Raw genomic sequence first — 72,089 nt, forward strand, 5'->3', positions numbered from 1 at the left:
TAGGCACAAGTAAAATCTAATTTTTGTCTGGGCTATGAAGGCGGGGAGATCCTGTTTTCCATGTGGATGAATTCATTTATCATTAACTGAAATATTAACGTGAATGATTTCTAAGTAGGGATGCAATTTGACAAACGGGGACGGGGACGGGGACGGGGCGGGGGTGGAGGACATGAAACGGGGATGAAGGCGGGGGTGGAGGATAAAATCCATCCCCGCCGCGGAGGCGGGGCGGGGGTGGAGGATAAAATTTTGAGGCGGGGCGGGGGTGGAAACCTTGTCCCCCGCCCCGCCCCACTGCCATCCCTACAAGCCTCTATCCCCGGTTCAAACGGGACGAGGCCGAGCAGGGCCCGTTTTTCCCTGGTCCACTGCCATCTCTAATAATCTAATTAGTCGAATGTGGTATGGGTCACATCTGATCAGAATCCGAACTGTTTATCTGTTAACATCTTGCGGCCGTACAAGAGAGAGAGAGAGAGATCTTTCCTTGCATAGCGGGTAGATTCTGATCCTTTGCTGCTCTGCTCATTCATCCTTCCCTTCCACCCCCACCCCTCTTTCTGCTGCTGCCGCTGTCGCTGTGCTACTCTTTAATCACCTTTTCCTCCCTTCTTTTGATTGTGAACCCTAACCCTAGAATTTGTCCTCCGTTTCCCCTTCTTAGAGGCTTTCAGCTGTTTTTGCCCTAGGTAATTTGAGCTAAATCTTGCCGCCCAGCTTCCGATGGAGAGCGGATTAAGCGACGATCACCAGAGCAAGATGATTTTCTTCATGGAGATTACGGCCTGCGACTCCGGAGACAAGGCTCGGCAGTTCCTTCAGGTTTCCCTCCCTCTCTGTTTCTCTCATTTTGTTTATTGGAATTTAGCTCAGGATTCGTAGATTACTTCTGCAGGCTGCATTGTTTAGATTTAGGGTTTATGTTACCGAGGGCTGAGGTGCACCTTTTTAGATTGCAATGCAGACGGGATCTGTTGATTAGGATCTTTGATTTTAATAAGGCGTGTATTGTGCGTAGTGCGATTAATGCGTTTATGTTGAAGATTTTGCAGTTTGTCGAGTCTCGATTCTGTGCTATTAAGCTGGACCTAATGGTTTAAGAGAATTTTATTCAAAATAAATTTGCTTAAAATATCAAATGTACCTTCCTTCACTGCTTCTTCTCATGGCTTAAACACCATATGTTGGCACCCTTATCTCCCTGTGGAGCATAGTATTGTATGTCAAACTAGGGGTTCCATGTAACTACCGGATTCGGGCCTCTTGAGCCCGGGTTCTTGCACATTAGTTCTCAGAGGCAAATTACTCAGTAATCTCAAAAGCAACTCAAAACCATGCCATTTTTTTTTAATTGAAGGTTCATACATCTATTTACAATATCATAACCATCCAAATACAAAAGCAGAATAAAAAGTAGAGGTGAATCATACTTCTCATGTGGCAAAGTTTTGATACTAGGCCATGTGAGTGAGAGTAGTTCCTGAACCTATAGTTGTAACCAAAAGAAGAGGGTGACTCTACAACCCAATAAGATTTCATTTAGAAATAAACACGATGTTACAATTATAGTAAGCTCTAAGCTCCTAATCTTAGTTTAGTTTGCTAAATATGCATACATCTTATTTATGAGTTTTACCTCATTTTTACCATATCTCTAACATCATTCTCAAACACATCTTCTATTCTAATTGGCTATTTCAGATATAGCCTCCTCGGGCGTAGCAACCCATGTAGACAACTTAGAATTTACGATGTTGGTTAGACATATGAATCACTCACAACAACGTAGTTCAAACTGGCTCAGACTACAAACACAAGTATTGCAACTGCTCGTCGGTTGTAAGCTAAGAGCTCAATTGGTAGTTAGCCGAAGAGCCAGGGTAGCTATACCTGCCCCCAAGGTATCTCAAAGAACTATACCCACCTTCAAAGTGTCTCAAGGAGCTATACCTGCCCACATTGCCCTCAAGGTTTTGTGGTTCATGCTACATCTTACATGTGTTTAGTGAGCAATGTTTTAACCCCTAAGGGTTATCTAAGAACGTCTGAGATATTTCAAAGTAACTCACGAGGTACACCTCAATATTTCCCTAAACCATACCTCTTAGTAGAGTTCTCCATCATATTCTGTGCAGTCATCCTATACACAACTTTCTCTCAATATTCACATCTTGAAGTCAGTGCGTTATACAATCATCAATGTATATCCACTAACTATTTTTTAATGCATGTTCACATATCTGGACTGTTAAGGATGACAACCCACCCCAGATTAATTCACGACACTTACAATGCCCCTCTCAAGGCATAAGCGTAATTTTCCCTAACGTAATACCTACCCTAATACTCTGAAACTCTACCCTCAATTCTCATATAACACATCAATCTCTTACATGCAATCATGTCATGCCATATTTATATCATGAATTAAGAAATATGCATGATCAGGTTTAAGCATCACTTGAACTTTATAGATTTATAAGCATGCAAAACAATGTCTATTCACAATAAACAAGACTAGCATACTTAAAGCACTTGGAATCATATAGAAAGATGTCTAAACTAACTAGCATGTGTTTTAATCAACTAAGGATGAATTTGCAAATGTTCACCTATCTGGAACACTTAAATTTCAATTTTTAGTCTCACGCAACCTTTGATATGAAATCAATAAATACCTTGTATCATCATCAAAATTATCAAAATACCTTTTGGCTTAACTGTCAAACTCTGATTCCATTCTTTCAAAGTTTATCCTCACATCCCCTACTAATGGATTCTACTCAAGCAGTAGAATCCAAGGATTCAAGAATCACCTGAATCCGACTTCAGGGTACTAAGTTATGCCTTGTTTACTATGTAGGCATATCGAGGGCAAAATGATTTTTTTACTCTTTCAACCAATCATAGCGACATCTATGTCGTTTCTACACCACTTCTTTACACCATGTCAACTTTGTATTAAATTTCGAATCCAAATCCGCACTGTTTTCAAAATGGATCATTTAGGTTTTTAACCAAAATTCTAATTGGATCTTGGATCCGGTACACCCGATCAAAACCTGTTTGTGATGGTTTGGCATATATATGATGTCTATACTGGACATTCTTAAATTTTGGACTAAAATTCACTAAGTTCACTTAGTTTCGAATCCACTTGGGTGTTCGTGATCCGACTTGAGTTTTGGGTCCAAACTGGGATCCAATTCACAGTGAAAAAATTAAGTCTTCGCTATCTCGATTTTTCCACCACACCCGATCAATCATGTGTACACATATTTTATATACCTCACAAGTTCGATTTGTCTTGGTCTAGATTAAGTCGGTCTGACCCATATTGGGTCCGACTTTGGTCTGGACCAAACCGGTCCACAAATACAAACCTGACTCGGTCTGCCCTAATCGAGTCAGTTTGCTAACTAATTCGAACCCAACTCGGTCTGAACAAACCGAGACGGTCTGTCACAATACACAGACCTTGACTCGATCTGTCAAAAAACACAGACCCGACTCGATCCGTCCAGACTGAGTCGGTCTATCTAATAACATAGACTTGACTCGGTCTGTCGAAATACACAGACTCGACTCGGTCCGTCCAGACCGAGTCGGTCTATCTAATAACACAGACTTGACTCGGTCTGTCCATACCGAGTCGGTCTATCGATTTACACAGACCCGACTCGGTCTGTCAACAAATTTTTTTTCGTTTAGCTTGGTCTGAACACGCCCAGACTGAGCCCACCCGGTCTGCCTTGACCGACTCAATCTGGGTCGTTCAATCTGATGGCCGACTCGGTCTGCAGAAAACGCAGACCGAGTCTGCCATCACAACGTGCAACAGTTTCGGCAACCCCCGTTGTCGGACTATTGCAGATTTATGCAAGTGGGGGGCGGCACCGCTGGCGATCTCCGATCATCGATGGGTGCCGACCCCGCCTCCTTTTATTTTCGGTGGTGGTAGTAGAGGAAAACCCTCTGCTACCCCCATTTTTTCTAACTGGTAGAGCAGGGACAAGGTTTTCCCTGTTCCTGTTCTACGACAACCGTGAGGTTGTCGGTGACCCCCGTATTAAAACAAATGGGAGAGAGTATGGGACTTACCTGTCGCTGACGGGTCATCTACTCTTCTTCCCTTCTTCCATTCTCTCTGCCTCTCTCTCTCTCTCTGGATGATCGAATGGGGAAGGGAGAAGCCCCCCATGGCTTTTATAGCCATGGGAAGTCGGTTACTTCCCCCTATTAATTCCTCTTTCAAAAAGAAATGGGGGGAATCGTTCCCCTCCCCCCGTTCTTCTCCCATGATCAAGTTCGTGGGCGAGGAAGGGGGCGGCGGTTCCCCCTCCTTCCGTAACCGCCCTACGATGTGGACAATGTTACAATTCCACCCTCTTACAAGAAGATTCATCCCGAATCTTTCTCAAAAACAACTGTGAAAACTGTGCGCGCATATCTGCCTCATTCTCCCATGTAGCCTCATTCTTACTGTGATGCTTCAATCTCACAAGGATCATCGAAACAACCTTGTTTCTGAGCTTGTGTTTTTTAAATTCAATTACCTCAATTGGTTCTTCCTGAATACTTAAATCTTCTTGAATGTCCAACACTGATTCCACTGTATCCAATATATGTTAAGGACCGGGCACGTACTTTCTTAACATGGATACATGAAATACGTTATATATCCTTGAGAGTGATGGGGATAATGTCAATTGATAGGCTGTAGACCCTATCTTTTTCAAAATCTTGAATGACCCGATATATCTAGGACTTAATTTGCCCTTCTTTCCGAACCTCATTACCCTTTTAAACAGGGATATCCTCAAAAAGACATGGTCACCTAGCTCAAACTCTAACTCTCATCGCCTCTTATCTACATAACTTTTCTGTCGACTTTGAGCTGCTTGGAGTCTTTCACAGCTGAATCTAATTTGTTCTTTTATTTATTGCACCAATTCAGGTCCTAAGGTTTTTCTTTCACCTACTTGGTCCCAGAATAGAGGCGTTCTACAACGTCTCCTATGTAAGGCTTCGTAGGAAGCCATACCAATACTACCTTTGAAACTGTTGTTATTGGCAAATTCAATTAGCAGCATAATTTTGTGCTATGAGTTGTGATACTCCAGTAATAGGCCTGCAGCATATCCTTCAGTGTTTGAATGGTTCTTTCTGACTGCCCATCTGTCGGAGGGTGAAAAGTTGTACTCATTTTCAATTGAGTTTCCATTGCTTCTTGGAAGCTTTGCCAAAACTTAAAGGTGAATTTCAAATCTCTGTTAGAAACAATGGAGTCTGGCACTCCGTGCAATCTCACTATCTCTCTTATGAAAAGATGAGCCAACTGTTCAAAAGAACGCATTGTCTTGCACACGAGAAAATGCGCAGGCTTAGTCAGTCTATCGACAATCACCCAAATCATATTTAATCGCTCTCTTGTCTTAGGGAATCGTGTAACAAAATCCATCGTGATATCTGCTCATTTTCATACAGAAATAGGTAAAAGTTGCAATAGTCCACCCGACCTCTGATGTTCAATCTTTACTTGCTGACATATTAGGCACCTACTGACAAACTCAGCAACATCCTTTATTCCATTCCACCAGAAATTATTATTCAAATATCTGTACATCTTATACTTTCAGGGTGAATGAAATACCTGGAATGATGTGCCTCGGCAAACAATTGTTTCTTAAGTTCCTTAACCTTAGGAATACAAACATGATCCCAAAATCTTAGCATACCTTGGTCGTCTACTTTGAAATTTGGATCTTCACCATTAATTACGGTTGACCTGATTTCTTCTAACTCTTTATCTAAGAGTTGTTTTTCTTTGATTTTGTTTCAAATTTTTGACCTTAAGGTCGTCTGGACAAACATCAGTCGACCTGGAAGGCATTGCACTTCTGCTTTTTGTTCTACAATGCTCACCAGTAGATTTGATATGGATAGTCTCGTGACTGATTATGATTTTCGACTAAGTACGTCAGCTACTACATTAGCTTTCCCTAGGTGATACTTCAGTTCAAAGTCATAATCTTTGAGTAGTTCCAACCATCGTCTCTGTCTCATATTTAATTTTTTTTGAGAGAACAAATATTTTAAACTTTGATGGTCAGTGAATATCTCAAATTGTTCTCCATGTAAGTAGTGTCGCCATATTTTGAATGTGAACATTACTGCAGCCAATTCCAGGTCATGAGTTGGATAATTTATCTCATGCACCTTTAGTTGTTATGAGACATATGCGATAACTCTGCCGTGTTGCATCAAAAGACAACCCAAACCTTTATGCGACACATCGCTATAAACGGTGAAACTTCTAGTACCAGAAGACAAAACTAACACTGGTGCAGTGATTAATCGCTTCTTGATCTCTTGGAAGCCTTTCTCGCACTTTTCATTCCATTCGAACTTCACATCTTTCTTTGTCAGCTTAGTCATGAGAGCTGCCAATATTGAAAATTCTTCCACAAAGCGTCTGTAATAACCAGCTAACCCCAAAAAACTTTGAATTTCTGTAGCATTCTTGGGTGTAGGCCAGTTGGTCACCGCTTCAACTTTTGCTAGGTCCACCTTCACTCATTCTTTACTGATAATATGTCCCAAAAATGAGACCTGATGAAGCCAGAACGCACACTTAAAGAACTCTTGTGATCTCTAAGTATCTATAAAACGATTCTCAAGTGTTTTGCGTGTTGTTCCTTACTGGCCGAATATATGAGGATGTCATCCACTAATACTACCACGAACTTGTTCAAGAATTGTTTGAACATTCGGTTCATTAAATCCATGAATGTAGGTGGGGCATTCGTCAGCCCGAAGGGTGTGACTAGGAACTCATAATGACCATATCTTGAGCAAAACGCTGTCTTGGCAACATCCTCTTCCCGAATCTTTAGCTGATGATACCTAGAACGTAGATCCAACTTAGAAAAACAAGCTCCACCTTGTAGTTGATCAAATAAATCATCTATCCTTGGCAGAGGATACTTATTCTTTATTGTCATTGCATTTGATTTCCTATAGTCAATGTACATACACAATACCCATCTTTCTTTTTCACGAATAAGATTGGTGTGCCCCAAGGTGACACTGATGGACAGATGAAACCAATATCTAGCAACTCCTGCAGCCAGTATTATTAAAAGCGCGCCTCAAGGCGCAAAAAGCGTGTCTCGCCTCAAGGCGAGGGGATTTGTGCCTTGAGGCGCAGGCATAAGGCACAAAAGCCGTGAGGTGCACGCCTCATACGCCTTGAGGTGTACGCCTCAGGGCGAGGCGCGCCTCAAGGTGAGGCGTACATGCCTCACCTTGTTTTGGTCAAATGGGGGTCAAAGCCCCCATTTGACCAAAAAATAGGGTTATTTTGTTGGGGCCCCTCATTATCTCGTCTCTCTCCCACCTCTCGTCTCCCCCTTATCTCACTCTCTTCTCTCTCCCACCTCTCGCTCGTCTCCCACCTCTTGCTCCTCTTCTCTCGTATGTTATTGCATGCATACCTATGTGACAGTTTATAGATTCAACGAGATTTCAATAGAAAAAAGTTACAGTTTATAGATTTCAACGAGATTTCAATAGATAAAGGTTGATTCAAGCTCTTTGCAGCATGGTTAGCAAACTCGGTGAGTCAGCTTGTGACTTGCCTGAGTTGGATCAGATTGATCCCTAATTGAGTTAAAAAACAATATCTTAGTTAGGGACTAAACTCGTCGAGTTTGCTAACCCCAAGGTGTTTTGCAGCTGATATATTACGATGACAGAAGTTGGAGAAATAGAGCATGTGTATTGTGTTGAGTCTGTAGACACAAGTTAGATTCTTTAGCAAATTCAGTCGATGCAATTCAAATGACATGATATATGTTTAATATTGATTTTCACTTATTAGATATACATATAAATATATCAAAACCACAGGCTTTAGATGCTTTATAGATATATACATGTTATTTTCATCTAAATAATTGATGCAATTGTGATTGCTGCATATTCGGTAGAGTGTTTTAAGTTGTTGATACACATTTGAGTATTTGGGTCTTTTTCCTTTGTTGTTGAATGATTCAACTCCATCAGAATGATTCTATAGAACTGTAAATGTTTTTTTATTTGGATTTTGATAACACTTATGCTTCAGTTTTGCGTCAGTTAGCTTCATTCCTTGCTGAAATTGGATTGAACACAGAAGAGGCCCATGCTTTCTCTACTCCAGATGGCTATTCTTTGGATGTTTTTTTAGCTCTGTTTTTTTTTCCTGCAAATGCGGCAAGAGATCAATTTAATTGAAGAGAATTTTGGTTTCTAATGTTTGAAAAACAACATAAATAAGATCTCATGCTGTGAAAGAATTTTGGTTTCTTAGATACTTATGTAGATCAAGTTGTTACATTAATGTTACTTTTACTGTTTTATATGTTAATCTCATATTTTTTCAGTATTTATTTGAAATTTTTTAGTTCTTGTTGGTTGTTGCTTCATCAATAAAGCACTTTTTATTTATTTATAATTTTAGATATTTTTTATAGTTTTTTTTAAAGTTTTCAAATTTTTTTTAGGCTTACGCTTTACGGCTCGAGGCTTACGCCTCGCCTCAGATTTTGATGGAGCGCTTCGCTACGCCTCAACGCTTTTCACAACACTGCCTGCAGCTGATCCTTGAGTTCTTTAAGTTCTGCGGGTCCCATCCTATATGGAGGAATAAAAATGAGTGTTGTACCTAGAGCTAGATCTATCTGGAATTCGACTTCTCTATCCGGTGGAAGTCCTAGAAGTTCTTCAGGGAAAACATCCATGAATTCTCACACAATCTCTACCTCTGTGACTGAGAATTTATCGTCGAATTCGGTCTTTATATAAGCCAAATATCCAATACAGATCTTCTGTAGGTAACGGTTGGCTTGAAGACATGAAATGATTGTCGGTTTTGTAAGTTTTCTAACACCCTGAAAGGTAAAAGTAGGGGTTATGGGGTATTGAAAACTTACGCTTTTTCTTTGATAATCAATGGTCGCATGATGGTTAAATAACTAATCCATGCCCAAGATAACGTCCATTCCCTTAAAGTTCAATATCAGGAGGTCTACGAACAATAGATGTTCTTCGACTTGTACCATACATCCTTGGATGACTTCATCTACATAAACTGACTTTTCTACTGGTGTCTCTACTTGGTGAAGTGTTGTGAAAAGCGTTGAGGCGTAGCGAGGCGCTCCACCAAAATCTGAGGCGAGGCGTAAGCTTCAATTTTTTTTTAACAACTTAAAAAAAACTATAAAAATATCTAAAATTATAAATAAATAAAAGTGCTTTATTGATGAAGCAACAACCAACAAGAACTAAAAAATCTCAAATAAATACTGAAAAAATATGAGATTAACATGTAAAACAGTAAAAGTAACATTAATGTAACAACTTGATCTACATAAGTATCTAAGAAACCAAAATTCTCTCACAGCATGAGATCTTATTTATGTTGTTTTTCAAACATTAGAAACCAAAATTCTCTTCAATTAAATTGATCTCTTGTCGCATTTGCAGGAACAAAAAAAACAGAGCTAAAAAAACATCCAGAGAATAGCCATCTGTAGTAGAGAAAGCATGTTCCTCTTCTGTGTTCAATCCAATTTCAGCAAGCAATGAAGTTAACTGACGCAAAACCGAAGCATAAGTGTTATCAAAATCCAAATAAAAGAACATTTACAGTTCTATAGAGTCATTCTGATGGAGCTGAATCATTCAACAACAAAGGAAAAAGACCCAAATACTCAAATGTGTATCAACAACTTAAAACACTCTACCGAATATGCAGCAATCACAATTGCATCAATTATTTAGATGAAAATAACATGTATACATCTATGAAGCATCTAAAGCCTGTGGTTTTGATATATTTATATGTATATCTAATAAGTGAAAATCAATATTAAAAGTATATCATGTCATTTGTATTGCATCGGCTGAATTTGCTATAGAATCTAACTTATGTCTACAGACTCAACATAATACATATGCTTTATTTCTCCAACTTCTGTCATCGTAATATATCAGCTGCAAAACACCTTGGGGTTAGCAAACTCGATGAGGATATTGTTTTTTAATTCAGTTAGGGATCGATCCGATCCAACTCAAGCAAGTCACGAGCTGACTCACCGAGTTTGCTAACCATGCTCCAAAGAGCTTGAATCAACCTTTATTTATTGAAATCTCGTTGAAATCTATAAACTGTAACTTTTTTCTATTGAAATCTCGTTGAATCTATAAACTATCACATAGGTATGCATGCAATAACATAGGAGAGAAGAGGCTGACAGAGGAGAGAGGTTCATAGACGAGGCTGACAGAGGAGCAGTCTTCGTCTTCTATTTCTTCTTCTTCTTAGGTTGATAGATGAGCAAGAGGTGGGAGAGAGCAGAGAGTGAGATAAGGGGGAGACGAGAGGTGGGAGAGAGACGAGATAATGAGGGCCCCCAACAAAATAACCCTATTTTTTGGTCAAATGGGGGCTTTGACCCCTATTTGAGCAAAACAAGGTGAGGCGTGTACGCCTCACCTTAAGGCACGCCTCGCCTTGAGGCGTACGCCTCAAGGTGTATGAGGCGTGCGCCTCAGGCTTTTACGCCTTATGTCTGCGCCTCAAGGCACAAACCCCTCGCCTTGAGGCGAGGCGTGCTTTTTGCACCTTAGGCGCACTTTTAATAACACTAACTTGGTATTTTATTTCTAGAGATACAAGAGAAACATGTAATAGTGCCACAAAAATAAGGGTGGTGAAGCTATGTGTAGCACCCGAATCAAAGAGAATATGTGCACTAACACCAGAAATTTGGAGTGTACCTTCCACCACGTCCAGGCTAGCCAAGGCTTCCTTCAGAGTCGCTGCATAAACTCGGCCTGGAGCAACTGGGTTTTGCTCCTTCTCCCTGCACTGGCTGAAGACATTTCCTCGCAATGTGTCCCATCTGACCGCAATTGTAGCATTTGATATTCTTTTTATCACAACGACCCTCGTGCTTGAAGCCGCAAGTCCTACAACTGTTGTTGCTCTTGAAAGGTGGTCCTTGGTATCGAGATTTCTTAGCTTCTGGTTGTTTATGATTCGTCTCCTGCTGCTTATTGTTGTTTCCTGCATTGTTTTCCCTCCTATGCCTTCGAAAATCTGCCATTTTTTTGCCTTTTCTTGAAAAACCTCTGGGATGATATGCTAGTTTGTCCCTGTTGTACTTGCTTGGGTTTCTCTCGCGCCTCTGGTTTTGCTGTTCGGGCACTCCAAAACTTGTGAAGTGATGCCACCTCCATTAGTCTGTCGAACCTCCTAATTTGTAGAGGTCCCACCATCCTCAGAATCTCAGGCTTTAATCCATGCTCGTATAACTTGCATTTTTGCTTTTCTATAGATACCAAAGCCTTTGCAAATCTGGATAGTGAATTAAACTTGGCAGTATAGGCCGCCCCACTCGTGCTTCCCTGCCTGAGCTTTCTAAACTCTTCTTCTTTCTCCATCCTCTCAATACTGGGAAAGAATTGTCTGTAGAACTTGTTCCTGAAGGTGATATAGGGAACAAACTCTCCACTACCCAGGACATCTCTGATGGATCGCCACCAATACTTGCTGCAACCCATGCTTTCTGGTCCTTTGGGCACTATATTGCATCCAATGTTTTTTCTGCTTGCGTCATCCATTTTTTTGGCTGCTACTCCTTCAGGAGTTTCGTCGAAGGTGAGCACTTTCATATTCTTGAACTTCTCAGCCCAAGAACTGCTTCCCAATGCCACTTGGTTTTGGCTTTGATGCAGTGAATTTTGTAATAGTTTATACAAAATTTTTTCTGTGGTATAGCCGGGAGACACACCACTACCAACTGTAGCACGTTCGTGTCGAGGTGAAACACTTTCACCTTCCGCTCCCAAGCTCCTTGGAGGCAGGCTGCCTGATGCCTGTGGAGACACAAGACCAATGAGGCTTTCAACACTTCTCCTTGCAAAACCCTCATTCACATGCCTTGCTTGAGAAGGGGGGTCTGCTTGTCTCCTGCTTATTTGGGAACCTCTTGACTGGTATGATATTCCTTGACTTGTCTTCATATTGCAACATGAGTAGAGTGATTACTAAAATATTACATTTACTTATTCATATTCTCGCATGTTTGCTCATTCGTCATAAGAAATTTACTATTTATTAAGAAAACAACATTTTTACAATTGTTCATGGGTTCTTTCGTAATACAACCCGTTACTTACTACGAATACTAGGCCACCATAGGCCTTTATTACAAGACTTAAACAAAAACATCATAAAAATACTAAGGTGTAGGGGTACTAAGGGTGTAAATAGGGTCTTCTTCTTCCTCAGAGTCTGAAGGAACCCTAATTGGTGTTGACACTATCATGTTGCTAAAAGCACATAGGTATACGTGCCTATTCATATGCCCTTTGCCTCTTCTCAGTATGACCATTCCTCGAAGAGGTTGCGCAAATTCTCTTATTTGTTCACCTTTTATGACATTAGTGCCCCTGCTTTGTTGCACCATTGACCTTTGAACACCCTCGTGACAGGATGTGCTAGTTGTTCTTGACTTCTTCTGCTACTGGTAGGTGTAGCGTTGCTTAGCTCTGCTTCATTTTGGCCGACGTGAGGCCTGATACAACCCGAACTACAAGCTGTAACTCCCTTACCACCTCGATTTGCCAGTGATCCTCTCCTGACGTGCCTGTATGGAGTACGTCTTCGTGACCCTGGCGATCCCCCAACAGGTGGTTGAGATGGTGCTACCCCTTCCTCTCGTTCCTTATGCCTTTAATTGTTGATTGTGACTGAAACTGGGACTGGAGAAGGAACGGGAGGTATCATACTTCCCATTGCCCTAGTGACGTCCAACATGGCTGTCACGAAGAGCGAAAGGACACCGACCATCTGATCCGTTTGGATCACTTCAGGATGCCTCTGCCTCCCTGAGCTCCTACTGCCTCTATGGTCGCTCTCATTGCTACTATCACTGTTAGCGTTCATTCCTGCTAACAAGAGACCCTCATAAGTTCAGGACCTACATGGACCTTCCTATAACTCTTTTGCCACTTATTCATTTGGATGATTATAATTATCATTCTTTTAGGACCTTCAAATTATTTCAAATCCAATAAAATCTCTCTTTCAAAATCTAACATTTTTAAAAAATAACCTGACCTTGATACTACTTGTAATGACCCGATCTGGGGCTTCTCGAGCTCGAGTTCATGGATGTTAGTTCCTAGCGAAAAATTACTCAATAATCTCAAAAACAACTCAAAACCATGCCATAAATTTTCTTTAATTGAAGGTCCATACATCCATTCACAATATCATAACCATTCAAATACAAAAGCAGAATAAAAAATAGAGATGAACCATACTTCTGATATGACAGAGTCATAGTCCGATACTAAGCCCTGTGAATGACAACAGTTCCTAAACTTACAGTTGTAACCAAAAGAAATGGGTGAGTCTACAACCCAATAAGATTTTATTTACAACTAAACATGACCGTTACAACTGTAGTGAGCTTTAAGCTCCTAATCTTAGTTTAGTTTGCTAAATATACACACATGTTATTTATGAGTTTTACTCTCTTTTTATCGTATCTCTAACATCATTATCAAACACATCTACTCTAATCGGCTATTCCGGATATGGCCTCCTCGGGCGTAACAATCCACGTAGACAACTCATATGAACCACTCACAATAACGTAGTTCAAACCAACCTAGACTACGAACATAGGTGCTGTAGCTGCTCGTCGTGAGCTCAAGAGCTCAATCGGTAGCTAGCCGAAGAGCTAGGGTAGCTATATCTACTCTCAAGGTGTCTCAAGGAGCTATACCTCCTCCCAAGGTTTTGTGGTGAAAAGAAGACATTATTCACGATCTGGGTATCCAAACCCAATTCAAGTTTATCTAATTTCAGATTTAAGCACATGTTCATTAATTCTATTAATAGCTTATTATAAATTACATTGTTGTGTAATGGGTATCTTCGTACCCTAGTAATTGTAACACTATATACTTAATGGAATGCCAATACTGCAGCCTCCAATGAAGGATTCTGCAGCTCTTACGTATCCTCTCCTCATCCTGTACTTAGTCTTGTGCATTTGACAAGGAACCCACCATTTCTCACATGGTATCAAAGCTTTGATCTTCTCTCCAATGTCTTCTTCCAAGGTATTCCTTTTCTTATCCTTCTTGAAATCTATTGATTCTCTCCGGTCAATGCATTTCTGAAATCTGCATCCCTATTTCTAAAAGTCTCCATCTAATCTCTCTCTTTCTCATCTAATCGATAGCTACCACTGATCTTATTCTAAAAAAAAAATCTGCATCTCCCCTCTATTTGCATCTAATCTCTCTCCTTCTCACGCTGTTTCACGTGATTTCATTTGGTCACGCATGAGCAAATCTTTATGTGATTTCATAAGTTGTCCCTCATCTTCTTCAGAAAGGTAAAGTCAGATTTGAGTAAAATATCATATTCTTTTCCTTTACACTTTGAATAATGTTACCTCCAAAAAAAATCATATTCAGCTCTTTGTATTTTCTTTTAAAGGAAAATACGTTACAGCCAAGTAACGTGATTCTGTTTTACATTTCATTGACTGATCTTTACTCTGATCAGTTTACTGCATAACTTTGGTTCTGTCTTGGGTCTGCTTAAAAAAGAAAAAGAGGTCGAGTTCCGAGTTCTGAATTTTAGTTCTGACTTCTTTGGTTCTACTCCAGTATTGTTTCTGACTTTATTTCTGACTCTTGCTCCGCCTTCAATCATCTATGGATTCTTTTTCTTCTTCTCAATTTGGTCTCTCTTCTAACTTTCTTAATCAACTTGTATCTGAAAAACTAAACAACTCCAATTTTCTCACCTGGAAAAGACAAATCATCCTATTTATAAGAAGTCAGGATCTTTCTGGACATCTATATGGCTCTTTTTCTGTTCCTCTAGAGTTCATATCACAAGATGACAAGACTGGGGAGGGTGACACTTCCATTACTTTTGTCAGAAATCCAGAATATATATCCTGGATGAAGCGAGATCAAGCTTTGGTTGCCTACATCACTTCCACCCTGTCACAGGAGGTGCTTGTGGCAATTCCAGATTACTGTTCTGCAATGCAATTATGGCACCGATTGGTTCAGACATATTCTTAAGTTTCTCAGGCCAGAGTATTATTTTTGAAGAAAGAGTTTCAAATGCTGAGGAAGGACTCCATGACCATCATGGAGTACTTGAACAAAATGAAGACCATTACAGATTAGTTGGCCATCGTGGGATGCACAATTAGTGACAGAGATATGGTGCAACCAACTTTGAGCGGGCTGGGATCGGATTATCATATGATGGTTACTTCTTTATTGTGTTTGCTAGATTTACGTACATTTGAAGATCTTCGTGCCAAGCTTTTACAATATGCGATGACCTTGAAGGGGTTTTCTGAAGATACTCATGCTCAAGTTGGGGCACACGATGTCCTTGCCACAGGAGTTGCCTATGGACGAGGACGTGGTAGGTATGATTTTCGAGAAAGAGAGGAACAAGAAAGAAATGGACAAGGAGGTCGTAGAATATTACCTATACCCAATATTCCTCCTAATGGGCAGAGGCAAAGATCTATACCCACCTGTTTTCTATGCAATAAAAGGGGACATATCAATGCTAATTGCTGGTTTAATCCTCAAAATAGAGGCAAACAACCAGAGACAAGAATGGGGTCAGATAAACTGAAGAACAATAGCGAAGTCAAGGAGTTGTTACTATCTGCTTTAGCTGAATTGAATTTAAAACAAAATGATCAAGGCACTTGGTATGTCGATTCTGGCGCAGCCACTCATGTCACTGGTGATGCTGGTAAACTCTTAACTCCTGTTTCTTATGCTGGTAGAAATAGTATAGTCACTGAAGATGAGTCTCACCATCATATTTTTCACATTGGAAACTCTGTCATTCCTATGTCTACTTCTTCTCTTGCTCTTTCAAATATCATTTATGCTCTGAATATTAAGAAAAATATTGTTTCTGTCTCTAAGCTTGTAGATGATATTAATGCTCTAGTTGAGTTTACTTCTTTTTCTGTTCGTGTCAAGGACCTTCACACGAGGAAAACGTTCGCTGAGGGAAAACACCAAGGGAATATGTACGTGTTCCAAGAGAATCCTTCCACCTTGAAGCTCACATCATCTTCTTCAGTCCTTCCTGAGAATGTTTTTAGTCTTTCTGAGTGTAATAAGCCGAATCTTTGGCATGGTCGTCTGGGTCATTGTAATAGTCGTTTCATTGAAAAACTTGTTTCAAGCAGTCTTATTCCCAAGCCAAGTCTAAGTTTAAATGTCAATGATAAAAAATGTTCAAGTTGTCTACAATGTAAGAGTCATGTTCTTCCATTTCATTCTATTAATAAAAGAGCTTCAAGACTATTTGAAATCATTTGTTCTGATGTTTGGGGTCTGGCTCCAGTTCCCTCTATGTCTGGCGTCAGATATTATCTTATTTTTGTTGATAGCTATTCTCGGTATACATGGATTTTCTTTATGAAATGTAAATCTGAAATATTCAAGTTATTTCAGAACTTTCATTTCTTTGTTCAAAATCAATTCTCTGATAATATTTTTTGTTTCCAATGTGATGGAGGGGGTGAATTCTCCTCAAATGACTTTATTAATTTTCTCCAGACAAATGGAATACGTAGGCAGGTGTCTTGCCCTCATATACCTCAACAAAATGGGATTACTGAACGCAAGCATCGCCATATTGTCGAGAGTGCAATGAGCATGATGCATGATAGTAACCTTCCAATTACTTTATGGGCAGATGCTTTTCATTCAACCGTTCATATCATAAACCGATTGCCCATGAATATCTTGGAAAACAAATCACCCTTCTTTTCTTTACATGGTGTTCATCCAAATTATCATGATTTGCGAGTATTCGGGTGTGTATGTTATGTTCATGTTGACAGTTCAATGCGACACAAGTTTCAGGATAAGGCTTTGAAGTGCAGATTTGTGGGGTATGCTGATGATTATAAAGGGTACAAATGCTATGATCCCGTGAGCAAGCATATCAAAATATCCAGGAATGTGGTATTTGATGAATTGAATTTTGACCACAATGTTAACACTCTTACTGAAATTGAACTTTATCACCCCTGGTTACAATCTGATCTCTTTTCTAGTGTTGACGATGTTTGTCCTTCAGAATGTAATCAAAGAGATGAGGGAAACATGTCTGATGCTCTCCAAAGGACTCAGGAAAGTGTCCTCTAAGATCTATCCTTGCCTCCCAAAAGGTATAAAGGTATTGTTTACTCTCGACGTGAGAAGGGTACCCTCTCCAATTCTGATCAGGAGATGAATTTTTCTTCCTCTGTTCCCAGAAGATCCACTCGACCCCGACATCTAATTGACAAATGGGTAAGTTATGAGAACTTCACTATGGATTTCCAACTCTTCTTAATCTCTTTAGGTAAGGAAGATCAATCCACAATATTTTATCAAGCAACAAATTCTAAGCGATTGATTGAAGCTATGAATGAAGAAATTGAGGCTCTTCATGAATGTGGCACTTGGGAGATTGTTCCCAGACTACATGATCGAAATGTGGTTGGGTCTAAGTGGGTGTATAAAATAAAATATAAGCCAGACGGTATTATTGAACGATATAAGGCTAGACTGGTTGCCAAGGGATTCACGCAGGAGCAAGGACAAGAGTATGATGAGACCTTCAGTCCGGTTGTGAAAATGCGCACTATTCGAATCATATTATCATTGGCTATTGAGCACCAGTGGATTATCAGTTAGCTGGACGTAAAAAATGCATTCCTACATGAAACTCTGAAGAAGGAAGTGTACATGAAGCAACTCACGGGGTATGCAGAAGGGAACTCCAAAGAATATGTGTGTAGATTAAAGAGAGCTATATATGGTTTGAAGCAAGCCTCTCAATCTTGGTTTGATAGTTTTTCTCTTGAAATAGAGAAATATGGTTTTAGTCGGTCTCTTCTTGATCATTCTCTTTTCATATTCAAATGTAAAGTTGATATACGTTGATGACATGATCATTACAGGTAATTCTAATGAACATATTGAGCAGGTCAAAGAACTCCTGAATCACAGGTTTAAGATGAAGGACCTTGGTCAACTGCGATATTTTCTTGGAGTAGAAGTTGACAGAACTATTGAAGGCATGACACTTACCCAACATAAGTACACTATTGATGCTCTCAGCAAGGCAGGCATGAAAGATTGCAAGCCTCTAAGCACGCCCAATGTACTTCATCAGAAACTCAGTTCCCAAGATGGAGATTTGTATGAGAATCATACAGAATATCGCAACATAGTAGGGATGCTTCAATATCTCACTTTACTCGCCCTGATATTGTCTATTCAGTTAATCAGGTATTTCAGTTCATGCATGAACCGCGCATTGGGCATATGAAAGTTGTTAAACGCATTCTCCGATATTTGAAGGAAACTATTGGGGATGGTCTTGTGTACAGAAAGAGTATGAATGAACGTCACATGCATGAACTTCTTGTATACACAGATGCAGACTGGGCAGGAGATCCAGATGAGCGTAGGTCAGTCTCAGGATATTGTGTTTTCGTTGGCCTAAATCTTGTCTCTTGGAGCAGTAAGAAACAAAGGGCTATTGCGAGATCGAGTACCGAAGCGGAATATAGATCAATGGTAGCTGCTACAGCTGAAGTAACATGAATCAGACATCTGTTGACATAAGTAGGAGAATCGATATCTAAATGTATTCTCTTATGTGACAATCAAAGTGCCATCAACATGTCATTCAATCCTATCTGCTATAGTCGTGCAAGCATATTGAAATTGATCAACATTTTGTAAGACAGAAAGTCGAAGAGAAGGAAATTGAACCAGAATTTGTTCAGACTACTGATCAAGTTGCTGACTTGTTTACCAAAGGGCTTATCAAGGACAGATTCTGGATGTTGAAAGACAAGTTGTTCATGGTTCAAAACCATGTACAACTTGAGGAAGGTTGAAAAGAAGACATTATTCACGAACTGGATCCAAACCCAATTCAAGTTTATCTAATTTCAGATTTAAGCACATGTTCATTAATTGTATTAATGACATATTGTAAATTATATTGTTGTGTAATGGGTATCTTCGTACCCTAGTAATTGTAACACTATATACTTAATGGAATGCCAATACTGCAGCCTCCAATGAAGGATTCTGCAGCTCTTACGTATCCTCTCCTCATCCTGTACTTAGTCTTGTGCATGTGACAAGGAACCCACCATTTCTCACATGTGGTTCATGCTACATCCTACATGTGTCTAGTGGGCAATGTTTTAACCCCCTAAAGGTCACCTAGGTCATCCTATACACAACTTTTTCTCAATATTCACATCTTGAAGTCAGTGCGTTATACAATTATCAATGTATGCTCACTAACTACTTTTTAACACATGTTCACATGTTTGAACTTTTAAAGATGACAACCCACCAAGGTTAATTCACGACACTTATAATGCTCCTCCCATGGCATAAGCGTAACATTCTCAAGGGTAATACCCACCCTAGGACCCTGAAACTCTACCATCAATTCTCACATAACACATCAATCTCTTACATGCAATTATGTCATGCCATATTTATATCATAAATCAGGAAATATGCATGATCAGGTTTAAGCATCACACTTGAACTTTATAGATTCCTAAGCATGCAAAACAGTGTCTAATCACAATAAACAAGACTAACATACTTAAAGCACTTAAAATCACATATAAAGATGCCTAAACTAACTAGCATGCGTTTTAATCAATTAAGGAGGAATTTGCAAATGTTCACTTACCTAGAATGCTTAAATTTCAATTCTTAGTCTCACACAATCTTTGATCTGAAATCAATAAATACCTCGTATCATCATCAAAATTACCAAAATACCCTTAGAATTAACTGTCAAACTTTGATTCCATTCTTTCAGAGTTTGTCCTCACATTCCCTACTAATGGATTCTACTCAAACAGTAGAATCCAAGGATTCAAAAATCACCTGAATCCGATTTCGGGGTACTAAGTTATGTCTTGTTTACTATATAGGCATACTAAGGGCAAAATGGTCTTTTTACTTTTTTTAACCAATCATAGCGACATCTATGTCATTTCTACACCATTTCTTTACACTATGTCAACTTCGTATTAAATTTTTATTCAAATCCACACTGTTTTCAAAATGGATAATTTAGATTTTTAACCAAAATTCCAATTGGATCTTGGATCCGGTACGCCCGATCCAAACCTTTTTGTGATGGTTTGGCACATGTATGGTGTCTACACTGGACATTCTTGGATTTTGGACTAAATTTCACTAAGTTCACTTAGTTTCGAATCCACCTGGGTGTTCGTGATCCGACTTGAGTTTTGGGTCCATACTAGGATTCAAACCTGGATCCAATTCACAATGAAAAAATTGAGTCTTTGCTATCTCGATTTTTCCACCGCACCCGATCAATCAGGCGCACACATATCTTTATATACCTCACAAGTCCGATTTGTCTCGGTTTAGACTAAGTCGGTCTGACTGATATTGGGTCCGTCTTTGGTCTAGACTGAACAGTCCACAAATACAAACTCGACTTGGTCTGCTAACTAATTCGAACCCAAGTCTGTCCGAACAAACCGAGTCTGTCCGAACAAACCGAGTCTGTCCGAACAAACCGAGTCGGTCCGAACAAACCGAGTCGGTCTGTGCAGACCGAGTCGGTCTGTCAACATTTTTTTTTCGTTTGGCTTGGTCTGGACACGCCCAGACTGAGCCCACTTGATCTGCCTTTACCCGACTCAGTTTGGGTCGTCCAAACCGATGGCCGACTCGGTTTGCAGAAAACGCAGACCGAGTCAGCCATCACAACGTGCAACAGTTTCGGCAATCCCCGTTGCTGGACTATTGTAGGTTTCTGCAAGTGAGGGGGGGGGGGCAACACTGCTGGCGATCGTCGACGGGTGCCAACCCCGCCCCCTTTTATTTTCGGTGGCGGTAGTAGAGGAAAACCCTCTGCTACCCCCATTTTTTCTAATCGGTAGACCAAGGACAAAGTTTTTCCTATTTTTGTTCACGGTTGCCGACGATCTGCATATTAAAACAAAAGGGAGAGAGTAGGGGACTTACCTGTCGCTGGCGGATCGTCTACTCTTCTTCTCTTTCTCCCGTTCTCTCTGCCTCTTCCTCTCTCTGGATGATCGAATGGGGAAGGGAGGAGCCCCCATTATCGCCATGGGGAGTCGGTTACTTCCCCCCCATTATTGCCTCTTTCAAAAAGAAATGGGGGGAACCGTTCCCCTCCTCGTTCCTCTCCCACGATCAAGTTCGTGGGAGAGGAAGGGGGCAGCGGTTCCCCCTCCTCCCGTAACCGCCCCACGATGGGGCCGGTGTTACATTCCCCCAAATATGTCACAGGGATACCCCAATTTACTCTCTCTTGCTGTGTATTCTTACTGGGAAATTACCCAAGATTGGTGTGTGCCATGTCTTTTTTGCCACGCAAATGTGACATGACCCCCAATGGGATTGTACCCTGAGCTTCCTCAGTTAGAATAGTGCGGTTCTAATCTGTCCAGCTATTGACAAAAGATGATGAAAATACTGGAACAATGAAATCGTAAATGCCTGAGTACGGTTCCACCATAATGACACAACGAGAAAGAGAAATCACAACACGATAACATAGATAAGTAAAAAACACTTGCAAGCTGCTGGTTTATTTGTGACTACTAATTTGTAAGTGAAAGGTGGCAATGGATTCACTACTAGATCCTATACCTTTTCTTCTGGTACATAATTCATGGAATAAGTTCAAAATTTACTTATTTGCCTTGTAACTGTAAATGAATTGTTACTTATTCTGTCCTTTTTTTAGATGCACAAGTTCTTGAACTCCAACTTATTAGAAGGGGCAACCCGAACTTCTCTTTGCAGGTGACCAATTGGCAGCTTGAAGAAGCTATTCAATTGTTCTATGTTGGAAATGATGGCAGCGGATCTGCATTGACGTCTGTCCTCCCATCATCACAAACATCTACTATGTTGCCTCCTGAAAGTTCCAAGTATGTTGAAGATACTTATTTGTGTAATGAATAAGGCAGCATCATTAGTTTCTCCCCAAATAACGTTTCCCTGGGATTGTGGGATTATTGATTTCAATCTTGTTGCAGTAACCCAAAAGATCTTAAGAATGAGCATGAAGATATACGTCCTCCTCTACCTGTGAAACGCGAAGCGCTTTATGCAGATTCCTTCATCCATGGGTACGTAACTACGCACTGCTCCTGGGTATCTGGGAAATATTTTTCTTTAATTGCTAATCTTGTAATTATGAGCTGTGGAATATGTATGGAGATTTGGCTAATAGAAAAATTGATGTAGATGTCTTATTTGCCCATTTATAGTACTATGAGATTAACAAAAGCGCTTTACTGGAAGGTTTTTGCCAGTCGATAAAAATAATGTATCATCTAAACAAGCTTCAAAACATGGATGCAACTGAGTGATGGTTGCAGGTGATTGATTTCATTTACCGTAATATATATTGGATGTTATAAGATTGTGAGAAATCTTTCTATGTTTGCGTTGCTTTGGTTGCCTGATAACTTTAGATGTGTGTCATGCTGCTTAGGGGGTTGTTAGGTCATAAATGAAGCATTGTAATCACTTGGAATACTTAGTTTTTTATGTGAAGTTTTATCCTGGTGCCCTCGTCCATGCATGTTTTAATATGTTTGTCATCATGTTTTCTGATACAAGATATCCTGTGTCAAAGAAGACATCCCTTTGAATGTAGGGTTGGTTTGTAATTAATTATCAGTCCCATTAGCTTTGTTTTCACCTTCTGTTAGATCTGCTCATGCTCATAGTGTTGGAGACGTGTTCTGGTGGTCTTCTATTCCAATTCTATGAACTGCTGATTTGTTTCCCTCTTTATTGATTTTACCTTCTTATGTGTGTATATGTGCGTGCATATGCATCTGTAAATGTGTGTTTGTGTGTGCCTGTGCATGTGTGCATATGCATCTGTAAATGTGTATGGGTATGTGCTTGTGTCTGCTCATGCATATGTGGGTGTGCATGCATGCATGTGTGGTCTTTTATTGTCCTTTGCTTAGGTCATGATGATCCAAACTATCAGAATACTGGCAAGAGTCGCATGCTGCATGTGGTACCTGCAAAAAGTACTTTATTGTTCCTTCTCTGGGGAAAAAAAGTCAGTGCAATCTCTCCATGCATGTACCTTATACAAAGGGAGATATGTAAATGCACAATTCTGATGTTCTAGCATGGAGTGTATATTCCCTCTCCACCTATATATTATAAAGTTTGTTCCATTTCCGTTTATTCACTTATTTTTTGAGTTATTTATGCATTTAGGGCAAGGCGTTGTCACAAATTGGATATAGAAAAACCAAAAAAATTACTTTAAAATTAAAACATTATAAAAAACTATAAAATCTTCTTCATTGACTCCCTAGGTGATACGACTCCACTTGACCTGGGCCTAGTTAGGGTGTGTGCTCGGTTGGTTTCCAACCTTGAGCCCCTACTTAGCTTACTTTTCTTTGATGTAATTTTAGTTCATTTCATGTAATTTGACATGCATTTCAGTAGTAGAGCTATGTCACAGGGATTCGGCTAGCAGGGTGCCGCACCCGCGTTGACGCGACTCGACGCGGGTGCGGCACCGGGTGCGGTCAACCCGATCTTGGGTGCGTTGACTGCACCCAGGATCATTTAGGTCCATTTTTTTTTTGGATTTTTTAAAAAAAAAAAATTGCCCTATGAAATGGCCTGCGAAATTTTTTTTAAAAAAATTTCTGCTGACAGTTGCTGCTGCTCCTGCCTTTTCAATCCAGATCCTTCTTTTTCGTAAAGGATTTTCTCTCTCCATAATAAATGATAATGATGGTGGTAGTCTTGCTGATCCTTCTTTTTCGTAAAGGATTTTCTCTCTCCATAATAAATGATAATGATGGTGGTAGCCTTGCTGGCTATTAATATTCACTGTTCTCCTCACGAGATGGGTGCGCTGTAGTGCAGCTGTATATAAAATGAAATTTGAAGAATCCTATGGCGTGGCAGTGGAGTCGTAGGCCTCATGAAGACTCTCTCTCCAACAAACCACATCAAACCTTGCGCTTATATTTTTTTTCGTGAAGACCAGGGAGTTTCAGACATGATTGAATCATGACAGTCAGCAGAACGCAGCAAGCTGCTGCTGGGTCGATCAAATTGCCAATCCTTTCGTTTCATCAATTTTGTCCCGTTGCCTCAAAGTACACAACAAGCAGAACGTGGGTAACGAGTCTTCAAACAAACACACCAGCAAAAAAAATTGGACCCCCAACCCGCGTCGGGGGAACCCTCAGACCCCCTTATATATATATATGTATGTATATTTTACATTTTTGCCCCTGCCACACCCCCGCACCCGGGTTTTTTGGAAGTGCCGAATCTCCGCACCCGCGCCCGCACCTGCACCCATGTGACATAGTAGTAAAGGATGTAATGCAGGTTTTGGGGCTAGGAACATGTATGTGGGTTGGATCAGATCCAAAATCGACCCAAGTGGCTTTAAATAGGCCCAATTGGCGCCAAAATCATTATGCATGAATGAACGATGGAATTGAATTGAACTCGAGTACTCTCTCTAGTTCCTCTCCTCTTCGAACTTGTCTCTCTAGAATTCCTTTGAATTCTCTCCTCTTTTCTGAAATTCATCTTCTTCCACTTAGATCTGAAACTCAGATCTGGTTCAGAACTCAAGTTGAGCTCGTGTGTTTGCTGCAGCCATGTGCTCCTTCCAAGTGAGCTTGCTGTGTAATTCACGTTGGTCGATCCATTAAAGCTCAGATCCGGTGATGATGCCAGCATCCTGAGCGTAATTCATGGTGGATCTCACTTTAATTTTGTTTCAGAAGAAAGATCACAGTCACAGAAGGTCCATCTGATCCATTTCGAAGCTCAGATCATGGGGATCAAGTGGATTGTGCATTAATACTGCAGATCGAGCTACCGTAGGCCTCTTTGGGGTAAATCTGGCAACTTTTGAACTTAATTCTGCAATTCTGCCGTGTTTAGCATTTAGCACGCTAGATTAGACCTAGATCTAGTGATCTACACCTAGATCACTCATAATTCGTGCAATATATGGTTCAGATTGAGTGTTCTATACATTCTCTGTTCATTTCTGCTCATCTGGTATGTTGTATTAGCATGCATAAGAGGAAGAAGACATAAGAAGAGAGCACACAAGAAGAGGTGAAGAAGAAGCTTCATTAGATTGCAAATAGGGTTACAATACGATAAAAGAGGGTGTCAACCTCAATAAAGCCCACTATAGTACAAAAAAGAGATAGTAGAGTAGTGGGATAGGCTAGTTTACAACAGGGTTACCTGAAGCGCCATAGTGTATGGGGAAACGTGCTTTCTCGAAGTGCATTTTGGAAGCATGAAACGTGGCGCTTCCGAAATGTGTTGGGAAGCACCAAAAAATTTTGGGAAGCGTGCTTCCTAGTTTAGGGGAAGCTCGCTTCCGCCTTTCCTTTATTTTTTTTGTGTTTTTTTTCTTACTTTTTTATCTTTTTTCGCTTCCCCCTCATTTCCTAAGTTGCTTTCGGTTCGCTTCCGAGATGATTCCTGGTTTGCTTCTAAGTCATCCCGCGCTTCTCGCTTTTTAAAATTTTGGAAGTGCCTCGCTTCCCGCTTCCGCTTCCTGAATTGCTTCCCGCTCTCTCTTTCCCGATTGGCAACTCTGGTTTCCCGTAATACCCCTACACTAAAATTTATATAAAAAAAGATACAATAAAGGGTATTGCATACAATAGAACTATGTCATTTCCTCAACACTGCCCCTCAAGCTTGAGGTGATGAGAATACAATCAACCCAAGCTTGAACAAGAATGATTGGAAAGCCTTCAAGGGTAAATTTTTTGTAAAACAATCGGCTATCTGGCTTTGAGTTCCAATGTATGCCAAGAATATAACTCCATCTAGATATGTCTTACGAGTAAAGTGACAATCTATCTCAATGTGCTTAGTCCTCATGAGATTCTAGATTTTTTGCGATATAGATAATACTCTAATTGTCACAATAAAAAGTAGTTGTCATGTCTATGTTTACTCTTATGCCTTGCAATAACCACCTCAACCAAATGATTTATGTAGTCACTTGAGCCATTGCACGATATTTTGCCTCAGTAGTGGACAAAGCAACTCTTTGTTGCTTCTTGCTCTTCCGTCTTGAGAAGCTCCTCCAAAATTTGCATCACAGTATGCTTTCAACTCCAATGACAATATGGTAGAAAAGAACAAACCATAATGCATGGTACCCTTAACATATATGATAATCCTCATGACTGTTGTCAAATGAGATGATCTAGGGACACTTATAAACTCATAGTTGGCAAACCTGATGATCTGACTCGGGAATCGCCTGAGTCGGATCAAATTGCCCACCAACTGGGCCATCGATCCAGACCAATCTTGGTTTAACCACGATCAATTGGGAATCGGCTAGGAATCGATTAACTCAACGAGTCAACTGATTCAATCCTGAAATGTTCGACCTAGGACTGAATCACGTCTTGGTGTTTTGGTACCAACTTGCCGAGTCGTCTCGGGTTTGGAGCCAGTTTGTTTCAGTACGAATCAATTCAACACTTTAAAAGGCATATTTTGTTTTGAGAAGGGCCTGTCGACCCTTCTCGTTCTCTCTCGCCTCTTCTCGTTCTCAAAGTCTCAAACTCCCTATGGCGACGGTCTGCGACCACTGACGACCACTGGCAATCACCTTCCATTCGGCTCTCGCCCTCTCGTACCAACTAAAAAGGAGGAGGAGGCCACTCAAGGTAATGCCTTGCCCCCCCCCCCCCCCCCCTCTCGGCCCCTCTTTCTCTCTCTTGCTCCTTCTTCTTCTCCTCTCCCCCTTTCTAGATCTCTTCTTCTCCCGCCTCTTCTTCTTCTTCCCTCTCTCCCTTGTCTATGGTTCTTTCTCTTCTTCTTTTCCTCCAGTCTCCCTTCTTCTTCATTTCTTTCTCTGTTTGTCATCTTATTCTTCCTCTTCTTCTTCTTTTCCTTCCTCCCGTCTCCCCTCTTATTTTTTTTCTTTTCCTCCTATCTCTGCTCTTCTTCTTCTTTTATTTTTTCTCCTTCGTCTCCTTCTTCTTTCTCCCTTTTTAGAATGGTAGTGATTACTAGTTCTTTATTTTTTACTCTTTTTATTTTTACCTGTGTAGCTTAATTATTAATATTTATTTCACAATTTTCATTATTGTTCTTATGTATGTGGATATGTGCAGCTATAAAGCTTATTTATTTTTTATGCATACATTTTGTAGTTTTTGTTATTTGATGCTTTTATTTAATGAATTTGCTGCATGGAGTTTGATTATTTGCATTCACATTGTAGAAAACATAATGTTATATTCAATATTTAAAGTATTGTTTAAAAAAACACAAAAAATTTTAGGTCCTAACCCATCCGAGTTACCGAGTCGATCTGCTGACCCGTGAGTTAAAGGTCGGGCGATCCAAGCCCGAGTCACTGGTTTGCCAACTATGCATAAACTGACTTACCACATGAACTACAAATGTAATATCAGGCCGTGAGATGGTCAAGTAAATCAAACTCCCAACTAACTACCTATAAGCTGGAGGGTCACCGAATAGTTCACCATCCATATATTTTAATTTGCAGTTAGATTCCATAGGAGTATTCACTTGCTTTGTATCATTTCTAAGTCTTGCCTTCTCAATCAATCCAGTTACATATTTGTGCTGAGTCAACAAAATTCCTCATTTAGAGTATGCAATCTCAAGACCCAGAAAATATTTCAATTTTCCTAAATCTTTCATTTCAAAGTTTTGGGCTAATTGCATATTTACTGTGGCAATCATAGCTCTATCATCTCCAACAATAATCATATCGTCTACATAAAACAACAGAAGACACTGGCCTTTAACAGAAGATGTCACAAACAAGGTTGGCTCATGATAACTTTGTCTGAATCCCAACCTCACCATTGCAACACTGAATTTCTCAAACCAAGCTCTTGGGGCTTGTTTCAACCCATACAATGCTCTTTTCAGTCTACACACCTTGCCTTCCTTATCAACAACTCCTTGAGGTAGCTCCATGTACACTTCTTTCTCTAAGTCCCCATTTAAAAAGACATTTGTCACATTCATCTGTCATAGTTCTCATACTCTTGTTGCAGCCACAACTAGCAGGGTTCTAATAGTAGTCATGTGGGCCACTGGTGCAAAGGTTTCAACAAAGTCTATCCCATACTGTTGACTATATCCCTTTGCTACAAGACGAGCCTTATATCCTTCAACAAACCCATCTGCCTTAGTTTTGATCTTCTACACCCACCTATAACCAACTACAATTTTCCCTTTTGGCAGTGCAACCAACTCCCATTCTTTCATTCTCTCCAAAGCCACCAACTCCTCTGCTATTGCTTTTTGCCACTCTGAATCCGATGCAACCTCAACATAGGATTTTGGTTCACTATAGAACTGAATCATAGCTAGAAATGCTTGATGATTAACATAAAAGGAATCATGGGTTTAGTTGTCAAAGGCAGCCTAGGCGCAACCCCATTGCCTAGACGATCAGGTCTAGGCAGTGGGGCCCTATATTGTCGCCTAGGCCGCCTAGGCTTTTTTTAAAGGTTATGCTTTTTTTTGAAGTTTTTTTTTGAAGACATAATTTGTTTTCTTCTTCGAGGAGGCGAAAAAAGAGAAGACATGTTATTTGTCTATTGCTTGTATTATGTCTATTGTTGAGAAGAAGAAGAAGACATTATTTGTATTATGTCGATTGTTGTTGTTAATTTTTTTGTATACATGATTTTATTTTTTGTATATTGTTCATTAACATTGTTAGTTGTATGGTTTGTTTATTCAATTGTTAATTTATTCTTAATTTATTTGAGCAGGTTAATGTTATGTAATATAATTGTTTTACAGTGTTTAATGACATATTATTTGCCTATTGCTTATTATTGATTGATTTTATGTTGTATACATGTTTCTTATGATGTTTTTTATGTTTTTTTATTATTTTTGGTATCACCTAGCTGCCGAGGCCTTTTTAGGAGCTCACCGCCTAGGCTCTGCCTAACGCTTATGACAACTAAGATCATAGGAAACAAATCTATAGGGATGAACATAAGGTTTAGAACTCCTACGCACTTGAGGAACAAGATGCTAATTCATGAGGATCGGCTAGGAAGATATTGGGACTTGACTGAGGCAAGGGTTCTTCCCCTGAATCATGTTGCTCCAAAAAGGACTGCAAGCCCCTCTAATGGTCTTTTGCTATATGTAACTCATTCCTTGTCATTTCTTCTATCTGAAATCTCTGTCGAAGGCACCAAGAAGGATAAAGTAGAATCCAGTCTTCTTTGACTCATTTTGACTGAAGAATTACACATGTTCCCAAAATTCTACATGCCTTAATGTCCACACTTTCCTACTTACGAGAACAAAACATTTATATTTTGTTTGTCCTTCAAGATATCCTATAAAGCAATACTTTACTACCTTGGAGGACAACTTATCTCTGAACTGTTGAGGAACTAGAACAAAACACGTACTTCCTAACACCCTCAGCATGTTATAATTTGGTTCTTTGCCAAACAGTCTCTTATGAGGGGAGATCTTTCCAATTACCTTAGAAGATATTCGATTTATCAAATGTGCAGCTGTTCTTACAGCTTCTTCCCAGAATTCCTTAGGCATTCCACTGTTAAATATCAATGCCATGGTAGTCTCCAATATATGTTTGTTCTTTCTTTCTGTCACCCCATTCTGTTCTTCAGTATAAGGACAAGACCTCTGATGCACAATCCTTTTCTCAAGTATAAATTCTTGTGTTTCATTACTCATTTACTCTCCCCCTGATGCACAATCCTTTTCTCAAGTATAAATTCTTGTGTTTCATTACTCATTTACTCTCCCCCTGAGTCAGAACACATGATTTTTATTTTTGCTGCAAACTAAGTCTCAACATACACACAATACTTTAAAAATATTAGCTAACTCACTCTGATTTTTCATAAAATGAACTCATGTATATATGGTAAAATCATCTATAAAGGTCACAAAATACATTGATCATCATTTAGACACGAGAGGAGAAAGACCCCATACATTAGAGGAAACTATTTCAAAAGGACTCACAAACTCAATTTACTTAAGACGAATGAAAGAACATGACTTTTCGACAACCTACCGCTCTCACAACACGTTACATCATTAGAGACTCCATGCTTACAAGAAGACCCAATCAAACCAAAAGATAACAAAAATTGAAGTCTAGAACTTGACACATAACCCAACCGTTGGTGCCACAACATAGAAGAATCCAAAATTGTAACTCCAGCTCTACTCCCATCATCTTCCCTTTGACTTTGATCCAGAAAGTATGGATGCCCTCGCCTATGCCCAGTCTCAATCTTTCTTCCTAACAATCGATCCTGTACATAACAACCATCAGGAGTAAAGATTACATTACAATTATACTAGGTAATTTTATCCACAGATAGCAAATTCATGGCAAGAGAAGGAAAATAAAACACTTCGAGAACATTAAGTTTATCACAAGGATTACACTCAAGGGTAATAAAACCAACTTTGGAAACAGTCATGAAGGAACCATCTACAGTGCTGCGAAAGGCACCGCTGCATGGTCTACAATTGGTTAGTACAGACAATCATATGACATGACGCTCCTGAGTCTATCAACCATCTCAAAGTCAAGTTAGGAATACCTACATAGGCACAATCAGATGTACCAGTGGGACCAGAAGAACTGAAAGAAGCGTTCAAAGAAAGAAATTGTTGGACTTGCTGAGCTAATTGATCAAGTCTAGAGGTGACACGAGCCTCTGCATCCAGAGTGACAGTGGAGGTGGAAGCCACAATAAGAACATGACTTTCTTCTTTCACCACATTCTTTTCTCCTCCTGCAACTCCTGACATTGCAACATTCCCTCCAATCTTCATTCCTTTCATCTTCAATACATGACTTGCCTTTTTCATATGCCCTATTTCCTTATAGTAATGACAACACATATTACTCATCATACTTCAAAAATCTCATATTTCTCCCACCAAAACTGCTAGGTTGTCTTGCGACCACCATAACAGAATCACTAGAGGAGAAAGATTGAAGATATTTCATCTTAGCCTCTTCAGCAATGATTTCAGAAAGAGCCTGGGTGACTTGAGGAAGGGATGATCTATGAATAACAATACTTCTGACATTATCAAACTCAGGGCACAATCCCATAAGAAACTCAATTACTCTTGCTATCTCTCTGGATTGGATTTTTGTATCCATACAAGTCTTGCAATCCTTGCACGTCTTACACTTTTTATTGTCAATCAAGGCCAATGAATTACATATCAGTTGCATCTCAGAATGATACTCCTCAACTAGCTTGCCTCTCTATCTTGATGCTCTCAATTCTTGCATTATCTGGTGTTGTCTTGCCCAGTTCTCCTGCGTGTACACTTGCTTGAGATAGCCCCAAGCTTACTTAGCTTCAACAAACTTAAAGATGTTCATGAAAACTCTTGGTTCTACAAAGCCAAGAATTCATGCCTTGACCTTCACATTGTTCATTTTTCATTCTTTGACCACATTCTCATAATTACTTGTCTAAGTTTGGGCTTCACTGAAGTCCCATAAAAAAAGCCCCCTAGTCCTTTGCCATCAACAATGATTATCATAAAATCTGACAAAAAAGAATAATTGGTTTCACTGAAGTCAACTGGGTGGTGTCTCTTTTCTCCATTTCAATTAAACCTCCAAACTATAATACTTAATGTCTATGCACACAAAAACATACAAGTGCCACACACTCCAAAATAGCACAACACCAAAAAAGGTGATGTGCTATGCTCAGTAATAAGCAGCAGCACCCCCAACTACTACACTGTCACACGACTACCACTCCACAAGACTACAACAATATGATAACCAACCAATATAGAAGATGAAAACAGCAAGTATTCAGCCAAAGATGATGGAAGACACACCCAACAATCTCAAATGAAACCACTACAAGTGCAGTAACTCAAAATAAGTAAACTACTGCACTCGATAGGCATATAGTACCCAAAAACTCAGTTACCACCCCTATAGAGATTCTTCAAAACCACGATACAAGTCATCAAAAACATCAAATCTTCTACCAAACAAACCTCCAACGCAATCTCCAGTCAGAAAGACCCACAAACATCAAAACCATGCCATCTAAATCGACCAATCAGATCAAAACAAGCAAAAAAGTCTAAACAGTTCACGCCAGTGTTGTTAAAAATGCGCCTCAAGGCGCAAAAAGCGCGCCTCGCCTTGAGGCGAGGCCCTTTTCGCCTTGAGGCGCACTTAAAAAGCGCAACACCGTTAAGGGGTACGCCTCATGCGCCTTGAGGCGAGGCGCGCATTAAAAATCGGATGGCCCGGACCCGAGTTCGACCCGGATCCGGGCCCGTATTCTCGAAAGATCGAAGCGCCTGTGTCTTTAAAAAAGACACAGGCTCTTCGGGGCGAGGGAAAGCCCTCGCCCCTTCTCTCTCCACTCCGTCCCCTCTCGTCCCCCGCCACTGCTGTCGCCGGCCACCACTCGCAGCCGGCCACCACCCGTAGCCGATCATCGTCGTGCGACCACTCGCCGCCGCCGTGCGACCACAGCCACCGCCGTGCGACCACAGCCACCGCCGTGCGACCACTCGCCAGCGACTCACAGCCGTGCCAACGACTCACAGCCACCACCGTGCTACCACTCGCCGCCGCCACTGTTGTCGCCGGCCACCACTCGCCGCCGGCGACCTCTGCGTTTTCCGGTAACAATTTTCTGGGTTTATCACCTTGGGCAAGATGAAGCGGTTGCTCCGCTCCCTTGGCAACCCTCATCTCGAGTTTAAGGTGCCACTCGAGATCAAAGCACCACTATGTCTAGTGCTTCCAAAAGAAAGCTTTTTCCGATTACATCCAAAGGCTGATTTTTTCACTCACCCACATAACGATTGTGTCTTATGTTCTTCTCTTCATCGATGGAAATACATTGGCTCATTGTTGTCGCTGAGATTTTTTCTTTCTCGAAAAATTGTTTGATATTTTTGAAGACCAATTTTCACCATATTGCATGCTAGGCTGCTTGAATCTTTATGTGCAATTACTTGAAATTTCTATTTATGTTTGTTACAATAGTTGACATGAATTTGCTGAATTTCTCTCCCCTCCTTAAACTCACTCATTTGATTCGTTGTGTGTTTAGGCTGTCCACATTTCTGGTACCAAGGGAAAAGGATCAATGGCCCAATTTATCTCTAGTATATTGATGGGACCTTTCTCTTTTACTGCTCTCTTGTTTGTAATGTTCAGTGGACTTCACCTTCCACAGTTCTTGCTTTTATGTTTGTGTGTTATTTCCTTTTGGTTTTTCCAACTGTAGCTATAGAAAAAGGCTCAAGTGGATGTTTATTGTTCTTTGCCATTTATGTTACTTTTACATGTTAATCTCATATTTTTTTCGTATTTATTTGAGATTTTTTTATTTCGTGTTGGTTGGCGCTTCATCAATAAAGCATTTCTTATTTATTTATAATTTTAGATCATTTTTATAGTTTTTTTTAAGTTAAATTTTTTTTTTTTGAGGCTTACGCTTTGCGCCTCGAGGCTTACGCCTCGCCTCAGATTTTGGTGGAGCGCCTCGCTACGCCTCAACGCTTTTCACAACACTGGTTCACGCCCTTTTCAGAAATTCAAACAAAAATGCATATAAAATCAAATACTACTCCAATGATCACGATTTTTGATTTAGAGGCTTTCTAAAATCAAGATCTACCAAATGGTTGCTTCAGATGGCCCAAACCTTGCTGTCCACTGGACATGACATCAGCACTTTCCGGCAAGACCCTCGAAACTGAATCTCACGAGCGATGAATGAAGCTTGCTCCTCTCCCAAAACTTAGTTCTCACTCCCTCATTTGATCTTTTTATGGCTCTGATACCATATTAGCATGCATAAGAGGAAGAAGAGAGAAGAAGAGAACACACAAAAAGAGGTGAAGAAGAAGCTTCATTAGATTGCAAATAGGGTTACAACAAGATAAAAGGGGGTGTCACCCCCATAGAGCCCACTACAGGACAAAACAGAGATAGTGGAGTAGTGGGATAGGCTAGTTTACAGCAATACCCCTATTATAGAATTTATGTACAAAAAGATACAATAAAGGGTATTACATACAATAGAACTGTGGCATTTCCTCAACATGCTGCAGTGCCGTTCTGACTTTTCTGGCCATCTGAAGGCTTCCCGTTGGCGCATTTGAGTCTATTGTGGTTATCAGACTCTGTAGATTGCATCTGAGCATTTGCACGCTGAAGTGTGGGTTGAGTATCCCAGAATTCTCATCGGAATCCGGTGTCTCCCTACTGTCTGTTGTTCTGTGCATTGACGATAGTCCACACACTTTGGATCGATAGATCACCATTTCTGTTCGTGCATTTTGTGCCAATTTTGGACTGTAAACGGTAAATTGTATATGATTAGATCTGGACCGGGGGCTGTGCAAGCAAACTCTCTGTTTTTGGAGTAGTTTTCTGGTGTAGTGTGTGCAGTTCCTGAGCAGAGCCAGCTGAAGCTTTGTAGTGTAGTGACTTTGTACGATTGGTTCTCCCAATCTGAACGTGCTCTGTGGCTGAGATTTCGTCTGAAGATAGTTGAGACTTGAGAGTGTGTGCTTTGAGTTTGACCAGACTTTGACAGAGTGATTTTTCCATTTTGGGCCTCAATACTGAGATTTCTGGCGAGGTGTTTGTTTCAGAGACAAAATACAGTGTGATCATCTGGCCTACTTTGCGAAGGCATAACTCCGAATTGGCTCGTGCTTCCTGCCTCAAATTTGGGCATTAGACTCACTTTATAACACACTTAAAATTAGATCCCTTGTGCCTAGAAGATTTTACATGTTTTATGGAGTTTTGCAGTGTCCAAGTTGTGTACAGAATCAGTTTTGTATTTTGTAATTTTCTGTTTCTGTTTTGTATTTTGGCCTTGTACCGACTTTTACTCAGTCATGTGTGGTGACATTGAGTTTGTATCCCTGTGTACACTCTGGAGCCACTTTGTTTTGTATTAAAGATCTCCGAAAAGAGTAGAAACAGGAGGAAGAATCGAGTTAGAGACTTTGGTTTGAAGGAGACCTACATGCTAGCTATGGTGCATTGTGAGGAGCTAGCCTACTCTAGTAGTTCGGAGTTGGGACTTACCTACAAGGGCCCTACCACTAGGTGCTTTCTAGGTGATGGACCAGTGGCTGAGTTTCCCAGAGAAATGCCTAGTCGCATGCTAAAGTTTTAATTCAGAGGGAAATAAACAATCTGTTCTCTTCTATCCAAAATTTATTTATTTTTCTCCAAAAAAACAATCTGTTCTCTTGAAGCTTTGGGAATTTGGTCAGACCACCATTATCCATCATTGTGGATATGGCTGCAACGGTCTCCCTTTCATATACATTTTCCTTATTAACGTGCAACTGAGAAGGATATAGGAAGTGGTCATGCAAGGATTTGCATATGAGGATATCCATTATGTGTGCCGTCATAGAGGTGGTCTTGTTTGAATATTTTTAATTGTGGAATGGGTGTGGAGGAAAGAAGAGGAAGTTGATGAGGTGGAAGCATAGTCACAATATCGGTATCCGCTATATTATAGGTTTGGTGATAAATCCCAAAAAAATATCAAGAAATTCTCGGGGCCTAAAAAATAAAAAATGTATAAAAACAACAAAAAAGTAAGAAAATATTGTGCTTAGATAATAATATATATAATGAAAAAAATAAGTAAAAGATGCAAAATAAAAAAGAAAAACACATTTAAGATATAAAAAATAAATAAAAACAGTAACAATAATTAATAATATTGCAATATTTTCAAAATATTACGATATTTTACCCAATGTTGTAACGTACGATACGGTACGATACATATCGTATCTATGGGGTTTTCCGATACGATACACACTCATGTCTCGACATGGGTGTGTATCTTACGATACGCCCCTGTATCTTACGATACACTCCGATATAGTGCGTATATTAATATACGCTATAAATACAGTTTTTGTGCACTCATTTCAAATTTTTTTTCAAAATCATATAAGACCCCTTGTGCCTAGTTCATATTCATCCCTAAAGAGCTTAAGAGTGATTTAGGAAGATTTTTTGCTAAAAAAGGAAGAGAATGATGATGATGATGATACTCATGATTGTCGTTATCTATTTCATTTTTGTTAAATTTTGAATAAATTTGGCTATGTAAACTTTTTAAGTACTGAAAAAACAATTTATGTTTTTTTTGTTTATGTAAACACACATTATTATGAATGTTGTGACTTATTAGTTTGGATTCATTATTTGATATTCATATTATTTCATAGTTTGCATTTTTCTTGTGAGATATGCATGCCATTTATTACATATTATCTTTATTATTGAATCTTCGATGTCTTATTTATGTCATTCATTGCACATAAATGCTTTGATATGTGATATTATAGTTTTATCTTATGCTATTCATCATTGTTTTTTTTGTTATGTTTTTTTTTAGTTTTTTCTTTATTTTTTGGATTTTTTTTATTTTTATTTAAAACATACGATTTGTTACGATACATATCTTATTTTGGGCCCATCTGATATGGATTATGCTATGCTTTTACAACCTTGGTCTTATGCAGCTCATAGAGACATAAATGCTTCATATGTGATTTTATAGTTGTATTTTGTGCAATTCATCATTGTTTCATGTGTAATAATTTTTTTAGAATTTTTGCTATTTTTTCAAAATTTTCTTGATTTTTTATTAAAAATTATGATTTTTTACGATACATATCTAACTTTGGGCCCAACCAATATGGGTAATGATATGCTACTTACAACCTTGATTTTACCTATAATATCGTTTGCTGAAAATACAGCAATAATATCACGATATTTTGAAAATATTGCTGATGTCTGTAACTATGGGTGGAAGTATAGAGGTCATTGCTGATGTTTAAAAATGTCATGATTTATCTGCCTTGTGAAAATTTAATGATGAAATATGCTAGTGGTAGGGCAACCATTTACGGAAAATTTTTAGTAGAGATCTAATAAACATTTTGATTATGGAAGAAATGTGCATTTTATGCGCTAATCGTATAGCATTCTATGTTAGTTAATATTCCAAGAATGAGAACATGATGAAAATGCTTCATTTTTCTTTTTAATCATGTATTCATATGTGGCTTGTCAATGGCATCATATCCACGTAGTAATGCTCATGGCTTGTAGCCAAAAGCAAAGCCTAAATGTATGAAGAAAAATGTGTATGTGACTGCTTATATGCTTCTGTGCATGCATCTCATTTGTATGAAGTTTAGAGGTGTGAACAGATCAGGTTTGGTCTTGTCTAGGTGGAATCCATCCTAATCGGATCTGGCACTATTAGATTTTGATGTGGATATATTGACACTTCCACCAGAATTAAACCCAGATAGTTCACTACTGTTATGTGATCTAACTTTTGCATGAAAAGCTGTCTAATTTCACACACACACACACACACACACATATAGGATTAGATTTTCTTTCTGGATTTTTATTGGATTTGCATTTGAAAGCATCTTAGCAGTTGGTATTCAGATCTGGTGTTGGTTCTACCAAATCAAGTAAAATTGGATAGTTTTATCAGTCAAATATGCTGTCCAAACAGGTTTCTTTGACATCTCTGATGATGTTATATGTGTGCAGACATGCAATCTCTGTAGATTTTGTTTTACAGATGTCTTATGCAGTCATTCGTGAGGTTGTGGGTAATTTTTACCTTAATGAAGTCTAGATCGTCCTTCAGGTAGCATGCAACTGACTAAATTGGTGCCAAGTTTCAAGATTAAATATATTATTTTCGGACATTTTTCTTGGATGTCTGTCTTCTGGTGAATAGCTTCTTCCACCGAGACTATTTTTTTTTTGTACATGGACTCTCTTCTAGCCAGGTAGTTCTGTCCTCCATAATACATGTGCCATGCTATCTATGTTATTTAAGTGGACTTGAGGGAAAGCTGTTGATCATGTAAGGAATTCAGCCAGGGATTCAATCTCAAAGTATCTGGAGATTTTGAAACAGGTCTCTCTCTGTGTTTTACTTTTAGTCTTTATGTTTATCCTGCTAAGGTGAAAATGCAATTCCTTGGGATTCCATGGGGGTTCCTTTTGATGCTTAAATTCATTAAAAGATTTCTGCTGCTCAGCATTTGCAATATCTTTCTTCACTTCTGGAAGTTTTCTCATACATTTGAAAGGCTAAAATTGGCAAAATTGACAAATCTTCAAAAGTTTCAACAGGCCCAGATGAAACTCTCTGCACACAAAGAAGATATTGCATTTCCATGATTCCTAGGCTATAGTGTCAAGAACTCCTACAATACCAAAATGTGTGTCTTTAAACAATGGCTGCCAGTTGAGGAAGCGGGGGCGGGAAGCGAGGCACTTTCAAAAATTTAGGAAGCGGGAAGCATGGGACCACTTAGGAGCAAATCGGGAATCGTCTCGGAAGCGACCTAGGAAGCGAGGGGAAGCGAAAAAAAATACAAAAAAATTGAAAAAAATGGGAGAAGCGAGGAAGAAGCGCGGGGGAAGCGTGATGGGAAGCACACTTCCCATAAAAGGAAGCGTGTTTCCCATAAAAGGGAAGTGCGCTTCCCATTAAAAAATGGTGCTTCCCTGCGCATTTTGGAAGTGCGACGTTTCGCGCTTTCGAAGCACGCTTCCCCACTTACCTAGGCGCTTCCGGTAACTCTGCTCTAAACTAATTCAGAGAAACTATGAAATTTTCTTTTGATTTATTTTTCATCTTTTAGTCGATGTTTCTGAATTTCCTAAATATAGGTTCAGTGCCCAGAATCTCTCTCTCTCTCTTTCTCTCTCTCACTCACACACACACATGATTAGTGCTAAGATTTCTCTGTTAAATGCATTGTGAAGGTGTCTGATCTTTACAGATAATATAATGGAAAAGTATGCTATCAAAGAAGTTTGGGTTTAATTTTCTATATTCCTTTGTTGGTGTTTTTTCATATATTTAACCCCATTCTTGATTTTTGTTAGCTTAAGTTGTTACAGTCTTTGCCTTTTCAGCTTGTTTTTCTGAAGAGGGCAAAGACTTATGTAAGCACTCTGTAAATCACTTTGATTGCCCTTGTATGGATCAGTATTCGAAGCACACATGTACAAAAAGATTTTTTGTAGTATCTTTCTTCTAACACTGTTTTAATTCATATTCTGATAAAAAGAAAAGAAAAAAGTGTGGTGCTTGTTGGTTGCATGAATAAAGGTTCATAAAATAGTTATTTTCCTGTTTTATATGATCTTTTTGTGGGAATGGGAAGTCTGATTATCTAATCTTGTGGCTAATATAGGATAACTCATGTAATTTGCTTTAGGAATTGATTTTCGTCATAATGGATGTGGATTCTTTCATAATGTGATTATACCATTTTTCTGTGGGAGCAGTATGCTGTTTATCTTTTACCGAATGATCAGCCCTTGCTTTCTCTTCTTTTGGTTATAGAAATCGAAGGTCACCCTATCCTTCACAACAACCAAATTCACTTGTTGCATTTCGAGATTTCACAGAAGAGGCTAAACATGTTGATGTTTGGGATTCCAATGGAGCTGCTACCTCTACAAGTGAGGGTTCTCGAGATAATCTTGCTGCCCTATATCGACCCCCATTTGCCTTGATGTATCAGGGGACTTTTGAGCAGGTGAACATCTTTAGTTCTTTTTGTTATTTAAATTCACATTCGGATTTTTCTTGCTTTTACTCGTATTTGATATTTTTTGTTTTTCATAAATGTTAAATCTATCTAGTATCTCATATTTTTGCTTTTCTTTCTTTTTTGTATTTTCTGTAGTGATAGACTATGGATAGTGCATTTGTTTCAACTTTTTCAGTGGAGGTTTGCGTATTGACACTAGTTCAACAGTGTACAGATTGTCATATTGACTCTAATTCAGATTGTTTCTTGTATTGAATTCCTTCTTCATGGGTTTGAAGTTTGAACTTTATTAAGGAAAATTTTGCCAATTCTTTTATGCCAAGTGGACCGCTATGCCAATGACTGTCACCATCCCTGGGTACAAATCCATTTTTTCCCTTTGGATCTTGCTGAGGAACCAAAATACATGAACAGTTCCTTCATGTTTGTTTCATGACTATGTTGTTATTGCTTGAGATCAGAGCAATCTCTCCAGTATAGGTTGGATTATGTTGTGAGCAGGAGCATGTTTATGGGGGTCTTAGTTCATAGGTTGACGTTCCTCCAATAAGAAGTAAAATTCTTTCTTTACATCGAAGATATGTAGCTAAATAGCCAAAATTAATGGCTTTAGTGTATTCATTATGTTTGTGCATTTGCATCCCATATCATTTTCTTTTCTCCTTTTTATTTCCCCCCCCTCCATGATAATGGTTATAGTGTAGTATGTTGTGTCCAGACGTAGATTTATTTGCATTTGATATCAGTTTCCACATATTAGTGTTTTCATAGTATGATATTACTGTTGATGACTGCAGGCAAAGTTAGAAGCTGCTCAGGTGGGTAAATGGCTTATTGTGAACTTGCAATCCACCAAGGAATTCGGTTCTCACATGGTAATCTATTTTGCTGCTCCTTTCATTTACTGCTATTTTGAACATCTTGGGGCTGGTTTCCACTCAACTTGTAATTGTTTCAACGAATGAAGTTGAATAGAGATACTTGGGCAAATGAAGCTGTTGCACAAACAATCAGCAGTGGTTTCATCTTCTGGCAGGTTTTTTACTGACCTAATGCTCGTAACCTTGTTTCTCAATACCATATTTATTTCGATGGCCTTAGTTCTTTAATCAATTTTAGAGATCATGATGCTGAGTTTGATATAGTCTAAAGTGCAACCATATAATCTGATAGAAAAGTGTTTGAAAGATATGATTATGTAGTGACTACCCTTTGGTAGTGCATGTGGTAGGCCTACATTTGGTGTTAACTAAGATTAGAGAATATGAATGAAAAGAAGAGAGAGAAGTTAATGTCCCTTGACCCCTAAAGTTTTTTCTTAGGTGAGGTGCGGCACAATTATCATTTATATAAGGAATCCCTAAATAGGGCATTATAAAGGATTAATATAGATGATGTTTGCAATAATTTTCACTTGTAACTGGCATGGCCAAAACAATGAAGAGCAACAAGATGACATCATATGACGCTATAAGTGGCATCATGTGTAAGTACAATAACAAGTAACTATATCAACCAATACCACTGTTCTAAGTTTCTAACACAAGTATGATATAGCCCTGAATATTTGTATTGTTTCAGTATCCCTTTGAAGATCTCTCGTTATGTTTCAGGTTTATGATGATACCTCTGAGGGCAAAAAGGTCTGCACTTACTATAATCTGGTGAATATCCCTGTTGTTCTGGTCATTGACCCCATCACAGGGCAAAAGATGCGTTCATGGTTTGGCATGGTTGAACCGGAGTGTTTGTTAGAGGTACTAACGTTTATGTTTTTCTCATTCTCTTATTATACAATACCATATTATGAAGATTTTGTTAATCAACATAGTTTGAAATGATGCAGTTTGTTTTGCTTAATCTGATGGATGTTTTTTGCTAATGTAGGACCTTCTTCCATACATGGATAAAGGTCCTAAGGATCATCATATTGCTCACCCCTGCAAGCGAATGAGAGAAAATACTCAAAATGGTATACCAAAGTCAGGTATTTGGTTGAATTCTTCTTTTCTGCATACTATTTCACAGACATGGATATCTAGAAACATACATCCCAACCATTGTGTGTTGGCAAAGGAATAGAACATACAGCATTTTTGTTTGCCCCTACTGTGCTTCCTTTTCACTCATGTTAATACTCCTTCCATATTGGAAGAAGTCTGAAAGAAACAAGTCTAGTCTGTCCAGAGGGTTGAGAGGTAGGAATAGAAAATAAAGAATCAATATCATAGAAAAATAGATGATTTTTTTCCATTGGAAAAAAAGATAAAGTTCAGAACATGATGTTGACCGTGTCTGGCAGATGTTTAACTTTTTTTGCAAAGTATCATGGTGTGCGTTGTGTTGTTTCTGGTTTCATGTCATGTCATGTCAACGTGGAACACACATGCTAAGTGTCTGTCTGACATAATCTGCATACCATTTATGCACACTGTAATGACATCTACTCATGCGTGCATATGAATGGATTGGCTGAACTTTTGATGTGTACCCATATCTTGCTTCTTTAGTGTACTATCTGTAATTTGCCATTTTCTTTTTATGATTAGAAACTTGAAATTGAAGTATGATTTGCATATATTTTTCCTTCCGGAAGTTTGCACAAAAAGTATGACTTGCATCTATTTTTCCTTCCAGAGGTTTGCACATTAAATTATCAAATCTTTAAATCCATATAAATTTCCTTTTACTTTTGAAAGGATTTTAACTTCCTTTACTGTGCTAAATTGGGTATTAATCAGAATGGATTTTTTGGGACTGGCATATGGTCTTCCATTCATCTTATTTTTGTAAGGGTGTTTGTCTTACTGTTTCACCTATACATATGTAGTAAAGTACATGGGTAAATACATATGGTCTTCCATTCTTCTTATTTTTTGTAACTGTATTTGTCTAACTGTTTCACTTTCACCTATACATATTGCAGGCAAGTACATACTTACAAATGCATACATGCATGTGAGCGAGTGACACATAAATTTATTCATCTTCTTGCCTTGTTCATTACATACCTGGAATTGGGACAGTCCTGACTCCTGAGGTCAACGACTGAGCTGTCCATTTGGTTGATTCATATTATGCATACTTGAGTGACTTGGCCTGCCCCACCTGGCTGTGCCAGACTGCATTTTGGGCTTCTCACTTAAGAAAGATGTGGCTGAATTTATAGTTGAGTTGTTCGGATCCCGTCCTGATTGATCATTTGTCCTTTGATGATATGGTTTTCCAATCAACTGCTGAAGGGGTTCACTTGATAAAGATTCAGGTGAAAGTGATCCTCTTTCAGGCGAAAGTGATCATCTTGGATTGTTTTTCAGTAAATGTAGCCTGTCTATAGACTGCACTCCTGCATCTGCATCTTAAACCTTAGTGTGGTCTCTGTTAACTTAGTCTATGTTCAATTCTTGTTACATAACTATTACCAAGTGACTAATTTCATGTTAAAAACTTAGTATAACTTGATGATTATTTGTGATTGTCTGAGTTGTTAGTTCGGCTTTGCTGTTGGTCATAACATCATCTTTGTTGAATTTTATTCTTAAATTAAAACTGGTAAAGAACAACATTAGTGGTTGTTTTTTACTATCTGCTGTATCTAAATTGTTTTTATTGTTTTCTTTTCTTGCTAAGTATGCTTGACACCTTATTTTCTTATAATTTTAATTGTGGCTTTAATGTTACTCATCTTCAAGCCATGGTCTTTATGTCTTTTTACTCAAAGACCGCTGCTTGTATTTTGCATGTCACATGGTAGAAAACAGAATTAGATTGAGTTTCAAATCTGTGTATTGGGGTACAAAATTCTGATATGCAATAACTGAGTAATCTGTGGTTAAAACTTCGGCAACTGTTAGGTTTCATAATTCATCATTTGTACCTTATGCCTTGTCAATAGCTATTGCACTTTTCACACATTTTTTTTTACTTTTGACACCAAACAAGTGGCTAGTTATATCCCTTAAATAACCATGTTCTTTTGCCATATATGATAGTTCAGTGATGTTCTGCACGTTTCACTGCCACAGTTTCAGAGGCTTTATCACTACCAGATGATCCCAATGAAGAAGATGAAGTTTTGAAAGCATTAGCTGCCTCTCTTGAGGATGTGAAACGACCTGCATTGCTTTCTAGTGATGATGATGGTAAGAAACCCGAGAAGGAGCATGAGCCTGAAGTTCCCAAGACCACAAAGCCTAAGTACCCTGAGCTACCTGATGAGCCAAAGTGCAACAGCAGCCTGCTTTGTAAGATTTTGGTCCGTTTTCCTGATGGGCAAAGACACCGGAGGAACTTTCTTCTAACAGATCCAATACAGGTACATCCCAATTCAGTCACATGGCGTCTTTCTGATCTATCTTTAGAAGCTTTACATCTTTTATTGCTGAGAACAAAATTCCTCTTTTCTCGCCAGTCCTATAAATGTTTCACTTGGAAAAATTGTTAATGCTGATTCGCAATGCTTCTTGTAAATATCCAAAATCTGATCTTAACTGGTTTCTGATGGCATCAACAGCTTCTGTGGTCCTTCTGCTGCTCCATTTTGAAGGAAGCTGAATCACGACCATTTCACTTGATTCAAGCAATACCAGGGGCCTCGAAGCATCTGGATTACACTAGCAATCTAAACTTTGAGGAAGCGGTGCTGTCGAACTCAATGGTTTCACTTACATGGGAATGAAAAGGTTGGTAGTATTCCTGCTCAGGCCCTTCCATTGCAATATTCAAAGGGAAATGGTTGAATGTGATTCTCCATTCTCTGTTCGTGTTCACTCCCTTGCCACACACCCAGTGTGGCGTTCTGATAGATCTATCACTGAGTTAATGTTTTATTATGTCTTCCTTTCTCTTTTAATGTATATAATATTTTTTGTCGAACTCGGAAAGATGCAATGCCCTCCCATTAAATTAAATTAGTCTTGTCTGGTACTCTGACAATTCCCTTGTGGATTCATAGGGCTGTCAGTTGTTCGGGTTTGTATCGAGTGCCTGACCCAACCCCAAACCCAAACCTCCACCTGATCTCCGTTTCCTCAATCTCACTACTATTGGCTTCCAAGGCCCAATTCTGGATCAGTTCTCGAAATTAACCAAGCTTGAATCCTTCCAAATGGGTGAGAACTATTTCTCTGGCTAGATTCTGGTGTAGATTTCCTGGCTCATAACAGCTTCGTAGACAGCATCTTTGTCCCTCTCTTACTGGAGCCACAAGATATTTGGACGTCTGTAATTCCCTAATTTGGGAAACATAACCCATCCTCACCAATTGGACAATTTATATCTATTTGTGTCTGTGTTGTTGCGTTGAATGAGTCAAACATAGGACGTGAAGAATAGTAGACTTGTCCAGTTGAGACAAATGCTGGACACAGGAACAGTCCTACTCAGCTTATTCAGGACATCCCTAGCACACAAGACTGTTCTAAGCAAGGATCCGTGCAATCAAACATTACTTCAAAGGCCATTGGCCTGCACCATGGCTCCTCTCTTATCGAGAATCTATACATTCTATATTAGTGTATGAACAGTTGTTTCTCTGGCACAAGTTTAGGTTCAGCATCAATGGGGAAAATGAAGCACCTTGCAATGGATCTTCACATACCAAGAAATAGGAAGTTACCTTAAAATCAATCAGGTGATGGAGATATCATACCATTCAAGCTTTTTTTTCATGCTTTTCTTAGATATCTGAAAAAAGCAACGATCAATAGGATTTCTCTAATCTTCTCTTCTCGGAAAAATGAAAAAAAAAATGAATGTGATTCTTTTTGTTTTTTCAACGATGACTAAAAAATTAGATTTAACCATAAAGATGCTTTGGTAGATAACTCACTTCTTGGTCTTTGACCTCCTCAATCATTAGAATCAGATGTGTCTATTTATTTATCTCTTGAATCGAGGTGAGAATATATTTTAAAAGGGATCTTAAGTGTCTAGAGCTGAATCAAGTCTCTTTAAAGCTTTGTATTTTATTTTTATCATTAGATTACAATGACTCCTCTTGAGTTTGGCTCATGTATGCCATCACGTGTATGAAGTAGGGGACATGCTTAAATTTAATAGAAAAGGTGAAGCAGTTGTAAGGAGAAAATATTCACTATTTTATGGGTACAGAACTTATTTTTCATACTCGTAATCAGGGAATTCATTTTCCTATTGATCATTATCATGAGAGAGAGAGAGAGAGAGAGAGAGAGAGAGAGAGAGAGAGAGCCATGCTGATTGTCAACAGGGTCCTCGTGTTGTGTCTGGGCCGACCCGCTTCTTCCCGGTAAGGGGTACTTTCGTCCCCACGGGGCCATGGTGCAATAGCAAGATTGATGGGCAGGAATGAGTGGTATTCTCGTAGATTTCAACAGATCTATGGCTGTTTAGGTAAGGGCCCCATTCACCAGGATCGAGATTTTTTTGGTACGTGGCCTGCTGGGCGTTGACGGGGCTGCTGCCAATCTGTCAGACAACCTCTGCCCTTTTTCTAAATGGCAAATTTGCCATTATCTTTACCTCTTATTTTATTTAATTTTTACATTTTTTTTGAACGATGAAATACTGGAATAATCGAAGTTAAGCCACCAACGGGGGGGGGGGGGGTCTGCTTGTCTTGTTACAGTGCACGTGTTCAAAACCCAATGGTATAGTTTTATAACTGGTAATTGTCTGCTTAACCCCAGCCTGCCTTTCAATAAAAAAAAGGTAAGATATCTTTTTCAACAAAAAAAAAGACTGAAATGTTTGCATGTTATAAAGTGAGATTTGAAAAATAAACTTAAGGTTGTGAAAAATTTTGGTTCACTTAGGGGTAGGGCTGGTAAACAAGCTGAACGACTCGAGCCCATCTTGTTCAGGCTGGGCTTGTTTAGCATTTAGCTCAGCCAGCTCATTTTCAAAACTAGACAAGCCGAGCTTGAGTCAGCTGAGACAAAGCTATCTTTTGTGAATGTTATTGCACTAAAATTCTATAACTTCTATTTTTATGAGCTTACACTAGCTGAACCAAGCCTAGCACCGTTTCGTGCTCGGCTCGTTTTTGGTTAACCAAGCCTAAAGCCTAACACGAACGGGTTCATGGCAAACGGAGCGGCTTGGCTTATTTCCCAGCCCTGCTTAGGGGCGACGAACCTTTTGCCCCTTTTCCCAAAAAGGAGCCTGAATTTCCAGGTATGAAAACTGCCGAACAGAGACTTGTCCTTTTCATTATCTACCTACTGATGTTAAATCTCCGTTCCCTTCTTCTGATGAGGATAAATAAATATTTTTTCAACTTCAAAAAACAATATGAAAAACTAAAAAAAAGATCACATTTTCCAACGTGACGGATGCTAACCAGAGGTCTCTGTTTGGTAGTTTAAAAGAAACCTGTGGCCGATATGAGGAAACCCAGAAACATGAGACCCATTTTTAAAATTAAGGGTAAATGATGCCCTTAAATGGAATTTCTCCAAAAAAAATCTTTACAAATGTTTTCGTTTCTTTCTCGTAACTCCAAAATAAAATTTAGTTTTATGATGGTGGACTTTCCTCCAACCGAGCCGATCCATTCACTTTGAGCTTGGCTTTAGAGGTGAAAATGGATCAGATACGAGGCAGATCATGCCATATCCGAATATGAATCCAAAATGCGTGCAAACATTGAATCAGGTTTTAATCCGAAGTTCAATTTTGTTTGACCTAAAATACTGATCCAAATCTGATTCATTCTGAAGGAGCAAATCCAAAGATTGAGTGGCTCGAGATGCTCTTTAATGGCTTAATTCGTTCTCCAATAATTTTTGCCTATGAAGTATGACATAAGTTGGTCAGATTGGGACCCAATACATTATAGAACACATATAATGTGTTCGACCCCAACCACTGGATGCCATGTATTGCGTGCCCCCTTCGATTAAGAGGGAGGTTCCATGGAGCCACCATCAGGTGCCATCACATGGCACACTTTGAGTGTGCCTCTGCATCTGGCTGCCCTCCATCTGATTTGGGCCCCCCATAACTGACAGACTGTCAGCCAAAGATGGAGGGCATTAGGTGCAGCGGTACACTTCAGAGTGTGCCATGTTATGGCAACAGATCCTGCCTTGGTTCCATACACACACACCCTTCCTTTTTTTCAAAAGGATGGGTCAAACTTATTGATTTTTTTTTTTATGACGAGAACCCTCTCTGAAGTGAACAAAACCTGGGGTGGGGCCCCACGACCATCCTGCCTTATGTGGCTCACCTCTTAAAGCTTCGGACACACCCGTGGACCAGCAGAGCAAGCTTATTGATTCAACCTCAAGTTTAGAGTCAAAGCCAATGCGGAGTTGCTCATTTGGTTAGGGTGAGCGTTGGGATGTCCAATGACTCTGGACGTCAGAAGTTGGATTCTCCCGGGGATCAAACCCGCAGTAGGAAGGGAGCAGCATGTGAGTCCGGGACACTTGGGATTTATCACTATGGGGTGGCCAATTAAGGGCTCGATCCTGGTGGGTTTCTCATCATTTAAAAAAGAAAATAATAAACTCAAGGTTGGACTAGGTGGTCGCCGTTCAGATCCATAAATCAAAAAGGGGGTGCAGGTTTATGTTGTGGGTCAAGTCACGTAGTCAGTCTAAGCATGAAAGCTCATCTAGGCAAGGTCACCTCCCTGAATGCGGAATTGGCTCGGGCCAAGTTGGGTCTATATATCAGTCTTTGAGTAAACATTGAAAGCCAGTCGCTTAGTACCAACTCAAGCAAGACCAAGTTTTTCCCTGGACCTTGGTAGTCGGGCTGAGTCCACAAGCAAATAGAGCTAGGGAATACAAGTTGCTTATATAAAAGCTTCAGGCCATGCTCTTCACAGAAGAAACATAAACAATATCATATCATACACTGTAGGGTGTTGTTTCATACAATCCAGTACATTGGATTTTTACACACATACACTAAGAACATCGGGCCCTATACATCTATCTTTTGGTTACAAATAGATGGGTGCTTTTCGAGACCTTAAAATTGGTAAGTTAAACATGATCCTGAAGTCGTTTCCATCCTAGACATGATTTTGGTGTTTACAAACGAGGCCTTGTCACAACCCAAGACCGGTTTAAGATCTGGTCTTTTATGTGCAAATCGATATATATAGAGATGGATCAAAAGCCCAAACCTTGACAGCCCTAATCAGATTGTAAGCATCATTCAACCGCCTGAATTATTGGGAGAAAATTAAATCTTGATAAGCCAGCTACCAACTCAACAAAATAAAGGCAAAAAGAAAGGAGTGAATATTTCTTTAATTCTGCTATTCTGCTTCGTGGTATTACAAGAATGGTGGATTGGATTTTAATCGAATATTGGACTGAATCTGACTTTATTTAGTAAGCTGAAACCACATTTGAATATAATGAGGTGCGGATACAGTTTATTTTTTGCTATCGAATCAATGGATATTCAAATCCGATTACACGTAACAAAAAAAAAACAGATTCAATATGATCTTTTTAGACATGTTATTGAATTTGTTAACTGGAAATATGTGAACCCCACTGCAAACCAAGATTTTCATGTTTTTTTTTACACGTTTGGTTTTATAAGGAGAGTCTCTTGGACCATCCAATTACAATGTATAAGCAAAATGTTTTAAGGCTTAAAAATCAGCATCTTAAAATTTTCGTAAACATTCAAGCATCCAAAAATAGTGCTTGCTTGTTAAAAGAACATGATCTAACAGTCGATTCCTAGCAAAAAGATTATGTCGAACATATCTGCGGAATCAAATTTATGAAAAAAACATTGAAAATGCTTAGTTCATACTTTGATTCACATATATTCAGTTAAACATATTCTAGTGTATATATGTGTGTGTGTGTGGGTCCTTTGTTAGGTCAGGACCAGGCCCATAAAGCATGCCTGGATGTGGATAAGGCCTACTAGTAGCTGGACCCAAGACCTGGACCCATCTGCAGCCCGCTCTTCCGCATTGATAGGTATATCAAACTTAGGTGTGTGTGAACGCATTTTTTTGCTTGCGGCGTGCCATGGTCAACAAAAACAGCTACCTTTGATTGTTGGCTTGTTGGAAAACAACCCCCACCAGAAATTGGATCTCAAATCCCAAATCTTATATTCTTATTTATTTATTGGATTTCAGTAGCGTGGGATGGGACCATGGTCATGATGCTTGCGATTGGGCTCATCCGTTTAGGGGTGGCAATCGGGTCGGGTCAGAATACCTCAATATGAACACGACCCATTTATTAAACGGGTCGGATGTGGCAAACATGAACATGACCCATTTATTAAACGGGTAACCCGACATGGTTAACCCGTTTAATAAACGGGTTGGATCGACACGACATAATTACACGACACGGCAACCCGTTTATTAAACGGGTCGACCCGATAACATAGAGATTTTTGTTTACGATTTGGTTTGGTTTGGACTATTGGTCAAACAGGAGTTAGGGTTAGATAAGTTAATATATATATATATATATATATATATATATATATATATATATATATATATATATATATATATATATATATATATATATATATATATATATATATATATATATATAAACGGGTTGTGGTTTGACAGGTTCATGTAAACCGGTTGACCCACCCGCCTAACCCATTTATTAAATGGGTCAAACGGGTTGGCGGGTTGGCATACCCCTAACATGAACACGACCCGTTTAATAAACAGGTTAGGCAGGTCGACCGGTTTATGACATGAACCCGTTTAAGTCCAACCCTAACCCGGCTAAGAAGTGGGTTGGCCGGTGGGGTCAGATTTTGCCACCCCTACATCCGTTACTTGGCAACGTCTTCAATAGTTTTTTCCTAGACTAAATGCCAAACCAAGGTCTCTCTCACTCTCTCTCTCTGCAAAAATTCGTTAAACAATAAACACGTGATGAAAATTGCGCAGTATTAAAAAAGGACAAGTGATGAAATGGTTATAGATTAATTGAGTTCACATACAAGAGATGTCCTTTTGATTATAAAAGTGTTCAGTATGGTTAAAGTAATAGGAATTGACTTTTAGATTATGTTTTTATCATGTAAAAATATGATTTTTTGAGAGTTAAAAGTTCGGTACATCATGAGCCATTGATTTTTTAACCATCCAAAAAACCAACATAGACGTCGAAAAAACATGATTTCTACTGGGCCAAACATAGAGATTACACCTGAAGGGTCAGGTCTGTAAAAAAAAAAAAGAGTTTTAAGCTCGTTGAAGGGTCAGGTCTGTAAAAAAAAAAAGAGTTTTAAGCTCGTTGAAGGGTCAGGTCTGTAAAAAAAAAAAGAGTTTTAAGCTCGTAAGTTTGGAAACCAAGAGTGTAGCAAAACTTATATATATATATATATATATATATATAGAGAGAGAGAGAGAGAGTAATGCGTTTCTTAGGCCTCTTTTTTCGTTGGGTCTAGTTAGGCTCCTTCAAAAATCATAGTTTTAAGTATTTTTTTCTCATATCTAACACCGTAGATATGATGTATAGGTTTTGTTTAGTGGGACTGGCTTTTGGATCGCCGGAATCTGACTTGTATACAGGTTTTCCCGGTGATCCAAAATCAATGGCTATGAAGGTACCAGTTTTTTCCAGCTCAAAAAAACATGTTTTTTGTCGAAAAAACATGATCCAAAAGTCTACGTCTACTAATTCGAGCATGTTAAACACATCTAACGGTTCAAATCGATCATATATCAATTAAAACTTATATATGGGGCAGAACGAGAAATGGGGCCTAATATGTTCAGTTCTTGTGTGTATATATATAAGAGAGATTTCTTGAAAACCATGTCAAGGTATAATTACTCCCATATTTGAGTAGAAGACACAGCTCGATTCAAACCCAAGACCGGGTAAATTAAATACATATACAAAAGAACTTTTAAATTGTTGTTTTCTAAAAATAATGTTAATGCTTTAGATATTTCTCCAAAACAAAAAGTCTTTACCCAAGTTTTAAAAATTTGAGTTTCATTTGTTTTTTGGGTTTCTAAAACATATGCTCTAAAAGAATCGGGTCCCTATCTCTCTCTCTCTCTCTCTCTCTCTCTCTATATATATATATATATATATATATATATATATATATATATATAAAAGAATGAAAACCTCCCTCAATGAAACAGTCTCAAACCTGCCCAATGAAAAAATTTGGTGTTGTTTTTCAAAATTCAGACCGTACAGATGTGTTCAGCATGATTGATTTACTAGAAATTGAGTTAAAAAATGTCTTGGTCACATTGTAGGAGTGAATAAGATGCTCCAAGAACTGATTCCTATAAAAACAAGCATATAGATCACATCTGTATAATCAAAATTTTGAAAAAAATATCAAAATTTGAATAAAACATCCATTGGGTAAGTTTGAGAGGGTTTTTCATTAATAAATTTTCATTATATATATATATATATATATATATATATATATATATATATATATATATATATATATATATATATATATATATATATATATATATATATATATATATATATATATATATATATATTAGAGAGGGAGAGATAAATGCGCTGAAATTCATATTTTTTTGTGATTTTTCTCACATCTAACACCATAGATGTCATCTATAGGTTTTGTTTAGTGGGACTTTTGGATCACCCTGAATGCATGCAGGGTTTTTCAGTGATCCAAAATCCATGGCTATGAAGGCATCCGTTTTTCTTGGCTCATAAAATCATTTTTTGCCGAAAAAACATGATTTAAGAGTCGATTTCCATTAAATTGAGCATGTTAAACACATCTAATGGTTCAGATCTATCATAAAACACTTCAAACTATGAGGCTTAATGGGCAAAACGAGAATAGTGGGTCTAATATGTTCAGTTCTCTCTCTCTCTCTCACACACACACACATGTGTGTGTGTATATATATATATATATGAGTTTATCTAACAATAAACTAGTTGTGTTTATCATTAGATGAATTCAATTTTCTAAAAATGATTAAAACACTCTTAAAATAATGTTATTTTTTTAAAATGCAATGTTACTTTTTAAAGAAAAAAAGATAACTTTGATAGCTTCTTAAAATTATGTTTTTGGAAAAGGTGTTGACTTTTCAATTCCTTCGTGTTCAAAATACTAATGCTCAAAAAAGTAACAATGCATTTTAAAAAATATTATTTTTTCAAGAGTATGTTAGTCATTTTAATAAAAGTTGAATTAATCTCATGTTAAACATAACTAGTTTGATATTAAAGTAGAATATATAAACCAACAAAAGGTTTGCTGGTGTGAACCAAGGAGTAGCCTGATCTTTGGATTGGACGATTCTTGTATAATCCTAACCCACTCATCTTCTCTCTCACACACTCACATCAAAGGACCACCATGGTGGAAGGCCGTTCGACCGAGCGGCGAAGAGGTCGTCCACCATTCGACGATGCTGAAAGAGAGAGAGAAGAGGGGTAGTGGGAGGTCGTCCCACGGAAAAGAGGGGCGGTGGGAGGTTGTTCGGTGGAGCGATGGGCGGTGGAGAGAGAGAGAAAATGGGAGGTTGTTCAAACCAACAAAGGGCATAGCAACGGGAGGTCGTTCGACAGGGCGGCAGTGGGAGGTTGTCTAGTAGGATGGCGACTGGTGGATAGAGATGTGTATAGGTGAAGGAGGCGGTGAGAGGGAAAAGGAAAAAGAAGAGAAAAAAGAAAAATATAAGTGGGTTAGGATTAGAATGGAAGCGCTCAATCATCAGATCTTTAGATCGAATAGTTCTTATTGTTTCAAACCAATATATATATATATATATTTTGCAGGTTTACATGTATACATATATACCATCCTATTAAAAGAAGTCTAAAATCTAGAATCAATGATAATTGGGAAGCTTTTTTCCAATGATTGAGTTTTTCATCAACCAGACCATATATATTTATTTTTTGTAATTTATTTAATAAGAAATATGCTTTACATGAAGATTCTTTGACATCTAGACATGTTTTTCAAAACGTGATAAATAGGTGGCTCATGATGCATTTAAAATTTTACAATACAAAGCATTTTAAAAAACACATCTAAAGATTGAAAATTTAGAATCTAAAACATGTTTCTTACTAAATAATTGATAAAAGTCTAAAAAAACTCGATCCTTTAGAGAAGGAACAAGTTGGTTATAGATTTTAGATCTTTTTGTTTTTCCTTTCCTTTTATATATACAAATGCTATTGTAAATATCTCACATATACTAGCTTAACATTAGTGCCTGCCTGGATCTATTTATTTTGAATGATCAGGTGCAAGCAAACTTGTCTGACTCAGTATGCCTCATATCATCACTACAAGAAAAATGTCAATTAGCAATGGAAATTTGCGACAGAAATAATTCATCGCAATTTTGCAACAGATTAGCGAGAGAAAATGAGCCATCCCTAAAATTTGATTTAGTTGCAGGATTTGCGATGGAACAATTCCATTGCCAAATCCATCGCTAAGTAGCGACAAAATTACATCCATCACAAACTATGTCGCACCTTAGCGATGAAATAGCGACGGTTTTTTCTCGTCGCTACTCCATCGCTGATTAGCGACGATGTTTGCGACAAAATATTTCTGTCACGAATTTGTCGCTAAGTATTGTCAGTGTTGGCGATGGAATTGTTCTGTCACGAATTCGTCACTAATTTTTGATGTAAAATGCCCATCTAGGGCACGAAATTAACTATGTTTTCTCTCTCTCCCTCTCATCTGTGTTGCTCGCCCCGACCACCTACCTTTTTTTGACGACCGCCCGACCACCTCCCGCCCTCCAGCGACCGCCCCGGCCACCTCCTCCTCCCTATGTCTGGCAGACACCCCGACGACCCCCCCCCCTCTTCGTGTCTCCTCTTGTTTCCTCAGCGACCACCGATGACTAGAGCCGCTGGCGACTGCACCGACGATCTTCCCGTCGTCGTCCCACTCTGACCTCGCTCTCCAGGAGGCACCCTCGACCGACGACCTCTTTCCCCCAGCGACACCTCCCCCTTCGGCTCAGGTAACCCCGACTCCCCTCTCTCTTTTCATTGCATTGTCGGCCGTTTCATTTTTCGCCAGGGAGGGGCCGAGCCTCCCTGTCTTACAGAATGTGAGGGAGGGGCTCTACCCCCTCCCTATGATTTTTTTGTCGGGGAGGGGTCGAGCCCCCTCCCTATCTCCCTATCTTACGAGTTACTCTGGAGGGGCTCAGCTCGTCCCTTTTTTTTTCGCCAGGGAGGGGTCGAGCCTCCTCCCTATCTCCCTGTCTTACGGGATGCGCGGGAGGGGCTCGACCCCCTCCCTTGTTTTTTTTTTGTCAGGGAAGGGTCGAGCCCCCTCCCTGTCTTAAGGGATGCGAGGGAGTGGCTCGGCACCCTCCCGTGTTTTTTTTGCTAGGGAAGGGTCGAGCCCCCTCCCTGTTATTTTTTTTTGCTAGAGAGGGGTTGTGCCTCCTCCCTATCTTATGAAATGAGAGAGAGTGGCCAAGCCCCTCCCTTTTTTTTCGTCGAGGAGGGGCCGAGCCCCCTCCCTGTCTTACGGGATGTGAGGGAGAGACTCTGACCCCTCTATGTTTTCTTTTTCGCCAGGGAGGGGTCGAGCCTCCTTCCTGTATTGTTTTGTATATTTGTGCTTTGTAGGTACGTTGTTGAGCTAATTACGTGATGCTTGGTGCTAAGCATCGCATGCGTCTAAAAATGCAATGCAAAAAGAAATAAAAAAATGCAAAGGCAAAAGCAATTCAAATCGGAAAAATACCCGTGGTGAGTAAGTGATGCAAGCGAATCACATATTATTTAAGTTCTTGGATGAAACACTTTTTTGTTCACACACTCACTTAGTTATGGATATCTAGTACTACTTTGATGAAGTTTGGAGATCATCCTGAGCATGATTTTAATGTATGAAAATAGAAGTGTTCTTATTTTTAGAGTATGGATTCCATGCTATGCCTGATAGTAGTTAGCCGGATATTGGAGTGTGTTTGTTGCAGGTACATGTTTGATATGAATGATTTGAATGTATTGCGATATTTGATGTGTCTGTATCCATGCTTGCATGAAGTTATTTTCCATTTGATTATGCCTTTCATGTGAAATTGTATCATGAAAACATGCTTCAAATGAATGTATCGTTTTATGGAATGTGATTTCATATTTCTAAATATCCTCATGATGTATATAAATATAATGTGATGGTGTTACACATGAAAATATTAAATTATTAATGCATGCATAATAGTTCATGGAATTGCATTTTATGTTAAGCATGTTTGTGGTATAGAGGGAAAGCAAATTTATGCCTTATTTGAAACAAAAAATTGCTCACAAACAATCACCAAACAAGAATTAATAGATAAATTAGATATTTTTTTCATCATAGCATTATTAAGATTCTCTTTTAACTGGTGATGATAATATCTGTAACATTATAGGGCAAAATGACTGCAAACCGTGAATGAATGTACCGTAGGATAGTTGATAATGAAGTGTCGCATGAATATATGGATGGTGTTGACCGTTTTATTGAATTCACAATAGCAAGTGTCAGTACAGTAGATCCCATCGGTCAGATCAGATGCCTCTGCACGATGTGTAAGAACAATTGATTTGTAGAACCTCATGGCGTTAGACATCACCTGTACAAGAAGGGTTTTGTTAGTGGTTATAAGAATTAGACGCTTCATGGTGAAGAAATTTAGAATAATTTTGATGCACGGGTAGATGTGGTGCACGATAATCTATATATGAATTTGATATTTGATATCGCAGGACCAGAAATGGGTTCTACTTTGGGACATGGTGATGCACCAATTGGGGTAGAAGAAGAAGCAACAAACGATGCAGCTAGTAGATTTTATAACTTACTTAGAGATGCTGATGAGACATTGTGGAATGGTTGCGAGAGTCACACTATCTTGTATGCAGTTCTTCAACTACTGAATTTGAAGTCAGAGTATAATTTGAGTCAATCATGTTTTGACCGTTTGTGCTCTATTCTGAAGAGTATGTTGCCCAAAGATGAGAAATTGTCACAAAATTTCTATCGTGCGAAGGTTGTGGTCAACGCTCTAGGTATGGGGTATCAAAAGATAGATGCTTGTCTAAATCAGTGCATGTTATATTTCAAAGATCAAGAAAATAGTAGATCATGTCTGTCATGTGGACATCCTCAGTTCAAGCCAAAAACAAGGGAAAATGGTAGCACAAGGTCAAAAGAAGTGTCATACAAGTCACTCTGCTACTTCCCTCTCACCCCTAGATTGCAACGACTGTATATGTCTTCGAGGACAGCTAAACAAATGATATGACATGCAAATAAAGTTTGACATGATGAAGACAATATCACACATCCTATTGACGCGGAAGCTTGGAGGCACTTTGATCGTACTCATCAGAACTTTGCAATGAAAGTGAGAAATGTTATGCTAGGTTTATATACATATGTATTTAATTCATTTGGGGGTAGATCAACCCCATACTTGTGTTGTCCGGTATTTGTCACCCTATACAACCTTCCTTCAAACTTGTGTATGAAGCATCAAAATCTTTTCTTGTCTCTATTGATCCCTGGTCTGACTTCTCCGGGCCAAAATCTTGATGTATATTTAAGGCCATTGATTAATGAACTGAAAATATTGTGGGATGATGGTGTTCTCACGTACGATGCCCACAAAAAACAAAACTTCAATATGAAGGCTGTTGTTCTATGGATAATTAGTGACTTCTCTGCATATGGTATGTTATCTGGTTGAAGCACACATGAGAGGTTGACATATCCGTACTGCATGGAGGATACAAAATCTTTTAGATTGACGCATGAAAGGAAGCTGTGTTGGTTTGATTGTCATCATCGATTTCTACCCAACGACCATCCATTCTGACGACAAAGGAATGTGTTTCGAGCAGGCACAACTGAAATGGAAGGTTCACCCACAAAGTTGTCTGGCATAGAGATTTTAAGAAGATTGTGATACTTTTCATATAGAATGATAGATGCCCGTAGCCCGACGCCCTTCTTTGGATTTGTGAATGATCACAATTGGACAAAGAAATCTATATTTTGGAAACTACCATATTGGTCGCCCTTATTGATATGACATAATTTGGGTGTGATGCATGTGGAGAAAAATGTGTTTGATAATGTGTTCAATACGATAATGAATGTGAAAGGAAAAATGAAGGATAATCTGAAAGCTCGTATAGATTTAAAAGTAATATATAAAAGACCAGAGTTAGAACTCAACGAGTACAATGGCAAAGTACTGAAACCAAAGGCAAGATACATGCTTGGACCAGATCAAGTAAAGCAGGTATGTCAATGGTTGAGACAATTGAGATTTTCAGATGGATATTTCTCTAACATTGATCGGGCTATAAAGATAGACGATGGACAATTATATAGGTTGAAGAGTCATGATTGTCATGTCATTATGCAACAGTTGATACCCCTAGCATTCCATGATATGTTAGACAAACCTATATGGAGGGTATTATTCGAGTTGAGTAGATTTTTTAGAACATTGTGCGCATCACAAGTCGTAGTATCTGAGGTAAAGAATCTTGAGGATTCTGTCGTCACTACTATTTGTCAGCTAAAGAAGATATTTTTGCCAGCATTTTTCGATGTTATGGAACATGTGATCATACATTTGCCATATGAACTAAGGGTTGATGGTCCTGTGCAATATCGGTAGATGTACCCATTTGAAAGGTATATGTTTTTTTATATTTTTCTCTTCAATGCTATTGAAAAATTTATTCTAATCTGAGATATATATTGTTGACAGATGCATGTTTAATCTAAAAAAAAAGGTTCAGAATAAAGCAAAAGTAGATGGCTCCATTTGTGAGGCGTACACTTTAGAAGAAATTTTAAATTTCTCATCTATGTACTTTGAACCTCACATTCCAACACGTTACACATGCCCACCTCGTAATGATGATGAAGAATAATTTACTGTAGCTGACAAATTATCGATATTTCAACCACTTGGGTATGTATTTGACAGTTGTCGGTCAAGACTCTTGGAAGATTGAGAGCAAGACGTAACACAAATCTATATTCTTTTTAATTGCTCAACAATCGACCCATACATCGAGTAAGTATACTTAATATGTAACACTAAGTTCTATACATGCGTATATGGTTCGGTAATATAAGTATTTGTTAAGTGCAAACGATTTGATCTGGAGTTAAGAAGAAAACTTCTACATCTTACTGATGCAGAAGTACAGAAAAAAATATGAAAATAAGTTTGTGGCATGGTTGAAAGATTTGGTAAGGACGATGACATATATTCTTTCCGTGTAAACAACAATAAGTTGCCTAATTGGTTGTGATCACAGTCATTGTTTATACTTATAGGTCTGCCATGGTGATGTTAAAGATTAAAGAATATATGATTTACAAAATGGTCCGACCAAAGTTGTGCAATGTTACAACGGGTATATCGTAAATGATTATCAATTTCATATAAAAGACTACGGTGTCAACAAATCAATGATGAATAGTGCCGTGTGCGTCAAGGGTAGCAGCTACGGTAAAAATGAACATGACTACTACGGTGTTATAGAAGAAATAATGGAGTTGACTTACTTAGGTACAAATAATAGTGTAACTTTATTCAAGTGTCATTTGTTTAATCCTACAGTAACAAGAGTAGACAAAGCCCCAGACATTGTGGAGGTGAATCATAAATCAAGGTTTGAAACATATGAACCATTCATATTAGCCTCATAAGCTCAACAAGTTTACTATACTTCATATCTGAGTAAAAGGAAGTCAGATAGAAATGAATGGTGGACAGTTTGTAAGGTGAAGTCTAAACTATACCCCGATTATGATCAGTTACAGGAAGACAAGTTAACTGAAGAGAGTGATTACTATCAATCAGATGATATGTATGACTTCTCTTATGGTCACGATGTAACACATGGTCTGCATGTCACATCTCCATTATTTGATGGCACATGTATGAAAAAATGTGATCCAAATGATATCCCAAGTGGATGGGCACCCAATGTAGAAGAAGACGAAGATGACGAAGAGAAGGCAGAGGAAAAAGAATAATATAAAAGTCAAACAAGTGACGAAGAAGCATACTCGATCTAGTGAAATACATGTTTGAGTGCTATGAATGATTTGAATATATTGCCATGTTTGATGAGGTAGTAGTTTGCAAAATATTGGAGTGTGTTTGCTGCAGGTACATGTTTGACATTGATATGCTATGAATGATTTGAATGTATTGCCACGTTTGATATGACTGTATTATGCTTGCATGAAGTTATTTTAGATTTGAATATGTATCCATAAAATTGCTTATCATGTAACTGATCTAAATAACATTTTTATTTGTTAGAATATGCTTCGTGGAGGTCACAATGGTTGAGGAGCAAGTGAAGGTCGTGGGACATCATTAGGTAAATGTCTTTGTGTTATATTTAAATATAAGCATTTATTATGTTTTTGCTTATATATTAATATAAACATTGTTACTTGTTAATCATCTTTATAGGATCTCATCTTAGTGATAGGCAGACTCAGCCTTCGTCTTCACGTAATGCTTCAATAGGTATATCATTTAAATAATTGTATACTTGATTAGTTTAAATATGCATTGTGTGAATTTCTAACTTATTGTTTTGTAGGTGATGTTTCGCCTACACATGACCCACCTACACCACTCATACACATCACGAGACAATGCCGAATGCAGGGTCTTCTCAGTATGACACATAATGACTCGTTCAAATAATGTATATCGATAGTTGACCGTAAGTATTTCATTGTCACTTGTCCAATATTTATCTTATAAATAGTGTATATCGACAGTCCATTGTTAATGTGTATTAATTCATGTGCAATGTGAGGTTCGAGCAACAAGAAGTAATACGAGAAATTAGGAAGTCACTATTGCATCATCTTTCAAGACCAATCGCGCAATGAAAAGATTACCCGACGAAGGTGTTGGACAGATTAATGTCCTCATTCATGGTATGCAATCGTTTATCATAACTAATGTGTTCCATATTTAATTTTTTGTTATACTCATGTGTGCTAACTTTTTGAAAGTATTTGTAGGCTTTTCATTGCTTCACGACTACGAACGAGGAAAAAGACGCGAGGGTAGTGTGGCAGAAGGTGACTGCCAATCGATTTTCCGACATCCTGCACAATATGAAGACTGCAGCAAAAAAAGCAGCTGGTGGGATAGATGATCCACTGTAGTGGAAGGGTCATGGGCCTTCTACTATCAGGAGAGATTATTGGGAGGGTATGTGTGACAAGTGGGCAATCAATGAATTTCAAAGCCGCTCAACAAAGGCTACACAAAACCGAGCGAAGACGCCCGATGACCATCTACACATAAGTGGATCTAGAACTTTTGGGAGCCACCAGAAGAAAATGATAACTCATCAATATATATTATCAAATTTGTAAGTATTTCTGTATAGTTATTAATTAATTTTTTTATCATTTAATATTGCAAGAAGCAGAAAAAAGAGACATTGTGCCTTACAAGGATGTGTTTGTTGAAACACATAAACGTAAGAACATGAGAGATTTTGTATCAGAGAAGGCGAGAGCGACATCGTTATGTATTTATTATATTAATAAACATTGTAATATACAAATTACTATGAATTACATTATCATAAACATTGTAATTCTTAATTCTTAATTTATATTCTAATCATTACTTTGTAGGAGTCATACGAGCAGCAAATGGTAGAGCGATATAGCGATGACTCCACTCAACATCCGGCTTTTGATCCTGCAGCATGGGTGACTGTAATCGGTGAACCCAAAAAGGGTCGTGTGTTCGGGTTTGAGAGTAACATGAACACCACAATAGTCGTTGCCTCTGGCAACCATGGCACTCAGAGTTCTCCCGCCAACATCAACTCCCAACGTCTAATTGACCCTACTATGTCTTGGGATGGTGTCTGTTAGTGTCTTGAGGACAAAATGCAGTACTTTTTAAATAAAGTCATTCCCAACATTGTCCATAATGAGTTGTGCAACTTTTTTTGGGACAGAGAAACTTCGTCTGCATTCAACATGAGCTCCGACGCCCGTCAGGTATAAAGATTCATGTCATTTATTTCATGTCGTTAGATTTCAAGCTAGTATATGCATGATTGCCTGACTAAGAATTTTTTTGACACCTTTAGAACACATATATGCATGACTGATTCACTATACAATTTTTATGACACTCTTATAACACAAATACACATGATTGAATCACTATGAAAGTTTTTTTACAACCTTACAACACATATATGCATGATTTCATCACTATAAAATTTTCTTAGTGCCTTATAACACATATATGCATGATTGAATCACTATGAAAGTTTTTTGACAACCCCAGAACACATACAAGCATGCTTTCATCACTATGACAACTTTAGAACACATATGAGCCTGATATAAGTATATATGGAAGTTTTTTAATGCCTTATAACACATATATGCATGATTGAATCACTATAAACTTTTTTGACTACCTTAGAACATGATACGCATGATTGAATCACATATAAAGTTTTTGACTGCCTTATAACACATATGAGCATGATATCAGCATATATAAATTTTTTTTGACTGCCTTATAGCACATATATGCATGATTGAATCAATATAAAAGTTTTTTGACAACCTTAGAACACATATATGCATGATTGAATCAATATGAAAGTTTTTTGACAACCTTAGAACACATATATGCATGATTGAATCACTATGAAAGTTTTTTGACAACCTTAGAACACATACAATCATATTTTCATCACTATGAAATTGTTTTACTGCCTTAGAACACACATATGCATGATTGAATTACTATAAAATTTTCCTTAGAACACATATATGTGTGATTAAATCAATATGAAAGTTTTTTGACTGCCTTAAAACACATATGAGCATGATTAAATCACTATAAAAGTTTTTTGACAACATTAGAATACATATAAGCATGATTTTATCACTATGAAAGTTTTTTGACTGCCTTGTAACATATATATGCATGATTATGATACATAACACATTTATTTGACAACCTTATAAATCATATATGCATGCGTGAATCATTGTGACATTCTTTGACAACCTTAGAACACATATCTGCATAATTGAATCACTATAAAAAAAAATTTCCAGTCTTAGAACACATATCTGAATTCTGTTAATGTCCTTCAGTTTATTGCTAGTCTATTTGTCATTCTGCCATTTACTTTGTTGCATTAGATTAGGTGCATTGCATATAATTTATTTCATTATATTTTGTTTAAAAATACTAACATTTTGGTTCTCTTGTAGGATGCTGGAGATGATCAACGTAGAGGAGCTGATGGAGGCATGGAGGGAGGGATATATCAAGAAAATGAAGATGATGATGCCTAGAATTTTGACGAGGATTAGATTCATGTGTTTAATTTGTTTGACATACTTGTAACTAATTATAACTTGGCAAAGACTGTATTTGGTTGTTAAAGTTGTTTAACTTAGAACTTGTGTAAACTTTGATTCACCTGTATATGTATTTTTTATGTGTACTTTGTTTTTTATAAGCATGTTATATAAATTATATAACAAGAAAATTTTCTCGAGTTTCAAAATATTTCAAAAAAAAATTGTTTTTTTTTTAAATTAGCAATGGATTAGAGATGGATATTATCTGTCGCTACTCCGTCGCCAATTTAAATCAGTCATTGGTTTGCAACGAATATGTATCCCTCGTTACAGATTAGCGACAGATTAAATTCTGTCACATAACCAAATCAGTCTCTATTTAACGACAAATTAGGATGAACATGATCCGCCGTTAATCCGTCGCTAAGTAGCGACGGATTAACGACAGATAAATTCTGTCGTAGTTTAGCGACAAGGGTTATGCGATGGACGCTATCCGTCGCTAAGCCGTCGCTAAACATGTTAGTGACAGATAGCGTCCGTCGCTAATACACATTTTTTCTTGTAGTGCATTCTTCCTAGGAATAACCAAAAATCAGAACTTAACCTAGGCGTGGCCAATATTGCCATCCCATGTTTCAACCAAACCCAACAAAATCCAGCCCATATTGAAGTATCTTACTGAATTATCACTATGGACTAGGTGTGGCGGCCCGGTTCAGGCCGGCCCATTGGGAAATCCCTGGCCCACAGCCTGCCCGTTAGACCCATGGGCTTAATCGGCGTACCTATTATATAATATATAATATATATTATGATATATATATAATGTATTATAATATATATTATGTGATAATAATGTAATATATATATTATGTTATATATAACATATATAATGTATATAATATATAATAACAGGCTGATGGGATTGGCCCATGTCAGCTTGCGGCCCAGCCTGTGTCGACCTGGTTCGGGTGGAGCCAGGGCCAAATATACTGGCCTAGGCCTGGCCTGGCTGAGTGCCCACCTCTACTATGGATAAGTATGGGTTGGATGCTTCAATCTCATGTCACTCCAAAGAGTCCCAACCTTGTTCCGCGTAGGTTCTGCCAAAATCTTTATTTAGCTGCCCCCCATCCTTGATCATAACTTTGTTCCTAAACTCCATGCAGAAACAGTAACAATTTCCTTACTTGATCAAGAACTTTGGGAATCATTGGAGATGATGTCATGTTTCACACAAACAGGAGCTTAGCTTGTTTGGTAGGAGTAGCTAGTGCACGTCACTTTGTATTGAAAAGTTGCGGGTTCAAAACCCATTTATGTGACACCAAACACACATTCTGCCTCAACCAACTTCTTTTTTTTGGCTAAGACAAGGAGAAAAGCTGTTGAAATTTTTAACTTATTCGGTGAGTCAATTGAGCTTGAACTAAGTACGCTCTGAGACACATGTATACACGCATTCAAACGATAATTGGCCCACTTAGGATCAAGTCCTCAATACAATGGGTACTTGTGCAACTATGCTCCTAAGATACAACCTAGCTTTTGCATACTCTCAAAAAATTTGTACACGTCCTACACTGAGTGAGACTGATAACTTTGACATGAACCATCTTGAACAACCTCTTGATTATAATAAAAAAATCTAGGCTTGATTTGGGTAGGGATCCTGGGTATGAGTATGGATTATGAATACAAGTTGGTATGGATTCGAACAATAATTAGATTTGGATCCAAACATCAATTGGATATGAATCAAAATTGTAGCTGAAACTGAATTTGAACAGCAACTAGATCAAGAACTGAATCTAGATCTGAATAGCAACTGGATCAGGATTCAAATTGTAACTAGATAAGAATCTGAATAAAAATTAGCTCTGGATCCAAATAATAACTAAATCTAGATTCGAACTGTAATTGAACTTAGATACAAATAGCAACTAGATCTTGATCCAAAATGTACTTGACTCTGGATTTAAATTCGAATAATAACTTGATCAAGATCTAAACTATAACTAGATTTGAAATGTAACTAAATCTGGATCTGAGCCGCCTCTTATCCTTGGCTTGGTTGAATCTTATGAACTGTTTTCAACCTTTAATGCTCATGCAAAAGGTCGAAACTTCAAGATTAAATATATCCCAAGTACTAAAAAAATAAGTCAAAGACTAAACCTAAACTCAAGCCTAAAGGTCTAAATCTCAATCTAAAGGTAAAGATCAAAGGACCAAAAATAAAGTGATGAACATGCCCATGACCTAATGCTCTTGAGGACTTTGCCCTATAATACACCACTCCTTTATGTAAGGACATTGAAAGTTCTTGCAATTTTCAATATAAGACAACTTTTGTAGGGAACTCCTTACCCATGAACTTAAAAGAAAAAATAATAAAATACATACAAATAGTTTTGAGCCAAATTCCAACATAAGCTTCCTATTAATGACCTCATATTGCCAGTAAAACCCAAGTCCTTCCTGCTTAATGGATTAGTAAAAGCCTTGAAGTCCGCTTTCCTAATCAGGAGTACACAATTTTGATCTTGAGGCAAGTTTCAAACTATGGTCATCCCATGTCAAGTGGCAAATTATCATGGACTTTAGCTAAAAGTGCATAACCCTAGCGGGTGGCTCAAGCAATTGGTCAGTGGGTGAAGTGAGGTCTTGTATTTATTTTTAATGTAATATGGGATGTCCACCAAGAGGGGGCTCCGGTTGTTTAGTAGGAGAAGAGAAGTTATTGCACGTTCCCTTGTGTTGGGAAGTTGCAGGTTCAAAACCCAATGGTATACTTGTATAACTGGTAAAGGTCTGCCTAACCTCAGCTTGTCTTTAAAAAAAAAACAAAAGGTGGGATGCGCCTAACCACAGTCTGAGGGGTGTCACATTGACCGTGGACTGGATTCCCCTACAAAACTCCATGAGTACTCCGCCCCTGCTCATTCCCACTTGGCTTAACGGAGAAGAAAGCACACTCTTGATCTCTTTCAGCCTTAAGTCGATCCACATAGCTAGGTGTTCCGAGACCTCGTGGGTTGGGTGGAGTGAGCTTTATAGTTGACATTTAAATTTTGTTTTAGCAAAATTCTGCATTGTTTTTGGTCAGATATTAAAATGTGTCATATGATAGGGACCCTACAGGAGGTAAGGATGTAAACGGTTCGGATTCAGATTGCAGGTCCAATTTTTTAAATGTAAACGGTTCTGATATCTACAAATTTTGGATATTTATCATGTTTGGTACCAAAGAATCAAAACCATATCTGCATCCTATTATAATCGTATATGTTTTTGGCTTACCAAATGCAACCAAGCATAATCAAATTTGGTAGGATATCCGATAAAATCTGATTCATTGACATCTCTACCTACCGGACTCAGACCTGTCCATTGCCCAATGTTGGACCGGATCAATCCAATCCATTCAGGAGAACCAGGATCTGGGACTTGATAGTCTCTCAGAGATGAGGGGCATTCTGGTAAATGTATGAGATGGGAGGACTCCTCCTCAAAAGGTGTCCTCTGCTTCCTTTGGTTGTCACACTTTTGAGTGGTGGGAGGCGAGCGAGCCTGACAACGACCGTCTTTTTTTTTCACTAAATAACGAAACTACCCTCATAATTGTGGATGACCATATTACCCTCAACGACTTGGTCGAAAGCTCCTCCCAGTATCCGATGGATTGGTGGTTGCCCATTCTAGTACAAGATCTGGTTTTGGTCAAATCAAGCCGAGTCTAGCAAGCCTATCTAAAGCTTAGGTGCTTTGACTAGTCAAACATGGTCAAGTCCTTTGTATGGGTGGGCATGAATTGTGTTGACTAAGTTGGGCTTATGCCTCACACCCCCGAATTGCTTTACTCAAGTCACTCACGGAAGACTCGGCTAGACTTGGGATAACGCGCTTAGCAGACTGCACCGACTCAACCAATCAGTGGGGCTATGCCGTTTGACCTGCATTTCGGTCCGAGTCCTATGTATAGTGGCAATCCTGTTCTTTTTACTGAACTCTTTACGTATTTTGGAAAAATAATAGCAAAGGGCCCCACATTGGCAAATTCCGTACATCCTTGACAAAATCGGCGAATTTGACGCGTCAAACCTGTGCGTCAAAATCTGTCAAATTTACTGACGAAAATATACCCATGATGTTTTATGACAAAAATACCCCTGCAATCCGACTTGTACGTTTTCTTTTAGCAATAGGACGGAAACAACCCCCCCCCATCATTCGGCGTTTCTCTCTATAAAAATCAGTGATCAGGAAACTAGAAGTCCCACCGTTTGGTGGGTGTTTTGGTCATAAAATTTGTGCCACTGAAAATCACAAGTTGCGAGAGCAGGTGCATGAAAGACATGAAGAAACGAAATGAACGGAAATGGTCAGGCATAGCCCTCTCATTTTCGAAAATGACAGTCACGTCTCTAAAAAAAAATTTTTGATCTTCTTCTGATCTTATTTATTGAAATATCATACACATATATCTCCTACTAATTATAATTAAGATATATATATAAATCCGGCCCATTAGATCTGTGCTCATATGGTAGGAGCGACTCCTTAAGGCCACCAAGTAGACAAGACGTTACAAGTTCGAAACCTATGGGTGTGCATCCTTCGCTCCAATGTTCAAGCTAGGTTCCCATGTAGGTTAGCCGGACTTGGGTCTTACAGTAATGAACTCAGCGTCTTCCCCCAATTAGCCAACAAAGTTTGAAATGACTACATTAACATTGCCAACCTGGAGAACACAACCTAAATACTATTCTAGGGAGAGATGTGGTTTTTTACCATTAAACAACAATCATGTCTCTAAGTTTGCCAACCATAGACAACAAGGATGCAAACGGATCGGATCTTGAATTGTTAAAATACATGTGAGAGTGGGATCTGAATCGGGTTGGAACAGCCAAAAATCAGAAAAACTCCAACCCAGATCAGGTCCATTTGCATCCTTGATAGACAACATCTTATGAGAAGGATCATACATCTAGATGATGCAAGGTGTAAGACTGAGGAGATCTTGTGCTTGTTGAGCCCTGATCTCTAATCTCTACATATATACATAACCAGTTCCATGTCAATTTGTTCTGTCTGATCAAACCGGCTTTGAAGTTGGCTAGTTTGACTCGACTATGCGCACATTATAGATGAACAATGACTTAAGATTGATGCTTTGCATGGGCTAAAGTGGGTTAAACTGGTCAATATATGTTGGCCGATCGAGTATGAAGATTCAAGCTCATTAGACATGAGATAGCTCAAGTCAATAACCAAGTTAGGTGTGATCAAATAACTTAAGTATATGTTCAAGAGTTAATCAAGACTTCTACTTCTCATTGTGACTGGAAAACCCTGATACGATCCTAGTGTCTAGTCAGTGAGCAATGTTCGACTCAAGCCAAGGGTCTGGTGTTATACTATTTGATTATTTAGATCAGATGTTATTCACAATATCATTTGATCCAGTGTCACAAATTTCAATTAATCAGATTCAATTGAACTTCAAAATTGTGGAGAATGCAATTTCTTGTGACGCAAAATAATAATTATTAATTATAAGATTAAGGAAGTAAATATACCTGCATTTATTGCTATTCTTATGTTTTGGGCTACATTTTTTCTTATCATTTACTTAAAAACAGTCAGTCAAAATGATTAATTTCAAGGAAACTTAGCTTAGTCTTATGTTATTCACCAGTTCAGGTAAAGATTTAAACAGGAGTTGTGAGACTAATCCAATCTTAGGGATTCCGGATTACAGCGTGGCAACTAAATTTGGCTTTAGGCTGATGTCAAATGGCACAAAATGATGATTGTTGACTTAAGCACCATTATTAAAAGTTGTAAGGGTGAATTGGACCTTGACTAAAACAATCCATGGAACAGGTTTACAATTCGATCCGTCTTAATGGATCTTCAAGCTCCAGATCCGAGAAAAGACGGTCCATTGAAAAAAATCAGGAACACAGACGCGAATTTGAAAAAAGCCCAGGCTAAAAAAGTCTTTCAGCACCCGAAATTCATTCGATAAGCAACAACGCTAATCCCTAATCATACGAAACGAAGTTACACAAAAGCAAGACAAAAATAATAATAATAATAATAAATTAAAAAAACCGAGCACTTAAATAACGAACCCCGTTCGATCCCCACCGTCAAAAATCTTCTCCCAGAGAGACAGAGAGAGAGAGAGAGAGAGAGAGAGAGAGGGGGAATGAGCGACCCGATCGCGACGGCGATAGTTCCGGCGGATGACCCACTGCCGGCGTCGTCAATGGGCGGAGGAGGCGGCGGCACCACCACCACCACCGCCACATCCGCCCCGTCGTCGTCGACCGGAACCCGCGAGTATCGGAAGGGGAACTGGACCCTCCACGAGACGATGATCCTGATAACGGCGAAGAAGATGGACGACGAGCGGCGGATGAAGGCCGGGGACAGGGAGAGGAGCAAGACGGCGGAACTCCGTTGGAAGTGGGTCGAGAACTACTGCTGGAGCAACGGCTGTATGCGCAGCCAGAACCAGTGCAACGATAAGTGGGACAACCTCCTGAGGGACTACAAGAAGGTGCGGGAGTACGATAGCCGTCCGATCTCCGGCCAGCCGTCCTACTGGCAGATGGAGAAGCACGAGCGGAAGGAGAGGAACCTCCCCTCCAATCTCGCCCCCGAGGTGTTCGAGGCCCTCCATGAGGTCGTTAACAAGAGATGCCCTCCGAGGTTGGTGGCGCTACCCGCCTCCGACCACCCCCACCCCCACCCCCACCCCCACCAGGTGGGTGGCGGTGGTGGAACTGCTGCTCTTCCTCCGCCACCGCCACCACCACCTCCTCCCCCTCCTCCGCCTCCCCCACCTCCGCTTCAACAGCCACTCATCTCAGGTCTCTCTCTCTTTCCCTGTGCAAGGTTTGGCAAATGACAAATTTGTACCATAGAATTTAAGAAATGACGAACGTGTCCAGTTCTGACGACTGTCTGTTTGTCTGATTTCGAATTGACGGGAACGTCCGCCGTTAATGGTGGCGCCACCACCGACGAATTTCTCAATTGACGGTTTTGTCCCCGCTTTTTCCCGCCACTGACGTGCATGGTCCTAGCCGTAATTGACTTGATTTTTTAACGTAACTTGTTTATATGTATCCTTATTTTTTCCCCACGGTAAGAGCTTTTACAATGGGGGGTATTTTGGTCATTTTAACTGAATAGAGCGGGCCACTGCCGTCCGCCACCACCGACGCAGCTTCCTTCAAAGATGGCCATTCTTAAATAACTTTTGTGCCCCTACTAATTGCCCGCAATGATGCACTCGGCCGGGAGTCGATTGCCTGTTTATGAGGGACGTTTTCGTCATTTATCAGCACCATACCTCTTTTTAGCTAGCCTGTTAAACCAGGAAATTGCAGGAGCAGAAGCAAGCGATAGCTACTTACTAATTAGATTGAATCCCATTAATATCCTTAATCATTTTCAAAATGACAACGTCGCGTTCTCTTCTTAATTAAAAATTCTTTATCTATTTCAAGACTGTTGCGACGTTAACATAATGCATTGAAGTTAACGACAACGATCTCGTATCCTGCTTCGACTTTCGACCCATTCTTATCCTGATATACATCATATTCTTTCGAAGAAAAGATCATAATCTTAACGTTGGTTCTGATCATGATTCATAACAAGGAATATTCGATTTGCAAGGAGTTCCAAGTTCTAACCTATTTAGATCATGATCTCTCGATGCGAGAATCTCGTATTCTTTCTGGAAAATTGGTTTCATGATTATGGTTGGTCTCTCCCATGAATCAATGGGAACCAAGATCCTTCTTTATGCTAAAGAAGATCTTCATCGACCAGGGATCAATGTATTCTCTTCCTTGAACACTGCACTATATATAAGCAATATTTTATGGCCTCGTGTTAGGGTTAGCGTGATTGCATGGTGATTGGTGAAGTTCAAGAAAACTAAACATTTTGGAGTTCACCTACTTGTGATTTTGATAGGGTGGCTGGTGCCCTATGCAACCACTTGGTTTTTTATGTAAGAATCTATGCAACAAGAGGTTGAATCTTAATGATAGTTACAGCAAAGCCATTTTGTCAATGGCTTTTTCTAATGCATATTCATTCATCAAACTTTTTTCCGTTTATTATAATTAAGGCATTCTCTTTTATTGCTTTGAAAATATTAGCGGAGGAGATGACCGACACGGAAGGGAGCTCCGACGCGAAGAGAAGGAAAGTGAGAAGCCTGGGTTCGAGCATTCTTCATAGCGCATCAGTCTTGTCGCAAACCCTACTTGCTTGCGAAGAGAAGAAGGATAAGAGGCACAGAGCGTTTCTTGATATGGAGGAGAAGAAGCTGCTCATGGAAGAGAGTAGGACGGAGATGAACAGACATGGATTCACTGGGCTAATCTCAGCCGTTAATAATCTTTCCAGTTCAATTCACTCCATGGCCACGGAAAGGAACAGTGGTCGATGAATAAGATTATTATCATCATGGGTCTTGTTGTTATAGTGTGAGAGCTGACTGTAAGATTTTTTTTTAGTTAACCTTTTGGGGTCGTGTAGTCATTGAATCATGATCTCTTATTGCAAGGCTTTCAGTTGTATGTATTATTATCACTGAAAGCTTTTTGATTCTTTCGAGAGGATTGAGAAAACTAGAGAAAAAAAAAGAAATTTTTTCTTATCTTTTACTCCCTTTTCTTTTTTATTATGCTTTGTGAAAACTTTCATGCAAATTTTGTGTGGGAAGATTGCTGGACCTGTAAGATTCAGGATACGATCTTGTTGCTTTTATCTTTAGGGTTTGATGTTCTCAC

The 72,089-nt window shown here is 38.9% G+C and overlaps 2 protein-coding genes across 2 annotated transcripts; both read left to right on the forward strand.

Annotated features, from left to right (window-relative positions):
• The first annotated feature begins 465 nt into the window (after positions 1 to 465).
• LOC149832736 (plant UBX domain-containing protein 7-like) lies at positions 466 to 44,797 on the forward strand. The gene is made up of 10 exons (XM_090012567.1): positions 466 to 825; positions 21,973 to 22,100; positions 22,209 to 22,301; positions 39,675 to 39,870; positions 40,683 to 40,760; positions 40,853 to 40,921; positions 41,499 to 41,642; positions 41,773 to 41,872; positions 43,911 to 44,200; positions 44,399 to 44,797. The coding sequence occupies exons 1-10, from the start codon at positions 727 to 729 to the stop codon at positions 44,561 to 44,563; spliced, it is 1,362 nt and encodes a 453-aa protein (XP_089868693.1). The 5' UTR covers positions 466 to 726; the 3' UTR covers positions 44,564 to 44,797.
• A 24,684-nt stretch (positions 44,798 to 69,481) lies between these two features.
• LOC149832737 (uncharacterized) lies at positions 69,482 to 71,746 on the forward strand. Its single transcript, XM_090013296.1, has 2 exons — positions 69,482 to 70,148; positions 71,454 to 71,746. The coding sequence occupies exons 1-2, from the start codon at positions 69,482 to 69,484 to the stop codon at positions 71,744 to 71,746; spliced, it is 960 nt and encodes a 319-aa protein (XP_089869422.1).
• Positions 71,747 to 72,089: the final 343 nt, after the last annotated feature.

The sequence above is a fragment of the Nuphar pumila genome, chromosome 7 (genome assembly GCF_984573655.1).
Source record: "Nuphar pumila chromosome 7, dmNupPumi1.hap1.1, whole genome shotgun sequence".
NCBI classification, from domain to species: Eukaryota; Viridiplantae; Streptophyta; class Magnoliopsida; order Nymphaeales; family Nymphaeaceae; genus Nuphar; species Nuphar pumila.

Coding starts and splice junctions, on each gene's coding strand:
- LOC149832736 (XM_090012567.1), top strand. CDS start 727: ATGGAGAGCGGATTAAGCGACGATCACCAGAGCAAGATGATTTTCTTC. Junction 22,302..39,674: donor GCAGATTCCTTCATCCATGG/GTACGTAACTAC, acceptor TTTTGGTTATAG/AAATCGAAGGTCACCCTATC. Junction 44,201..44,398: donor TTCTAACAGATCCAATACAG/GTACATCCCAAT, acceptor TGGCATCAACAG/CTTCTGTGGTCCTTCTGCTG.
- LOC149832737 (XM_090013296.1), top strand. CDS start 69,482: ATGAGCGACCCGATCGCGACGGCGATAGTTCCGGCGGATGACCCACTG. Junction 70,149..71,453: donor TCAACAGCCACTCATCTCAG/GTCTCTCTCTCT, acceptor TGAAAATATTAG/CGGAGGAGATGACCGACACG.